The 72,089-nt window shown below is 32.6% G+C and overlaps 1 protein-coding gene across 1 annotated transcript; it reads left to right on the top strand.

The window, feature by feature from the left end:
- The first annotated feature begins 12,138 nt into the window (after window positions 1-12,138).
- Window positions 12,139-52,587, top strand: LOC110109942 (GPALPP motifs-containing protein 1). Its single transcript, XM_020841170.2, has 3 exons — window positions 12,139-12,720; window positions 51,560-51,821; window positions 51,958-52,587. Exons 1-3 carry the CDS (start codon window positions 12,397-12,399, stop codon window positions 52,341-52,343), a joined length of 972 nt encoding a protein of 323 aa, XP_020696829.1. The 5' UTR covers window positions 12,139-12,396; the 3' UTR covers window positions 52,344-52,587.
- Window positions 52,588-72,089: the final 19,502 nt, after the last annotated feature.

The following is a 72,089-nucleotide window of genomic DNA, read 5'->3' as shown; positions in this document are numbered from 1 at the left end:
TCTAAATATTAAATATTCTTTTAGATTAAGTTGATTCACAATATATGCGGTTTACTTTTCAAGTTCATCACACCGGTTGGGGGTCTATTTCTTGACCACATTTTTTATTAAGGTTAATTTATTTATATTAAACACCACTCTCTAGGAATAAATCATTAAACTACACTCCAAACTCAAAATTAAACTCTATACTATATAATGCCACAGTACCTTGATCATTAACACTAAAACTAACACTTGATAGTCACCCTTAATTTTCATTTAATCACCTGATCAATCACTTGACAATCATCAAATGATTATTAGTGAAATGATCATTACAAAATCAAATCTCCCATAAATCCTTGAAATTCAATGATCATATTCAAATGAAACCAAAATCAATCATCAAAATCCGTTAGTAGATAATCACTATTGATTGTCACCTGATGTCTTGCTCAATCACTATTAATCATCATTGATTATCACTGATCTAAGATTTTCAAAATCAAACTCTCCTTCAAATTATTTTCTCAATCAAATCTAAAACCAATTCAATGACTAAATTCATTGATCAATTCAAAGCTCCAAAATACAGTATCAGAGCCAAAATAAAAAAAAACCCTTAGTTCATAACCTATTTTTGGATAAATCTTCCTTACCTTGAAACCTAACCAGATGAACTTAGATTCAAGATCTATCACTAGCATATTAATTAGGCATGTCCATAGGGTAAATCACATCTGTTCGAAAAGGCATTTTAAGATCCCTAATCCCCAAAACTTAAAAATGTTCATAGGCTCCAAAATTGTTAAATATTAATAACATATGCCATTGAACATGAAATCTTATGATTTTGACCTATGACACTTCTCCAAACTCATTGATCATGATCATCATCACTAGCATAATGAATTAAACCACCATTGAACCTTGGTTGTCCATGGTTGACCATGGTTAAGTATAAAACTTAAAACACTAACCATTAAAATTTGAATTTTTCTTAAACCTCAACATGGCTAAGTCAAACCAAACCTTGTAACCTTCTACAAATAAATCTAGAATGTGATTTGGAATGCATTAAAATAAATCAAATGCCTTGGTCAACCTAGTTTGACAAAATTACCCTTTTACCCCTTCAAACTATATTACATGCATAGAGATGCAACCATACCTTTGGACCACCTCCAACAAACCCAAAATATTATTTAGAATGTATTGAACCAAGTTCTAACCCATGGTCAACCCTTGTTGACCAAGTTAATCTATGTTCACAAAGGACCCTTTTAGCCCTTAAATAAGCATTTTGAACTAAATAACCCTATCATGCATTGAGACCACTTTCAATATGTCCAAAATATTATTTAGAATGAGTTAGACCCTATTGCAACTTAGATTTCAAAATAAAGTTTATATCATGTGATATTTTTATGATACCAAAATATTATTATTATAATTACTATTTATCCTAACATATATTGGATATTTTCTTTGTGTTATTTGTGTGTATTAATATTTTAGGGAAATTATACTCCAGACTACCAAAGACTTCAAGACATATTAGATTAGGATTTCTTGTAATGAAGTCTGTAATTTTTCTATTTTTCTTGAGTCCAAGAGAGTGTGATTGTAATTGGGTAACCGTGCATACGCATATTAGGGGTGTGAGTCAAAACTTTTATTGATTTAAGATTTTTTATTATCATTATTCCAATTTTCTATGATAATACAAGTTTCATATGCATTTCAAATAATCCTATTCAATATTCTACAACCAAGCATATATATAAAAAGCATCACTTCATTAGATTTCATGTAGCTAAAAGAGAAATTAAATTACACCATGTTACTATTGAGAATCTACTTGTAGATATTTTCATAAAACTACTGGCTTTTGAAACATTTAGCACCTTAAGAATTAGATTAGGTGTGATTGATATTAATGGTTAAAGTTATAATTTTGCAAATTATATTTGTAATGTATTTCATGTATGTTGATGTGTTTGATTTGTTTCTTTTTTTGTTTGTTAGTGGTTGTTTGTTTCTCTAGTTTGTGTTTGTTATTTTTTGTTAATGTTATTTTTGTCTTTGTTTTTATTGTTACATGTCATGGATCTTGGGTGATTAGATTTTGAAAAGAGTTTTTGTTTATTATGTCTTGAGTTAATTTTTCTTTTGTACTGTATGAATCACTTTCATTTTGTACAAATTCTACAGACTGTAGATGATATTTTTTCCCGAGTTAAGAAGATGAAAAAGATATTTTTTTAAAGCCTATCGTACTGTACAATGCATGTTCATACTGTTTGATCATTTATTTTTTTGTTTGTATGTCTGGGGTCATTTCCAATATTAGTTATTTTTTGCAGATCGTATGTACAAAATTCCATTTCATATGTATGAATTTTTTGTCAATTTTTTATATGGACAAACCTAACCGTTAGAAAAGACCATTATTATTTTGATCATCCTGGATGAACAGGTGTTCATCTGTATAATCATATGGTTAAAAAGCTGAATGAAAAGACTCCTCGAGAATGGCAGTTTACAAAATGTCATTTCTTTTTTGACAGTTTTAATTTGTATGTATGAAATTATTTTTGTCCCGTATGATTTTAAAATCGTACATATGACCGAATTTTTATTCTGTATGATATGTCATTTTTCTCTAAATTGAAAGGTATTCGAAGATTTTTTCTTCACAATTTTCTTCAATCTCAAACCATCTTGTGTCTTTACTCTAGAAATGGCTAGCAGCAGTAAGCGCCCACAAACTTCCAATACCTCTTCCTCTTATTCTAGTAGACTCAACGAGAACTTTCTCTTGAAAGATAATAAGGAAGTCAATGGTCATTTCTTTGAAGCTAAGATTACCCCATCTCGTCTCCTAATCCAAATAGACATTAACTTTCCAGTTATGCCTCTTTTTTACTTCACCTCAAGTCTCTTTTATCCTCACTCTAATTTATGTCTATCATCATGAAACATTCTATTTTTTCCTTGAGAACATTAGAGTGAACGAAGATCACACTAGGATGACTTCATATGTCTTTAAGCGATGAGTATAAATAACTAAGGAAGATTTAAGCACCTTCATACATCTTAGGATTGAAGGGGTTATGGCGCACAAAATGACCTCTAGATCTAATTTCAATGTCTAAAATTAACCAAACTCTTAGATGTGTTGATCAAGTCAATCACCTATCTCATGTGTACACCCTGAATGAATATGCTAGGATCATCCATCATGTATTGAGAACTTCTATTAAACTTAAAGCTGGTGATCGTATTAACATAACTCCATTATTATTTGTAGTCACATACCTTATCATGACCAACACTCATATAAATAAGGTCCAACTAATTATGGACTATATCTATAAGCTTTCTAATATTGGACTTCCTCATAATAGGAGAAAGAAAAAAATGGCTTTAGGACATTTGGTAGCCTACATTCTAGAAAAGAAGTACAACTTAATTCATCCTGATCCACCTACTCAGCTTCCTATCTATTTTACAGATGCTTCTTTCTATGTACTTTTTAACCAAAACTAAGGAACTGAGGGAGAAGAATCTGGTAAAGTAGAATCACCTGCTCCAACACCTGCACCTACTCTTAGACCCGATTAACATTTTTATCAAGAAATGGTCTAGCATTTTTATAGACTGGAATCTCATTTTGATCAAATTGAGACTCACCTAAATAGCAGGATGTGAGGTATAATGAAAACATGGGGTAGATTAGAGGATAATTTGACTCTATCAACACTCAAATAGCTACGATCAATAACTACTTTATGATGTTCACCCCTCAGCCACCTCCACACCAGGGTCCCTCAGGATTTTAATTGTGATTTTTTTGTTATACTTGTTGTTGTAATGTTTCTTTTGATCTCATGTGGTGGATTTGTTATGTTATGTTTTTCCTTTTTGGTATGATATATTGGTTGTATGTGTTACATGTGCTTAATGGAATGATATTTTGTCTTATGTTAAAATTATTCTTCTTTAATTGTTTTAAGTTTTTATAGACTAATCAAATGTAGTTGATCTCTAGAATGAAATTTTAAAATACTTTGCTCTATAAATTAATTTCTTTGCAAAATTTAATTTCTCAAAATTTTTAATTAAATTATGGTTAGGTGTATATTAGAAGATCATCTTTATATTCTTATAGACAAATATTATTTAGCTATAATTATATCAAAATAGATATTTTATTTTATTTTTATTTATTTTTTAATGTGTATATTTTTATTAATTATTAGAATTTGTTTTAAGATTTATTGATATTGAAAAGTCCAAAAATGTAAAAAGATGCACAATGCATGTCAAACTTGAAAAGATGCACAAAATGTATCACAAGTTTAAAAAGATGTGCAATGTTTGCCAAAGTGAAAAGAGCCTCAATTGAAAAGATGCACAAAGTGTGCCAAAAATTTAAAAGATGCTCAATGTCTCCAATTGAAAGTTTCATTTAGTTATTTCCTTTATCTTTTTATCTCTTATTCAAATCCATTTAGTCAACAATAATCTGCATTATTAAATTAGAAACTAGTTAATTTTTATTTCATCAATTTCATAATAATTATTTTTATTTGATATGAATAGAATGAAATGTAAACGTGGTTAATTTTGCTTATCTTAATTATTCTTTAATTTAAAATTTGAGATTTTTTTTTTGCATTAGGACGTTAATGTTGTCTTTATAAATAGTTTAAAATCTTTTTTTCATCATTTATTTCATTTATCAATAGAAACTTATCTATTCAAGATATACTTTCCTTTTATTATTGTCAAAAGAGAGAGTTATTAGTTATTGTTTAATGTGTGTATAATTATTTTTGTGTGATTTACGTGATGTGTGTGTTTTATTGTGTATTTATGATTTTTTAATTTGTCGTTGTTTTGATTTTCATTGGAATCCCTTATTTTTAAATTGATCATTCATTGAGGGGGAGTTTAGGAGAAAAATTGTCTTTAGAGTTAACTTAAATAATAATTATTTTGTTATCATTAAAAAATGGGGAGATTGTTGCAACTTAGATTTCAGGATAAAGTTTTATATCAGGTGAGTTTTTTATGTTACCAAAATATTATTATTATGATTACTATTTCTCATAACATATATTAGAAATATTTTCTTTGTGTTGTTTGTGTGTACTAACATTTCAGGAAAATCATACTCCAGACTGCAAAATACTTCAATACAGATTATATTAGGAATTCTTGTAATGAAGTTTGTAATTTTTTTTATTGAGTTTAAGAGAGTATGATTGTAATTGTGTAACCGTGCACACACACACTAGGGGAGTGAGTTAAAATTTTATATTTTAAAACTAATCATACTATATATTTTTCAAATCATACTGGACAGTTTATAATAGTAGTTCCTCAAAATGAAGTTAATCAAATTATGTTTGGAAATTTTTTTTGTATTGTTCGTGTTGTACGATAATGTTTTGTATAGATGACTCTTAGAGTATGAAAAGGGTGTGTACCAGTTCATCCCAAATGATCTCATCAATTTTTGAACTGATCATGTTGTACGATGTTGGGTTCGTATAGACAACTCATATAGTATGAAATGGGTATGTACCAGTTCATACCAAATGAAGCATGATTTGTTTAAATAGTTCTTACTGCATGAAGTATGGTTCATGTATATGACTCAAAGAGTATGAAATGAGTTCGTACATAATCGTACCATATTAATTAATTTAGTTTTGAACTATTCATGCAGTACGATGTCAGTTAATATAGACGAGTGATAGATTATGAAATTAGGTTCATACAAAATTGTACATAGATTTTTGAACTATTCATACAAATGAAGTGCAATCATACTATATGATCTGAGTATGTTCAAGTTAAAATTTTCAGTTTTCTAGACAATTTTCTTATCTTTCATATATAAGTGTCCTAAAAACTGACACTAAAAAAAAATCTTATGGCAAATTTCTTTTGAGAGTGGATAAGGTGAGTGTTAGGGAGAGAGTTTTTAGGAGTGAAGAGTGAGAGATCTTTTAAGAGGACATTTTGAGGGGAATCACAAGGTTTCTCAAAGGTAAGGATCTTTTATTTATTCTTCAAGATTCTTCCTACTTCTTTGAAGGCTCTTGAGAGAAGAATTTCAAAGAAGATCGTGGTACTCTCCCATCATTAAGAGGGTGAGAAAGGATGTTGGTACTCTGCAGTCACTAGGAGGGTGAGAAAGGATAACAGTACTCTTCCATCACTAGGAGGGTGAAAAAGGACGTTGGTACTCTGCCATCACCAAGAGGGTGAGAAAGAACATTGATACTCTACCATCACCAGGAGGGTGAGAAAGGACATTGGTACTCTACCATCACTAAGATAGTGAGAAAGGATGCTGGTACTCTACCATCACCAAGAGGGTGAGAAAGGATGTTGGTACTCTACCATCACAAGGAGGATGAGAAAGCATGTTGGTACTATGCTATCATAGGAGGGTGAGAAAGGATATTGGTACTCTACCGCATCGGGTTGATGGAAGAGATGTTTGTAAGGGTTTTTCCACCTTATTGTGGGAGCAAAAGAAGAGTCACTTTTGATTTAGTGCAATACCTAAAAAAAGAGTCTTCAGGGAGTACATGTAGGTCTAGTTGGACCGAACCAATATAAAATTTAATGTTCTTCTGCTCTTTTACTTTTATTGCATTTTTCTTTTTTGCACTTTAAATTATTATGGTCAAAAAATATTTTGTGAAAATTTATCATTGTGCCAAATATCTTAAATAGTTTTTCTAAAATCCAAGAGAATTTTTAAATTACCAATTCACTCCCCCTTTTGGATAGCCTAGCGACAGTTGTATTAGGTGTAATAAAATAATCAAACTTTTAGACCCAACCTTATCCCCTGGTCAAACCTAGTTAACCAAGTCAACCATGGTTGACCAAAACATTGTATACACACTTTAAAATTTTAAAACTTTTACTTTTTTGTCACATCATTGAACCACACTCATGAGGACTATTTATGAGATCAACATAAGTTTCCTAAAAAACTTTTAGCTCTTGGGCCCACAGGGTTTGGCCAATGGGGTTGAACCAAGTGCTAAAAAATGGGATTTTCTTGATCTAAATTAGTACTCTTATTAAAATAAATTCTAAAAATTTCTATAGAAGGTGTGTATTAATCACATGCACTCACCCCAAGAGTTGTACCACATCATGAGTTGTAAAATGTTTAAATATATCTGCTTATACATATAAATATAAGGCTCCAAAAGATTATATCATTTAATTTGGAGGATACTCTCTTTTGGAATTCTAAAAAAGACTTGGATCTTGAAGACCATAAGCAAGTATATTTAAATATATATGTTAGGATTAGAAATCTTGTTTTATTGTGATAGAGTCTAGCCACCTTCTTTTATACATAGTTTGTGTATGTTATAAATCATTAAATTAATGAATAAATAAATTGCATTTATATTCAATCTTTCATTTATTATATTACTTCATGCATTGCATTCATATGGTGGTAGTTTGCATTAGTGGGTAGAAGTTTTTTTAGGTTCCTTTTGGTGCATATATTTTGGACTTTGTAAGAAGATGTATAATAGTTTTAGGATGATACGGTATTGGGTACTGTATACACCAACCCCTTTACATATACACATATACATGAACTCATTTTATTTCTACAATGTACGTTAAGCCAAAACACTTATGCCAAATGTGGGCAAGATAGTGGGGTCCTCATTATGCTAAAAGGATGTTTTGCTTTTCTTTTTTGTATATATAGGGCCATTATGTTGCTAAATTTTCTAATAAATTCAAGTGGTTAGAAAATTTAGTTAGATAAATTAAAAAATATGGAATTTAGAGTTCTTAGGGTGTCTTCTCACTAGTGTTATTTGAACTAGAAGTTAAATCTACTCATATTAGTCATAAATTTTAGAGTCTGGTTCATCCTTTAATCTCTTAAGATATTTGAACTTGAAGTTAAAATTACTCATCATGAATTTTATAGTCATAAATTTTACAATTTTTTGAGTATTTTCTATACAAAAATAATTAAGCAATACATTTTCACTGAAATTCAAATCTAATAAAAATATATATTTATACTTAATAAAGAGACCTCTCAAAAAAATTGGCCAAAGACTCTCTTAAACAAATTAAAAGAAGTATTTATACAAAGATTTAAAAAATCCTAAATTTTTTATTTAAGTTACTAAATTTGTACATTATAATCTGGGGATCATAAAGTATGATTATTTCAAAATCCCTGTTTGTCTAATACGATGAACAAACCCTAGTATGATCAGTTCAAGAATCATAAATTGATCATGCTGTACAAATTATTGATTGTATAATATGAATAGTTCAAACAAATCAAGGCTCGTTTAAGATGATACTTGGGATGAAAAAAAATCATATCTATTGATAATCATCCATTATGATTAAGACCATATTGTACAATTAGATTCATTATTTTAATCTTGATTTGATTGTCTAATTATAGGGATTAATTTAGGCATGGTTTTAAATATCATACAATGCGAATAGCTTTGTATAATTTGATTGTTCAAAATTATAAATTCAAAATACTTACCGAAATTTGATTGGCGACTGGAGGCTCAATATTAAATTGATCATCCTATATGACCGAGTTCATACATTATAATTAGTTCAACTCCCTTATTCTCTCAATTACCCATTAAAATCTATTTTCTAATCAACAGATCGTAGTGTATGATCGAGATCGTAAAGTATGATTTAAAAATAAAAATTGAAATCTAAGTTTCACTTCCCTATATGTTTGTGTAAGATCACTAAGCTAGTATATATCTTTTACAAGATAATAATTAATTCAAGAAAAATAAAAGTAAATAAGTAAAAGTACATAATCTTTCCAAATATCAAACCATTCTACCCAGTCTTGAGTCTTAATCCTTTATTGATACATGGCATATTATGTACTTGAAATGTTAATACACAAGAGAAAAATGTAATAATAATACTATGACAAAAAATAAAGAAAAATCCAATGATATTTGTTATTATTAAAATCATAAACTCGGGATCCCATATTGCAACAATTCTTAACGATGCTTTAAATGATTTTTTTACTCCTCTTTTGGTCTTCCTCAAAGTTGTCTTCTTTCTCCTTATTTGTTTTACATTATTATGGATACCTTATCTAATTTGTTAGAAGATAAGTCTAAAGATGTAAATTTTGAGAGCGTCAATGTTGGTGAGAATTTCATTTTTCATTTTCTATATACAGGTGATGTTTTGATTTTTGGGAAAGCCTCTATTTTTAATGCTCAAAGGCTAAAGGATATTCTAGATTATTTCTCTTGTTGCACAGGTCTTTATATTAACCATAGTAAAAGCTTGGCTATTTTTCTATTCATTGTTCTAATGCTGAGAATATTTGTCAGATCTTGAATGTGACTATTTCTAATAATTTTCTGAAATATCTTGGGTTGCCTATCTTGCAAAAGGCTTTCTTCTTCTAATTATCAACCTCTTATTAGTAAAGTTACTGATTTTCTTGCTAGTTGGAAAGCTAAAGTTCTTTCTTTTGATGGGAGAAGCCAATTTCTTAAATTCACCAATAGTAATATTGTTTCGTACTGGATTAGGGAGCCTTTAATAATGCTACAATGAGTGCTTGGTTAAATGCTGATGGTCGGAAGATTCCTGAGAACTAAAATGCTAAATCTTTTTGGACATATCTTCTATTCTTATATCCAATATTGCTATTTCTTGTGTTTCTTGGAATGGGGTATCTCATCTTTCTTTTAAAATGTTTCATGCTGCCTTTTATGATGGTTTAACTAAAGTCGAATGATATTCTTTTATTTGGCATGAAAGGTATGCTTTGAGATTTCCATTTTTTTTCTTCGATGGCTATCTTGAAAGGTTTGAAAATTGTAGATATTCTTTAGAAAAGGGATTTGAATGTGCCTCTTAATTATATTTTATGTGCTAAACATGAGGAAAATCAAACACATCTTTTGTTTTAGTGTGATTTTTTCTTTAAAATTATTTCTCATTTAGTACGAGGGGTTGAGTTTTTAGTGCTTAGGGTAAACCTTAATTATGTTTTTTATTTTAAATTCGGTTAATAAAAAAGGAAAGAACTTAAAGGCTGCTTTTTTCATTCAACTTGTTGCTCGATTTGTTTTTTATGTAGAGAAAGGAATAATAAAAGACTTGCTGGGAAGTTTAATTGTTCTGTTATGATGGAAAGGCTTATTAAGAATGCTATTTTGGCTTAGAATGCCTTGTGGATATCTTTTCATTATATTAAGCATTTGGCTTTGGCTGAGGTGATAGACTTGTTCTAGTTTGGCTATCTTTTCCGGGGGGGGTGAGGGGGCTTTCTTTGACAGCTATGGCTCTATTTTGTTTTGGAGGCTGGTTATTGAGACGATGATGAATTGGTTTTTCCAATGGTTTCTCATGGATTGATGGCTAAACAACTTATTTGATTACTAGGTTGGTCATTTCTAACAACTAGGGTTTTGCCATTTTGAGTCCTTGGTTGCTTGAGCTCTCTTTTGGTGGCTTGGAGCTTTATTAGTGGAGCTCTTTCTTGTGGCTCAAAGTCTTTTTTGTGGATTGGTGTCTTAAGGAAGTTCCTGGTGCTAGTTGTTGGCCTTTTTTTTATGCAAGAATAGATTAGTGATTGGTAGAAATTGGGGGAGTGGAATTCTCAGCGCGGATCTTGTGATACTTCTGTAAGGGTCTGGTTCTTTGTTTTGAAGATTTAGCTGGTCTTTTTGGATTGCATATTCAACTTGTAGCTTTTGTTTAGCTATTTAATCATTGTTGTTTAGGTGATTAGATGGTTTTTATTCTTTTTTGAAGATGGTCCTTTGGCTATCTTGGTTACTAGTTTTTGTTAGTTTTATAGAGGTTTATGTGTTTTTTTTTTTGCTTTTCTTACATTTCTGTAGTTTTATATTTTGTAATGTTTTCATTACATTAATTAAAATTGGACATGATTGCCTCTAATTTCTCCGCTCCACCCCTAAAAAAAAAAAGAAGATTCATAGATAAAACAAGAGTATTGCTTATTCCACTAGGGTTAACCAATCAAAAGTTTAGTGACGGCTGATACCTAATCTAACTAGTTGTAATTGATACTTGATTATGCTAGACCTTTTTTAAAAATGTTAGTGTCATCACTAAATTAACTAAGCGTATTTGATACCTACGTGAGCACAAAATAGATAAATGTGATGTGGTGCAGGTTAGATCAAGAATGATGCTAGTGTTGTAATATCATTTTTTTTGATGTCTCTAGAACTTTGTTTAGATGGGCTCTAGCCCATCATAACAATATTCATAGCCATTTTGCATATACCACCACCAAATACAAGACTTTGGTTGCCTAATTGTGAGTGACATAATAAGATCTGTTAATAATTTATATTATTAAAATAAATATGTAAAAGAGAAAATTTAAATGAGGTATAGTGGCTGCTGAAGCTAGAGGTGTCAAAACTGGATCTAACTCGAAAAATTATGGGTTTGGGTCAACTTGTCTGTCATATGGGTAAGGTTTGAGTTCAAGTTTATGATCAATTTTTAAGATCAGGTCTGGTTGACCTGGCAACCCGAAATCAATCAGGATTGTCCCGCCAGCGAGTTCGAACCCGTTCCCTACGCGTATGGAGTATGTAGCATACTAGAGTGCTAGGTTGGCACAAGGACATTACACTACGTCTGTATGTCAGCATTCTACACAATAGCATAGGCACACAGGGCATCGTGCTTGGTCTGTAGGTGGTAGGTTAGCAATCGACATGACGACACAAGTACACAACGCGCCAGTGTGCTAGGTTCATGGGTTGGGTTTGATTCCTGCTCGGCCACCAATCTCATCGCTCGGCACAGCTGCACAGGCGCACTGCTGTGAACCCACACTGCACTACTGCAATGAGTTAGTGACCCAACAAAATCTGATTTCATCGATCGGGTCGGGTCAACCCGGCGGGTCAGATCTAGGTTGACATTCTTGATCCATTTTTAAATCAGGTTGGGTTAGGGTGGACGTTTTATACCCTTACCAATTTGAGTTAGATCTGAATTTGACCGTTGACCTATTTTGACACCGTAGGCCGCTGCTAAGCTACTCGCTTTAATAATTATTTTTTAAAAATATTAAGTTCTAATCCCCGGCGTTATCCGAAACGGCAACTCCCTAAATTCTAACCTCCAGGTTTGCCTCAAGCCCTAGCTTCCCTTCTACAACGCCGGTGAACTTCTATCTTGTCGGCTACGGCTATCGCGCTCCTCTCCATCCCAACTGCTACATCGGTGGCGACGAGTAATAGCTGCGAGGAATCGAAGCGGCATCGCTTTCTTTAGTAAAAAGCGACATCTTACCCAGGATCTGAAGACCGTGGCTCATCGAAGACGGGGCTAGAGATGGTGGGTGGTGGGATCAGGAGGGACGATGCGGCCCCCGGGATAAGCAGCAAGAATGTGTTCGCGGCGCTCGAGACTCTGAAGAAGAAGAAGAAGTCTTCGGTTAAGGATCGCAAGGTACCCTCGAAGAGCAAGGGATTGCTTAACACCCAGGAGAAGGAGCCGGAACCGTCGCAGGTCTTCTGGATACCTACGCCGCTAAACAAGTCATGGGCCGATGTTGACGACGATGATGACGACTATTATAAGACCGCGCCGGTTCTGCCTGGATGGGGAGTGGCAGGGCAGCAGCAGGAGAAGGACGTTGGAGTTCCGGCTGAAGAGGTTATTTTCGTGGTGTTGTTTCTTTTTTTTTCATAATCTTGATTTTGCTTCGCATATATCCTATTATTGGTATGTGCGATCGACGATTTCTTAAGGGCGAATGCGAGTTTAGGCTTTATTAATCGTCTCTTGAAGTGGGCTATTCTGTGCATTTGGTGCTTTTGCCTGCACATACGTGTTCTTCACCCATGTTGTTTGTGATTATGAACATGTGCAACATATAGTTTGAATTTTACATTTCCTTTCTCATAGGATTGTATTGCCCAACATAAGGGACTAATTACTATTTTATTACCATAGTATACTAAAAAAGAGTTGATGATACATCATACGCTGGCACATTCCTAGTTCCTTCCTTGTTAAAAATAGTATTTATTAAATCCGAGTTTGATAGAACCCATTCAATTAGGATTTAATAAATCCTGATAGTTTATATAAATCTTAAATCCGGTCAAATCTCTGTGTTTTTTAGTTTTAGTTTGTAGGATTTAGGTATTAATGTGATTTTGATGGTTTTGTGGCTCATAGTCATTCAAAATATTAAATCTCCAATAATCATGCTATTTTTCTAGATTAACAACAACAAAAACAACATCAAGCCTTTATCCCATTATGTGGGATCAGCTGCATGAATTTTTTTTCTCAATTTTGTCATGTTAAGAGTCAAATTCTCATTTAATCTAATAATGAAAGATCATTTCTAATATTTCTAACCAAGTCTTTTTAGGTCCATCTCTCTTTCTAAACATAAGCCAAATCTAATACATCTATTCTCCTAATTGGTTCATCAGAAGACCATTGTTTTATGTGACCAAATCATCTAAGGTGACTCTCTTTAATCTTATCTTCCATTGGATCTACTCCAACATTTTCACATATGTGCTCATTTCGTATCTTGTTTCTAAGAGTAAAGCTACTCATCCACCTAAGAATTCTAATCTCTGCAACACTTAACTTAATATTATGCTTCTTTTTTAATGGCCAACATTTTACTCCATAAAACATTGTAGGTCTCACCACCATCTTATATAGTTTTTCCTTAAGTTTGAGAGGGGCTTTTCTATCACACAACAAGCCCGATGCATTCCTCTGCTTTAACCATCCAACTTGAATTCTACTAATAATATCCCCATCTATTTCACCATCAGTCTAAACAATAGACCCAAGATATCTAAAACATGTACTCTTATTAATAACTACCATTTGATTTATTACTACTAACACTCCATATATTCAATTTTAGATCCACTCAAACAAAAATCTTTAGACTCTTAAGTTTGTCCTCCATAATTCAAGTTTACCTTAAACACCCTCTCTAGTCTTATCAATAAGAAGAATATCATCAGCAAAAATCATATACTAAGGTATAACCTCTTGCAAATATGTAGTAAGAACATCAACGACTAAAAGCCAAAATATATGCGCTTAAGGCTGTTCCTTGTTATAATTCAACAGAAATAGGAAAATACTTGTTCAAACCACCTTGTGTTTTAACCCCTTTCCTTTCTAGAACTCTCCATAGCACTTCTCTTGGAACTTTATCATATGCTTTTTCTAAATCAATAAATATTATATATAGATCCTCCTTATTCTCTCTATACTTCTCCATCAAACCTCTTAATAAATGTATAGCTTCCATAGTAGACCTACTCGACATGAATCCAAATTGATTTTGAGAAACATTAGTATCACGTCGTAACCTATGCTCCATATATTGCTCCCATAGTTTTAAAGTTGGACATTAACTTAGTTTCTTTATAATTCACACAATCTTGTACACCACCTTTATTTTTAAAGATCGGAATCAACGCACTCATTCTCTACTCATCTGACATCTTTTTAGTGATCAAAATAAAATTAAAAAATTTAGTAAGCCAAAAATTTCCTTCATCTCTTAAGAATTTTCACACCTCTATTAGAATATCTTCAGGTCAAATAGTTTTTTTACACTTCTTTTTTTAAGCCTATTTAACTTCGATTTTACAAATACATCTATAAAAATAAAAATTTCTATTTTCATTTAGGGTGCTAAGGTCACTAAAGTAAATTATATTCACATAATTTTCATTGAAAAGATTAGCAAAATATCTCATGCACCTTTGTTGAATATTTCATTCTAATAAAAACACTTTTTGATCTTCATCCTTAATGCACTTCACTTGAACAAAATCCCCACTACTATATCTTTGTTTGTCTAACTTATACATATATATTTTGCCCTCATTAGTATATAATCTATTATATAAATCATTAAAAGCTAAAATTTTTGCTTTACATATTATTTTATTAGGTTCCTTACGAGTCTTTTTATATCCTTCCTAATTTTCAAAAATTTTTATCTAAATTAATTTTATAATAAATATTCTTATTTTTGATATTTTCTTGCATATTTTGAATAGACCACCAACTTTTTTTACTATTAGCAACATTTTCTTTTGATTCTCAAACCATATGTTTTGCAATATTCTTAATATCACAAACTATTTTTTTGCACATAACATAAGCTTTCTCATTCACTGAAAAGATCATTAGATCTAAAATCTTACACTTAAATATTTTTGTTAGTATTCTTTAAATATCCTGATCCAATACTAGAAAAATATTTTGCTTTATTTTTTATATTCTGCCTCTTCATCTTAAAATACAAAACTAATAAATGATATTGAGTACATCAAGTTTTACTTGGAATAACTTTACAATATTTGCAATTTAAACAATCTATTTTTCTTATAAGAAAGTATTTAATCTGAGTTTTATTATATCCATTCCTATAAGTGACAAAATTCTTATTTTTTTCTTAAATATAGTATTAGCAATTTTAAAATCATAAGCTATGACAAAATCTAATATAGTCTTACCATGTCACCTTCATTAGTTGTTCCAAACTCATAACCATCATGAATGCTTTTAAAATCTATCTCTTTACTAACATGTTTATTTAAATCTCCTCCAATAAAAATTCTTTTATTAAGAGGTATCGTTTGTATTAATTCTTTTAAATCATTTCAAATTTTATTAACATATATCCAAACCTACTGAAGAAGGATAAACATTTATAATATTAATAATCTTAATATCAACAACAACCTTTACAGTTATAATTATATCTACAATTTTATTAATTTTTATAATATTGTTCATCAAACTCTTATTTATAATCACACATATACCATTTTTAGTATGACTTCGACTAGAATATCATATTTTAAATCCTAAACTATCAATCACCTTAGCTTTCTCTCTAACCATTTAGTTTTTTAAACGCATATAATATTTATCTTTCTATGAATCATAATATCTATTAATTCCATTAATTTACCTATAAGGGAATTTATATTCTAAGTTCTTATCCTAATTTTATTTTCGCGTACTAGCTTCTTTGCATATATTTGTCTATGATGGGGGAACCTTTGTCTATTTAACATTGCACCAGGGCACTGGTGCAGTGACCATTGGCGCCGGTGCAGTGACCATTGCACACTTGTCACTGTATTCAGGTCATACAACGCGTCACTTTAAGAAAACATCATAGTATTAACACAATGTATTAAAGGATTCATGTCTTGATTATTCAACAAACTTATGCTGACTGTCGACTATCTAATTCAACCCTCCATTTTTTTCATTCAGGACTCGGAACCTGACAACAACAGTGTTATTCTTATTTCCTAGATCAATGAACTAGAACTTAATTCAAAGCTTCAACACATTGTCTTTTCATGGATTTTTTTGTTAGAATATCCCCTTAAATTTGAAGTTGTATTGTTCGTTCTGAATGTCATAATCAATAAAACCTTATAACTATGTGCTTGCCAATGATTTAAAACATAAAAAGGAAAAATAAGTAATGATTTTGTGTTTTCTAATATTTAAATTAGTAATATCAATACATTAAGCTTAGCACAAAAGTTGTCATCATAGTAGCATCAAAAGTTTTTTCATCTAAACAAGTATAGACAACCACATAACCACAGCTAACACCAAATTGGCAAGAATCTCTGAAAGCCATTTCCATTTTAGTGACATTCTCTTCTGGTATGATAAACTCCTAGCTTCCACTCCACAAAAATAATGTCTTATGTTGTACTTTCAAGAAGATGCGTGCTTAAAATATTATAAATGTTAGAGTGAATGCAAGGATGTAATGATAAAACAATAATAAATACTAGTAAAATTGCACGTGCACAAAGTGCATATGAATAAAATTTTAAAAATAAAAGATATTATAAAATGTAAAATTATATTTATTAATTGTATGAATTAATAAGTTTATCAATAAAAATAATTATAATAATAAATTACATCAATATAATAATGATTATTTATGCAAATATTGGTTCATAATCATTTATATTAATTGAGTTTTAAAATTAAATTAATATGTTGTGTGCATGCTGATAGATTTTTTAAAAATAATTAAAAATATTTAGAAGATAAAAAAAGTTTAATTTTAATAATAAATATCACACTTTGTTGATAAATACACACTATGGCCATATACTCAATTAATAAAGGCAACCACAAACATATTTAACAGTATATTTATTCTCAAGAATTAGACCATTTCATGATAAAGTGTAAATCATATCAAAACCTTTTGTACACATTAACTTAAGTGAGTCTTGGAGTTACATGAGATATTAAGCAATGTTAACCCATAAAGCAAAATAAATATATTTGGAAGGGAAATTTGGACTCACTACTTAAAGTATAGTTACATGGTTAATAAGCCTGTTGCTATATATGAAGTTCTCCATTGATTTGCAGAGTTAGCTTTAAATTTGGATTTTTTTTTTTAATTCTGAATGTCATCTATAAGTCTGAAATGATAACTATAAATAATTGTTAGAGATCTTAATTATCCAAAAACACATATAAAGGGAAGAGAGTTATTTCCATCATGAGAAAAATGAATGATTTCAGCTCAGCTCCTTGAGGGTTTTCATCTTTTCACTCCAAAGTAACAACATATGAGCAAGCAACTAACAAAAAAAAAAAAAAAAAAAAAAAAAAAAAAAAAAAAAAAAAAAAAAAAAATATATATATATATATATATATATATATAATATATATATATATATATATATTATAATATATTATATATTGAGCAATATTGAGCTCGCCTTGAGGCCCGCCTTTGCGCAATTCCAGTAAAAAACGCCTCGATGCTTACGCCTCGAGATTTTTTTATGAGGCTTGCACCTCAACTTGGTTGAGGCCTTGAGGCCCGTCTCGCCTCACTGGCATGAGGCTTACGCATCATACTAATATATATTAAAACTTACATAAATCTTGAAGTAAATGCCCTACATTGGACTCTATAGGAGAGGAGGAAGGGGAGAGAGCAGTTCATCATAATGATGATTCAAATGAATAACCCTTAGTGATGACAGTGCTTGATGACTTATGAGTCTTCTTATGTGATATGTCATTGCTATTTATTTTGGAAAATTAGAATTATTGTTAATGAAAAGAATTACTGGGATTTGGAAAAGATAGAATTTGAGTTGAACTATATCTCATGTTGTCTTATTATTGGGAATTTTTGATTTCACTTCATATCTTATATTTTTTTTTTGTTATATTATTCGCTCATTAGTATATAAAAAACTTATTCATTTTAGTGTTACGCAATCTTTTGATTTTGAGGCTTCGCCTCAAAACGCCTTGAGCTTTCCTCGGCTCACCGAATGAAAAACGCCTCAATACCCGAATACGCAATTTTAAACATTGATATATATATATATATATATATATATATATATATATATATATATATATATATAATTGAGTCATCTAAATGATATCTATGACAAGAATTTGTTACTTGTAATGAAAAGTAGATTGAAAATAAGCAAGAGATTTATCTATGTTATTGTACATATACAAAATTCAGCATACTCGTCATTGGAGTCGCTTGAATCACTGAAAATAGATGGGAGGGAAACAAATTACTACAAAGTGTAAGGCTCAAGTGGTACAAAGTTGTAAGCTAAAATCTAATTACAAGATAAAAAAAATATGAGGAATGATATTCGAAAGTTTTCATATACAAACAAGATATTGATAGCTTTCAATGTTAAAATTAGTACGAAGCACTATATTTTTTTGTGTAAAAAAATGAAAATTAATCTACACCAAAAAATTTCTCAGGAAATCTATTCGAATTTCTATTAATGATCTAATGATCTAATTATTTAGATTAAATCCCATAATTCAATTCTAAAAGGCTAATCTAACATAACTAAATACATGATATTTACATTAAATATCTCTAAGCAAAAATTGCATTAATGGAAACTCTATAATGAAAATATTTGGATATATCTATGGTTATTGATATTATCTAAATTACATATCAACATATTTAAGGCATAAGTTAAATGAAGACCATACATGCATAAGCTGTCTCTAATGAAAGCTGTATTAAATCACTCATAAAAAAAGACTATCAATAAATTTTTCATTGAAAACAAATCTCAAATCTCTAGAGAACGAAATATGAATTTTGCACTATTAAAAATCATTAGATAGAAATCAAATGATTTTCATACTATATAAATTACTAATGGTAAAATATGATCTATTCAATGATTTGCATGTGATATCTAAAACATGATCAATATTAATAATTTTGAAAATGAAAAATTTTCAGCTTAAAATAGTACCAAATTTTAATCATATAGTACTGAATATATTATTGTAATTAATTGCACGTATTCTTAGCTTTCTTTCATATCATGATCAAGATGGATGCACAACCTAATATTTAATATTGAATAAAGAAGAATATTGATTTGATTTGTAAAATGAATTTAGTGCTTTAAATATATGACATGAATATGCTTAAATTAAAATTGAGAAGTTAATAAAATTACACTCCGTATATTTAGATTCAGATCTACTCAAGCAAAAACCTTTATATTCTAAGGTTGACCTCCATAATTCAAATTTACCTTCAACTCCCAATCTAGTCTTATTAACAAGAAGAATATCATCAGCAAAAAGAATACCACCAAGGTACATCCTCTTGCAAATATCTAGTGAGAACATCCATGACTAAAGCAAAAAGATATGGGCTTAAGGCTGATCTTTGATGAAATTTAACTGAAATAAGAAAATACTTGTTCAAACCACCTTGTGTTTGAACACAAGTAATATGTCCTACATACGTATCTTTAATGATTTGAATATAAGTATTATTAACTCCATTCTTTTTAAGAACTCTCCATAGCACTTCTCTTGAAACTTTTTCATATGTGTTCTCTAAATTAATAAATATCATATGTAGATCCTCATTCTCTCTATATTTCTACATCAAACCTCTCAATAAATGTATGGCTTCCATAGTAGACCTACCCGGCATGAATCCAAATTGATTTTGAGATCCTTAGTATCACGCCACAACCTACGCTCCATAACTCGCTCCCATAATTTTAAAGTATGTCACATTAATTTAATTGTTGTATAATTCGTAGAATCTTGTGCATCATCTTTATTCTTAATAAAAAAAATCAACACACTCATTCTCCACACATCTGACATCTTTTTAGTCTTTAAAATAGTATTAAAAAGCTTAGTAAGCCAAGAAATTCTTTCATATGTTAAGCATTTCTACACCTCTTTTGGAATATCATCAGGTCCAACAGCTTTTCCACACTTTATTTTCTTTAAAGCATCTCTAACTTCGGTTTTACTAATACACTGATAAAAATAAAAATATTTATTTTTATTTATGGTGCTAAGGTCACTAAAGTCAGTCGTATTATCACCATATTTATTAAGAAGTTTCACAAAATATCTCAACCACCTTTGTTGAATATCATCTTTGCTATTTAAAGGCATGATATTATTTTTTTTATAATTCTAGAAATTTTTTACATTTAAATTATTTTCATATCTTTTATAGATTTTTATTTTATGATTGAAGATGTTTACAATGGATTTTTTTTGTACATTCTTTTCAAACTAAATTGATATTTTATCTGTAAAATTTTGTTATAGATAAATTAATAATTTGTTAATTTGAAATCTTTAACAAAATGCATATCTTACGATTTTTATTATTTTGTGTTGTTATCTAATTTCTATTTAGTGTCATAAAAAACTGAGAATAAGGTATTATACATATAAAACTATTAATAATAGTTAATGTCAAAGTGCTACAAACTAATCTGCAATCCATTAGATTATTGAAAAAGGGTAAGACAAACTATAAATGAAAAAATAATGATTCAAACATCAATCTAAATTATTGATGAACCAACAAGAAAAAATATGAAAAATTATTATTTTACTATTTTATAGGTCTTCAAAAATTTTGAAAAATTGTTTGTTTTTTTTTGTAAGAAATGTGAGAAGAACTATTAAGGGGAGCATCTAAAGATAACAACAGCCCACATTTTATACATGGTATGCTTAAAGATTTCTTTGAAGGCATAATAATCTTAAGCTTTTTGTTCATAAGAAAAGTAAAATAGTTTTGCGATAAATGTAAGAAAAAAATCTACTGAATAACCTTCAATTGACCAAAACATTTAGATAATTATATAGAGGCCTGCCCAAGGTTTAAAATTGTGTAAATAAGCCTCGAGGTGGTGTAAGACGTAAGCCTTACAGACGAAGAATTGTGTAAATGAGAATTTAAGGGTTTTAATCAAGTAAATAATAGTAAGATTCTATCATATAATAAAAACATTTAAATGACAAAGTGAAATTAATGTAAAGTAAGAAAATAGATGCAATAAAATCATGTTCCAAAGTATAAAACCACAAAATATTAGTCTATCAAAACTTCCAAAGTACAAATAAGAAAGAACATATATAATCCAATTATATCCCAATACTAAATGGGTTTTTAAGAGAATCTTCTTCTCCAATTGTATCTATGAATGTCATATCTTCATCATCTTCAATGTGACTCACTTTTCTCTTTCCTGTTCAATAAGAATGATAATTATCTTATTACTTGCCCACTTGATATAAATATAATGTAATAACATATAAGAAGTTGTGGAATACCTTTATTTGGTTTTTGTGTTGCAGAGCTACTTGATGTGTGTGGTGTGGTGCTAGTGGATGTGCCAACTTGATCTACTTCGCTCCTCAAGACATCTACACTTAAATCCTCTAATTACAAGTTTGATAATGACAAATCTGTCTTATCATCTATGAACCACTCATTATCAGATGTCACATCATCACACACTAAAGGGTCCTCATCATCCTTCAACCCCTTGTTCCTCAACCTCCTTTGTCTCAACCTCTTGTTGTGCATAATATATATAAGAGACTTCATTATGAGTGTTGAAAGTTGATTTCTTCTCTTTGTTTGCACTTGACTATATGTGCTCTAATTTCGCTCACACCCAGAAGAAGAACAAGTGAGGCCCAAAACTCTAACAGCAAAACTCTGTAACTCAGGGGTGGAATCACCAAATTGGATCCACCATTCAACTATTTTCAAGAAGAAAAATGATAATTAGAACATATTTAAGTGTTATGCATTTACAAAAATAAGTATATCTGGAGATCGTTTGACAATAGTTGATATTGCTGCTTGCAGACCAAAAAATTTCTCCTTATTTCGAAATAGAAGAAGTTGTAAATCTGTAAGCTCCCTAACGGTCTGGTCTGGTATTAGTCGTTCCATGCAATGATACAAGCCAAGCTTCACCTCCGGGTTTGAGGATTTCCTTTCTGAATATTGAAATTGAAGATTGAGATAATACGCCGCTGCATATAGATGACGGTGTAATTGTATCTCCCACCGAGCATCAATGGTATCCCAAATCTCTCTATAACTTGCCTCCTCTCCTCCCAAATTATGTTCAATCAACTCCTTCGCCTCATCCATAGCATTATAAATAAAACTCATGATTGGTTTCTTCTCGGCATCCATTAAACGTAGAACTTGTACCAAGGGTCTCATGCTCAATATGGCATAGGTCACAGTAGCCCAAAATTTATCATTTATAATTAGCCTTCGTATTTTCTTTCCCTCAGTTTTCTTCCCCCATGCAAAATTAAGCCATTGTGTTGATGCAAACATTGCTTCAAGAGGTTGTCTCACATCCAACAGGCTCTATAGTGTCAAATAAGATGTGACAAACCTGTAAAATAAATTTGCATTAGGAATTGAAAATGATTTGCAGTGAACAAATGTAATAACGAACCTAGTGGCTGCAGGGCGAATGATTTCCTTGTTTAAAAACTTTCTCATTAAGGCTAAGACCCATGAATGGTTGTATATGAACTTTGTGATCTTCTTCGCCCTTGAAAGAGCGCTCTTGTGTTGAATTAAATCACCAAGTTCCTCCAATATGAGATCGATATAATGTGTTGCGCAGGGGGTCCAATGTAGGTGTTTCCTCTTCTCCATCAACATCTGACCAACTGCTTTGTATGCACTGGCATTGTCAGTCACCACCTGAACAACCAATTGCTTTCCAATTTCCTCAACAACCTCATCTAGTAAATTGAAAATGACTTCATTATTTTTAATCTCATATGAAGCTTCAACTGTCGTAAAAACATAGTGCCGTGGCGATTGTTGACAAGGATATTAATCAAGCTCCCGCTCTTTATGTCAGACCACCCATCTGACATAATGGTAACACCAATCTCAATTCATGTCTATTTAATCTCATCAATGCTATGCTCTGTGTTATGTAGCTCCTCCTTCAAAATTCATATTTGCAACTCGTACATGGAAGGTGCCTTCAACCCTTTCCCATACAATCCCACAGACCGCAGAATATTGAAGTAGGTTGGCGATGTCGCAACATTAAATGGTATGGCATTCTAAAAAAAAAATATGCCAATATCCATGCAAACTTGCCGTCGACCACTCTAGTACCAACTGCAGGTATCATATGTGCTTGTCTTCTATCCTCTCATGGAGTAGTTATGTATCGGTCCATAGGACCCCGTGCACCTCTATTATGTATAGTGGAGGAAGAGCCATTTCCACTCCATTTCCACTCACGCTCCCAAAGTAAGCACCATTTTCGACCCTTTTATCAAATTGCTCATGTTATAAATTTTTGTCTGTCATACTCTTTTTCATATAAGATGTAATTTTCTCCTTCATGTTATCCGGAACATTCGCACAAGGTGCTACATTCTTATGTGAGCCGGATAATTGTTCCTTCATGCGAGTTACTCCTTTCACCACCTTATCACAAAAATTGCATTTTAAATACACATACGTCTTCTTGCCGCCTCCTACATCAACTTGTACACTGTATTTCCAAGAAGGGTCACACCGCAATGACGTATTTGTCTTTTCCTTGCCCCTAACCATGTTTCCTAAAACCAATAATGTAGTTCTTATAGAGGGCGGCCGGACCCTTCTTGCTCACCGGCGTGAGGTGGTGCCGGCGGGAGAGGCGGCAGAAAGCCAACCTGAGCGGAGCTGAGCGGAACGTTCGTGAACGGAAGAGGCTTGCGGGAGAATTTCGTTCTGGTTGGCTTAGAACCGAATGGAAGAATAGAAGAAAGACCTAATTTTAAGTAGGTGGGACCCGGTTTTAAGAGGCGTGTGCCTCACCTCTAATTGCGCAATAGCGCCTTAGAGGCGCGCCTCTTAGCCCGTGAGGCGTAAGCCTCACATGAACCCAAAATTGCTTAGGCAATAAGGTGTTTGGGGGCTAAATTGCGCAAAGGCGCGCCTTGAGGCGCTCCTCTAGTTGTGCAATTTTAAACTATGGGCTTGCCAGAGAATGTTGTCTACTAAGTTAAAGGTTATGCATGGAGAAATCATACTCTCTTATTACAGTTCTTATTTTTCAGCTGAAATTTATCATCTTTTGGCTAAAACATGTAAAAATAAATGCAAATCGTATAATTTCCTTCATAAAATCTATTTCCTGTAAATTATTGTTAAACCAAATAATCAAATGTAACAAGTTCAACTATAATATTTAAATTACATAAATTCATAACGTAAGTTACATCTTGAAATTTAAACTCATAACCACCTGCTTTACTTTAAGAAATACAAAACATATCTCATTATCACAATTAAATAGGCCTAAAAACCGAAAGAAAGAAATGAGCAAATGAAATGAATTCAACTCCTACCCGGAAAGAATTACCATTTAATTGTGATGTAAAAAAATACTTCATATCTAGTTTCTCAAAAAAAAAAAAAAAAAACAACCTATTTAAAAGAAAAAAGAAAGAAATATGTAAATCAAACAATTGATCACAAAATATAATTGAAAATAATTAAACTCAATAAATAAAAAAAAATAAATTAACTAATTAAAGAGATTGAAATTAAAAAAAATCGGTAAATCAAACATATAAATGAAATATAATTGAATATAACTAAACTCAATAAATAAAAAAAATGAAAATAACTATGTAAATAGATTTCATTTCATATATGAAGTAAACTATAATTGCAATTAAATATATTTTTTAACAAAAACAACCAAAGACATCTTTGGCCTCCAAAACCTTCCCTAATAAATTAAATAAATGAAAATAAACTAAGTAAAGAGATTTCATTTCATAGATAAAGTAAAATATAATTGCAATTAGAGAGATTTTTCTATGCAAACAACCAAGGCATCTTTTGCATTTAAAGCTTAATTTCCCACTATCATAAAGTAGCTGCAAGAAGTTGCTGTTGGTTGGCTCGTCGTTGCAACTTTGCCAACACAGAGCAATTGCAAGGAGCATTGCAGCCATATCATCTTCTCAATACTACATAAATAAGAGAGATCATGAAGGATTGTGTAGAGTTTCAAATAGGGTGAGAGTTTGATGAGTTGAAGGGAAGGAGTTGTAATATATAGTATGATAGGGAATATAAAGAGTTATGAAGAAGGGAATATGAAGAGGAATAAAAAGTGTAGAGAATACGAAGAGAGAAATATGAAGAGGAATAAGAAGTGTAGGGGTTACAGAGAGCGGAATATGAAGGGATATTTAATGAATAATAATTAAGACTAGGAGAAAAAAGTATAAGAGAGTATGAGATATGAAGAGGAGAATACAAAAGGGTATTCAGTTAATGTGAATGAAGACTAAGAAGCATTAGTGAATTCAAATTATATGTATTTATTTATTTGCTAAAATAAAAAGTAATTATATTTAATTATTTTTAAAATGATTAATTAATCAGAATAAGATAATAAAATCAAAGGCCAAGATTCTATTTGAATAATTAAAATGAAAGGCCAAGATTTTATTTGGGAAGAAATTCAAGTGGCTTTTATAATATTAGTATTTATAATATTAGATATAGATTTGTACAAGTTGAATTTTGGAATATAAAGAATAAGTTAATTTTTCATAATAAATTTAATAGGAAAATGTACAGATGTAACATATGAATTAACATAATAATTTTAAACAATTTAATATTGCCATTAGTTTTTTATTAAATGTAAATTGTGCAGCTAAATGATAGCATACAAAATTAGGAAACAATAATATTAATTAAGATAGATTTAAAAGTGAGAGAATTGAAAAGATAGAATTCATTTTGAATTTGGATATAATAATCATACATTTAAATGTTAGGATTCAATACAAAGTTCATCATAATTTTCAAGGCTAAAATTCAATATGAGAAAAAATACAGATCGATTTTATAATTGTATATAAATATATGAATATTAATAAATGAATTATATTATTGATTTCTAGGGTAGGTATTAATTAAAAAATAATGAAAATTAATTAATTAATTAATTCCAATTGAATATAAAAATAAATGCAATTAAATATAAAATTTTGGCCCTTAAATGCAATTAATGGAAATAAAATGAAAAAACACCATGCATTTAAATTTATAAATAAATTAAATAAATAATAAATTAAATGTATAAATAAAATGAAAGGTTGAGATTCATCTTTGATAAATTAATTGGAAGGCTAAGATTGTTTTTGGGAAGAAACTCAAGTGCCTTTTATAGTTGGATAGATAGATATGCATCAGGTAGAAAATGTTATGTAATGGTGGAATAACACTAATTAATAAATTAACACTAGAACACTCCAACAAACAATAATCATGTAACATCAGCAATGTTAAAGCTATATGCCAAATTAATACCCATTATATGAGATCAGCTTGTACTATGCACTAATCACCTTGAACAATGAGGGATTTATTGTCCCTTAAATTGGTTTTAATAATTATTTTAAAGAAGGTGACAAATATGCTATTAGTTTTAACTAAATATGTAAATAATTTTCTTACAAATGTTGTCCAAATAATTGTTGCATTTCTATGACGCTATATGTTTCTTTTGAGTCAAGGTCGTCATTATCTACTCTACTTCCATGTTTTGGTCGTGCCTCATCTTTGATCATGCATATTGGAATATATATCATCGCCATGATATTTTGCTATGAAGTAATGTAAGGTCACATAAGTAATTAAAATGTGCCCCTGCACTTGCAATTGGAATTGTTGCAACAGTGTTAAGACCTAAGATCTTGCGGATTTCAAATATTTTCTTGAAAAAAAAAAATTGTATATGACGATTATACTTCCATTGTACATTATTGTATCTAACCCCCCTACAATAGTTACTAAGTTGATAATGGTAGCATCTAAGGGCTGAAGATTTGTGCCTGTTTCCATATCCCAAGTTTATTGAATAGTATCGGCTGGGTTGAACATAAAAACCTCCCTATTCTAAGGTCCATTTCATTACACCCATATTTGAAGTTGTGCCTTTGAACAATGATGCCACATTTTTTTTACTTCTGAATTATTTTTTAGTGCACTTAAAAATAGCTTATCAAATATGATTGCAGTTATGGCATTTTGAGACATACCCCCTTTTTTATTATGGTAACAATTTTGATGTTCCCGTGGAGGAACAACAAGGACATGGTTATCATCAATAGCTCCAGCAACATCCTTGATGTTTTTGTAGAAACTTTTATTTCTTTGGATGATGACATGGAATATTTGCTTGGGGCATTTACATGTGCTAATCAACTATTGAAACAACACCTTTGTTAACACGCTTAAAGTGATAGGCTGATGGCTGATAATTTTCAAAGAATGCTAAAAAATCACAAATTTAGGGGTTACCACCTTCAAGAAAATTGCCAATAGTTAAACAATTGACATATTTCTTGTGCCTCATAGAAAGCCCAGTGTACAATGATTTCTCCAAGTTGAATAACAGTTGTGAATGGTAGATGAAAACAATTATATAATCTTGTGATAGGAAATACTTGAGTTCGCAAGTAATCCTATCGGATGTACTTGAGTTCGCAATCAACCCTAACAATAAATTGGTAAAAACAGCAAGAAGACACAAGAACGACATTGAAACAACCCAAAATAACAGTAGATTTTATTAAATACTCAAAGCAAAGAAAACATAAGAAAATATATAATTGATCCTCTATTCGAGAGAATGATCGTTCTCTCCCAATCTCTAGACACCAAGTCTAGAGCCCAAGAGACTCCAATAGAAAACAATATTCAAGCATGCCTCCGCCTTCCCCTCTCTTTCCTATTTATAAGCCTTCCTAGCCTTAGCCGCCCCTCTCTCCTTGCCAAAAATACCTTTAATTTAATTTTTAAATCCCCTAGTGGCCCCACCTTGGGCGGCAGACCCAAAATAGGGCCGTGGGCCCCCCTTGCCTCTGCGGCAAAGCTATTGGGAGGCGGTTTGAACCGCCTCCTGTAAACAAGGGTCGGCCCCTATGGGGCCGACTTGGTCGGTTCTTGAACCGACCTAACATCTTGTTGGATCGGCCTTCAAATACATTGTTTCTTGTCATTTAGGAGTTCTAGAAGCCACTCTTTTAGAACTACCATTTATACTTGCTCAAGTTTTAATTCCAACTTAATCTAACTTATTAAAAAATATGAATGAATAATTGAATATAATTTAGATTATCCAAAATCAACATAATTGTACAAATAAAATTTACGATTAAATATTTATGAATCACAATACGTTGAATCACCAATCAATTTTATTTTTGCGTCACTAAAAATAGTAAAAAATAAAGAGGACAAGACTGTGCCTAAGCGATAAAATATAAATTTTGAGTTTTGAAGTCTCACACTATTATAACATGGAAATAGATGGCCATCTCTTCTTCATTAGTGGATTTAAAGATGTTCAATATATATATTTTTTCATTTTTTATTCAACCTAAACAACTCGGAGGATTGGAACTGGTCCCATTTGTTTTTTCTTTCCAAAAGTCAACTGACGATTCAAATCATCAGATACATTCATATTCACTAGAATGATACCAAAAAAAATCCAATAGAGCTTATCATTGTACTAATGAAAGGCTACGATTTTTTTTAGTGTAGTTTCGTTGAGAAGAATTCCTTAGAGTTTAATAAACAATCAAAAGCAATCTTGTTGTTGGATTAATCCAAACAACCATTAATTATGCAAAACATCTTTTGTATGTACAATCACAATTACCAATGTGATTTACCAATTTATTTGAACTCATCAACTAGATGTCATGAAAATATTAACTAGCTAAATGGAGCTGACAATTTTTTTGAAGAAATATCAACAAATCTTGTTGATAATACTGTGATTCCCTAGAAGAAAATAAAAAAAATGAGCAATATTCATCACAGAAAAAACTATGATTTCACAATATTCAATCAAAGCACTTGAAGTAACTTATTGAATTATTTAGAAAAGTTTAAATTACAATTTGAAGGGAAATAATTAGGGAAATAAATTTAATTTGGATTCAAATATGAGATGAAATTATTTAGAAAAAATGGGCTGATTTGGGAGGGAATTAGGGGAGCTTATTTATGGTTAATTATGAGGTGATCTCATATTAGGTTTAGTTTGCTGGAATTAGCTTTGCTTAGGTTGAGTTGAGGCTTTAGTCGACGGTTAGGGATTTGGGAGAGCCAGATCTTACTCTCCAATTGAAGATCCAACTGTATCTTGTGTTTTTCTTCTTAGTTTTTTCAATAGAAAAGAGTTCTTGTGTGTTTTTCTTCCTAAATTTCTTGTGTCATTCTCTATTTTTTGCTGAAATTGTATCTATCTTCTATCAAATTGGTATCAGAGCATAGATCCGGCTACCTATGGCATAAAGAAATGTATAATTGTTGGAAGAGGAGATTAGACAATTGAAATCTAAAATTTCAGATTTCCAAATTCAAATTTCAGCTGTCCATGAGAAGATCGATGGGAAGTTTGTGATCATGGAGGAGATGATTAGGAAGATGCTCGAGTTCCAAACCAAAATGGCGTTGCCGGTGGCAAGGGGAGTTGCCTGACGCTAAGGGAGTAGAGGAGACCCTACTCTAATAAGGAGAGGAGAAGATCATGAGGTGGAAATGTTGGGGGAAGAAGAGGATATGCCAGCTTTTGAGCCACTTCTAAAGAGGGGAAAGGGTGAAGGATTGGATTTTTGATGGAGCTATAAAGTTTGGATGGAAAAAAGATGGGGAGATGATAAAAGCACTAGACATGGTTTAGCTACCGCTACAGCAGAATCAAAGGGTGTTCCAGCTAGTTCAGTGTTTGCCTCCTCTGTGGGAATGTGAGCATGCTATCATCTTAAAGAAAGGAGGCTCACCTATTAGTGTTCATATATACAGTCATCCCCCATTCCAAATAGAAAAGATTGAGAGATTGATCAGTAAGATGCTCGAGGCAGAGATAGTTCGACCTAGTGTTAATCCATTTTCTAGTCCATTGCTATTAGTCTAGTGCTTCAACAGTAGTTTCCTTTGTTCCACCTAGAGGACAAGGTGACTCTTTGGAAGGGGAGTATTGATAGAAAATAGATATGACTTGAATTTAAATTTGAAAGGGAATTATTTAAGGAAAAGGGACTTATTTGGGAGAGAATTAGGGGAGCCTATTTAAGGCTAATTATGGGGTGAATTCAGATTATACTTGATTTTGCTGGAATTAGTTTTGCTTAGGTTTGTTGTTGTTGTAGTTTTGCTTAGGTTGAGTGGGCTCTAGCCGACGGCTAGGGATTAGCCGGATCTTCCTCTCCAATTGAAGATCCAATTTTATCTTGTTTTTTTTTTCTTCTTAGTTATTTCAATAAAAAAGAATTCTTGTGTGTTCTTCCTAAATTTCTTGTGTTCTCTAGTTTTGCTGAAATTGCATCTACTTTCTATTAAGGCACTTGTATGTTATGTTGTATGTAGTGGCCATTTCAAAGGGAATGAGGCTTGACGATGGAAGGATAGATGGATGCAAAAAGTTTTTAAATAACTAGGGCCTTATCCAAGCTCTTTTTCTGTAATAGTTTAGGTTTAGATCAGCGGCAAAGCCAGAATATATTTTTGGTGTGGTCACAAAGTATTTCTTTTATTAGTTCTATAATAAAATTTAATAAAACTAAAATTTAGTCAATTAGTTATTTAAATTGTAAAAATCTTAGAACTTAAATTTATTTAATTCAAATAATTGGCTCCTTAAAATATATTGCATGTAGTATCTATAATAACATAAATAAATCAATAAATATAGAAATATGATGAGAGAGAACAATAAATTAATTTAACATTTTATAAACATGCAATTGATTATTATGAGCACATTATAAAGCCTGTCTTAATGAGAACGATAATATCTATTCAATTATTTTAAAAACTACTTGTAAATCATAAAATCAATTGAAAATGTTAATTGAGGGGATAGAGAGAGAGAGAAGAGGGGAGAAATTTTAAATGTTATGGGAAGAGAGAGAAAGATAGATGATAGATGATAGGGAAGGAATAGGAGTTGACAGGTGAGGGATGTCAAAAGAATATAAGAAACATTAGTTTGAGGAGAGAATGTGAGGTTTATTCTTAGTTCGAGGCATGAAACAATGGAGATTGTGTTATAGGTGCTACTGGGTGTGTTAATAAAAGAGGATGGTCAAAGAATAATTAGAGGAGAGATTCTAGGAAAATGGAGAGAGAATAAAGGTGATGATGATTTGGGTAGAGGCATGCAGCTAGGGGAAAATAAGGGGAAACTAGTTAAATAAGAATTGATTGTAGGAGATTTTCTAGGAGATTTGCATGTGAGAGAGAGAGAAGGTTTAGGAATTACTTACAAAATTAAAAAGAAAAAAAACATTACGGAGGGCAATTTATATTACTTTCTTATTTGGGAAGAGTGCCTCCACAAGTGCCCATCTGAACTATTTTGAAGGATTAGATTGCATACTTGAAGTATGTGCTCGTATCAATTTGATAGGAGTTGGGCGCTTGCTTTTATTTTAACAACTGTTTTGGGCAAGTAAATCGTGGACTTCAGGATTTGATTCACTTCAGGTTGCTTTTAATGCTCATGCTTTCATGCTCTTTTAAAATAAGCTTGTATTGGAAGAATGGGTCCTTTTCTGATGATGGATGTAGAAGTGGAGGATGGTTAAGATTAGGAGACTGATGATATCCTTATTTATGATTAGTGCTAGACCCAGAGTTGGCAATATGTGTTTATTTAAGGTAATTTCTTAACCATTGGGTGTATGGTATTGTTGTTTTGCCCTTGTTTCCAATGGGGAGGTTTGGTGTTGAATTCTCACGCTCCCCAACGAGCATGCGCACCACAAAAAAATTGCATTTTTAATTTTATTGGTTTCTTGAAAATTCGTAGAAGCATAATTCTTATTTTTGTGATGATACCAGAGTTCCTTTGAATTTTGTTTTTATATCAGGCGAGTCATATAGGATGATGGGGCTATACGAACTTCAGAATTGAGAAATAAGTTATTTTAACAGTGCTAATGATGGCCTTGGTCTGGAAATCAGGACCATACCAATGAGTCTGTCTCTCATTGTGATGTAATGGCAGGGTTATGCCAGTGTTTTGCATTTAGCTTAGTGTATGTTAAAGTTGCCACTTTCATGAACTTGAAATACTGAATACTTTAAATTAATTTATTCAGACATAGATTAATGATGTTTTCCTTATTTACTAAAACATGACTTCGTTGTTTGCTATGGGGTTAGTGAACATGTGGTTAATGCAATGTTGCATTTGCGCAAATTTTTAATATTCTTGAATGCTGCATTTAAATTGATATTGATCATGTTTTTTACCTACTTATGTTAGGAACTCTGTTGATTTGGATCAACATCTCTTTGGAAATAGACGCTTGAATTAAACATCAAAGGAGTTCTTGTTTTCATTTAGAAAACCAGCAAAAAAAAAAAGTTTACTGTTTTTTGAAAATTCTTGGTCTATGATTGCATCAGATAGAAAATATTACTTGGACTTTAGGAAGAAAAAAATTATGGAAAAACATTATTGAAGTGAGTGATGGTGAGGTCATTAAAGCAATGGTTTTTTGGGGTCGCACACTATTGCTCCCTTATGTTGAATCTTTTATCTTTTGCTCCCTATTACGAATCTCTATCATGTTCAATGTGATTGTCTGCAATTGATTGTCATGTCACCGCTATAGTATTGTGAGATGAGATTAATGTTATGAAATATTTAATATTTTCATGGTTAAAAGTTGAAATGGTGGCAATTACTTACAAAACCTTAAGGATACAATCATGGAAGTGAAAACAAGAGAAGTTGATTTCAAGGACTACCAAGGTATGTGATCTACCAGATTCAAGTGTCTCATTTGTGGATAATTCATTTAGATATAGTAAATGACCACAAAGTTTGCGTGACATCTTTAGTAGATTTTTGGAAGGACCCCTGCTTAAGTCTCTAGTCTTTAAAATTTATAGCCTTTAATCCTCTTTGTTTCTTTAATGATTGCCTTGAAGTAAGGCCTCAATTTGTTTGAAATACTTTGATTTTTAACTAATTCTTTCCTCAGTTAAGATAACAGCACTAAACTTTTCCAATCATATCAATGCCAAGTTTTAATCAAATTGATTCATAATTTCACTAGTTTGGTTTATGTTGGAATTAAACCCTACAACTTAAAGAGACTGGAGGTCGGCATTATTCTAACCCATCAAAAGAAAAGGTGGTCGTCATTCATTCCTTCAAATGCGAGAGCTTTTTCTGACAAAACCATGCTGGTCATAGAAGTTCAACAACCAGTCAATTTCTTTTGAAAATGGAGGGAAGGACTAAAAGATTTATATGAAGCAGAGGATTTAGAAGAAGATGATGGAAAAATATAAAAATTACAATTTTAATGGATGGTAAGTGAGGGAGGGTGTTACTCAACAACATGTTCAATTGGACACAAAGGCAGTACAAGAACATTGCAACAATTTGGTTAAATACTTGGAAGAACAATCAAAAGATAACAAAAAGATTTTAAAGGTTTATCAATGAAGAGAAAGAAAACAGAAGGACACAAACATATTCCCGCAAAGATAGACAGCAAGCTGCCAAGCAATATATGTATTCTTAAATAAAGTTTTAATTCTTTTTTTTTATTATTTACAGTTTAGCCCAGCCGGTCCAATAAATGATCCAATGGGTTTGGTTCACTGAATTGTCTATAAATATTACTCAAAGGGCCATAAACATTTCTATGGAATAATAATTTCTGCTTTTCTCTTCTTTACCTCTTGTGTCTTGGAATTTGCACCTACTCGAAAGGTGTCCTCACTTCTTGCTCCATCAAGAAGCATATAAACTTGGTGCTCTTGTTGATTTAACCTTTTGACATAGCTAGAGCTTTCTTCTTCAAGCATCTCTTCTTCTTTCCACAGTCTAGCCAGCCCTCTTGTTTTTTTTCTTACTTCTCAGATTTCTGTTTTTTCCTCATACCGACCTCCCTGTTCAGCCATCGTCCATACAACGCATCTCTTCCATAAGAAGCAGTCCCGCTTGCTGCAAGAATCTTTCAGTCCATCCGCCTCCCCTTCTTCCAATCAGCTGCAGTCCAAAATTGTCAGTCTTTTAGTCCTCTGTTCGCATTCTTCCAGCCTAGCAGAACAACCCCTTCTTCTAGTCAACCGTTGCCCCAGTCAGCTCACCTCCCTGTCTGCAAGCACCTTTTATCGGACAAATGTTGTCCTCCTGCCGTCTAATCTGCTTCCCCGTTTTTCCCAACTTCTGCAGTCACCAAACTTCTTACAGCTCATAGTTTACCAATTTCTGGACTCCCTGCCACTTCATCTCATCTTGGTACCATTTCTCGTTCCCTTGGCTCTCCGATTTCAAATATGCACTCATCATGAAGAATTTCGATCTTGTCGATGCAATACGTTCCATGCAAATGCATCAAGAATCCTAATTTCAGAAATCCAGAAATTATTTCAGCAGGCTGACCTACAATTCGCATCCATTGGAACCAATCTACAACAATTTCAAGTCTTTATGGACTTTGTGGACAAGCGCCTTGACAGCCTCTGCATGGACCACCATACAATCCCTCCATAAGAACCACTGTTGTTTGCCAAAATCTTGGGTTCAACCGCCCGTTCTCCTTCCAACATCAACATCTGGTTTTATCATGTTTTTCGCTCCTTAAAAACATGAAAACCGAACTTAATCGCTTTAATGGCTTTGATGTGGAAATATGGATCTTTAATGCTCATGAGTATTTTGATTTTCATCTAGATTTCCATCATGTTCTCATTGCTTCGTTTTATCTTGAAGGCCCTACAATTACATGGTATCAATGGATTTGTATGAAAGGCCAAAATCCTTCTTGTCACGAATCCATGATGTCTTTACAACAACGTTTGGTACTTCTTCTTACGAAGTTTTGCATTGCAATTTATCAAAATTAACATAAATTTCTTCATTTCTTTAATATCAAAGTTCTTTTGAAAATCTTGCTTTTAAAATTCCTAATTTATCAGAATCTAACCTAATTAGCTATTTTATTTCTGGTCTTAAGAATTACATAGGAATTTTAACTTGCCAAACCTTACAATGTCTTAGATGCCATGGACTTGATGTGTCAAAACCCTAAAGGCTAAACTTTAATGCATACATTCTTTTGACTTGTGGATTGTATTTGGTTGATTATTAGAGTGACACCCTATGACATACACAGACACGACGACACGGATACAACACGACATGGACACAAGACACGTCAATTATTGAAAATATAGGACACGAACACGGGTTGGACACGGTATTATAATTTTTATATTTTAAAAATAGTATATAAAAATTAAATAAGTATAATTTTAAAAATAATTTAGAAATAATAAGTCATTTAACTAGAATTTGTGCTTAAAATGATTAGTATTAGGATATTGAGAGTTAGACGTCGATGCCAATTATCAGTCACCGAGAGAGGAGATGAAAATACCTTCACTGCCAAAAAGAAATAAAAATAAAAATATTCGATGAATGGGTATTAAGTGCGGACGTTGATATGGTGTTGTGGATAGGAAATAAGAAATTTAGTTTAAATCCCGCCAAATACAATAATATTTAAAAAAAAAATCATAAAGTATTTAAAATACGTCTGTCCAATTTGTAGTTAATTTTTTTTTAATCAGACACATTTTCGGCGTGTCAGACACGTGTCGGAGGAGTGTCGGATGAGTGTCGTGTCGAACACTGCATGCCTCTTTGAGGAGAAGTGTCGGTGCATCATAGGTGACACCCTACTGCAGAAATAGTAAATTGACATAAATTTGAGTTTTTAAGACAAGTTAATAGTCAAATCATAATTAGAATTCAACTAGGGAACTACTATGTTATATTTTGAATTGTGTCCATCTGTCTTTGTTGCTTCCAAATAGGTAAAATGAGTGTGATGGCAATAGGTTTTATGCTTAAATCATTATTATTATCAGTCTTATCCTTAGTTTTTAGTATTGGATTTAGGATTCCTCGATTTTCTTTTAATAGATAGAATAAATAGAGTGTGCCATCAACTGGCATGACGTTTGCCTTAACAGGGGAAGGTACATGTAATTTATGAATATGTTCTGCATTTTTTTTTTGAAACTTGTAGATTGCATTAATTGAAAGCAAAATATTCAAAAAGTACAACTAAGTGTGTATGAATGTATCCCTATCTTCTTTTAGGAGGGCACGAGCGGCCTCAAGCTCAACTGTCATGTTGTCCCAGTGCAGAAGTTGTTTACTTATGGCAAGAAGGAGATCACCATTCTTACTCCTTATAACAACAATAAGATTGGCATTTCGAGTGGGGAGGAGGGCACCATTGATGTTGATTTTGAGCCATCTAGGAGGCGGAGGACACCAAAAAAGGGTGAATTGAGGTTTCTGGAGTGCACCTAGGGCAAATGAAGGGGTGTATATGCGGCCATGGGTCTTAAAATTGTGTGCTCGCCAAATTTGGTAGATAACCGCATAGTAGAGACGTGCAGTGGTCCATTTAGGAGGTTAGGTATGCTCAAAGCCTGGGTAAGGTGCTGAAGGTTTGCAAGGAGGGGGAGGCAAAAGCACCAATTTGCAAGGATTGCGTGGGTGATTGACAAAATGCTATAGTGGATGGCGACATGCTAGACGTATTCATCATAGTTGCCTTATGGGCATTTAGTTGAATTGGACAAGCCACGATAGTGTAGCCAAGTGAGTTGGGAGAGCAACTCGGTATCTACGTTACCAGAAGATTCTGTCTCTTGTAGTGAGTTGCAGTTGGCAAAGGCCACCTAAGTCAATTAGAACCTTGTGAAAATTGGAAGGCGAATGCAGTAGTGTTGACTGTTCTGCTAAGGGTGTTGTATATAATAATGTAACTGAGGTTAATATACTGTCATGGACTTAGAGAAGATGTTAGATGGGGTACCAGCTAGAGAAATTTTGTCGCCAATTTGATAGGCTCTCTACTATAAGGCAAGTGAGAGAAGCTCAGAGTAAATAATAAAGAGATATGACCAGAGGGGCCATCCCTGCCTGAAGCCTCACTCGATCCAATCGGTTATACAGTCATTTACCAGAATTGCAATCTAGGTTGTGACATGCAAGACAAAATCTACTCAATGAATGTCCGAGGGAAGGCCATAGAGGTCCTGACATAGTGGAGAATATCCTAGGAGATGTTATCATAGGCTTGCTCCATATCAATTTTGAGAGAGGTCTTGAGGTCAGCTAGAGCCCTCATTTTATTTTTGCTCCAATGGAAAAAGTGCCTTGAGGGTGCGGTTGCATTTACACCAGGGGATGTTTGAATTGGATATGAAGTTTTCCTTGCTCCAATTGGCATAGACATTGCGAGTTGTAGCTGGATAGGAGATCCATGTTTTTTGAAAATGCAGTAGCTGATGACAGGTAATGGAGTAATCATTGGTCAGGTGGAGCATGATGGGGCTATGATTTGATGTAATTCGGACGAGGTGTTGTACAATTGTGAAGGGAAGGAGATGGAGACCCGTGGAAGCAGTCATGGAGAACCCAAAATTTTCTATTGATGGCTTTGTGGCTTGTCCAAGTGAAGCTCTATTCAACGAAGCCAATGTCATGTTGATCACATGTCGCCATGAACTCTTCGAACTCTTAGACTCCAATAGAGTAACAGAGCAGTCAACCACCATTCTTATCCATTTTGGCCAAAATACATTTGAAATCCCCGCTAATAATTATCGATATAGAGGGCATCAGACGGGATTGCAAGACCCCTCAAAAGGGATTTGTGGGTAAGATAGTCTTTGCTAGCATAAATTTTAGCAATTTGCTAACAGGTGTATTGGGCAAGGTGAGGTGGATAAGGTTCAGTGGAAGCAATGAGTTGGCATGAAGTAATATCCAACCTCCATAACAAAATGCCTATTGATTTTCCAACTTTTTTCTTATGGATAAAGTCCCATTGGTGTCCTGTTAGACAATCAATGTTTCGAGGAGTTCAACAAAGCAAGCCTCCTTATCAAGGATAATTTTCTTCAAGAGATGGCCCATGGGCTGCTTGCAAGACCCCCCTATAGTAGCTCATTGTCATAGTGTTCTTTAGAGACTTACACAATTCCAACACGACCCTTAACGGTTTAATTTTCCTCTTGGGAGGGCGATCAATGAGAGGTGAGGGGCCTACAACAAAATTGAGCTGCAGTTCTTTAATCGAATCATCTTGATGATGGGGTTGCTACTCTATAAATTTAGCAATGTAGGGAGTTAGTTGGAGAACAACAATAGCTTATTAGTTTATCTCATCCAATGTTCTCGATTTAGGGGTTGCATTTGGTGGGTTTGTAGGGGGGATGGATAAATGGTCCCCAAACTTCTCCCCAAGCATAATGCATGGCCTCACATCATAGGTGTGTATTGGCCTCGCGTAGATGCCGTTCATCTACTAGGATGTGTTTGCCAAATTGCCTCTATGGTGGGCCAACCACTATGGGTCGATGGACATACTAGAGATGGGGTCCACTATGAATTTGCAAGCATTCCTGATTGTTATGTGAGGCATTAAAGTGTTTTGCATTTGGATTACTGATTGGGGCGGTGTAGTAACTTAAATAATTATAAAAATGATTTAGGGATTTATTAATCTCTAAACAATGCTTAGATTTTCTTTGATATACAAATTATAAAAAAAACCCACTTAATGTACATAAGTATACGTGCTTAATCAAGTAATATAATGGTAGAATATAATATCGATCCCATGAGGATGAATGTTTACTTGCAAATTCTAGCTCTGTCTACTTCAACTACAATAATTATCCTACTCAATAAAAGTATTTTTTTTAGGAGATTAATTCACTTAATTTAAAATAAAAAAATAATTAAATGATACATTATTTGGATATATTATTTTGAATTGATGGAATGCAAATACAATATATTTTTAATGATTCTCTTTTATATTGATGTTATTCAAAGCATATATATTACCAACCGATCAGTTAAGTGAAGTGACAAAGAACATATTAAACCTTTCGACCTTAATATCATTCTAAAGTTCTATAGTCTGTCACCCTATGAGAATCTTAGAAGAGTAAGTAAAACATATACTATTAAAAATCCCTTATGACAATTTATCTCTATAAATTTTATACATTACAAGCATTATGCTTATGTTTGCAGCATACCAGTCCAACATACCTGGTTGTGCTTGCTTTCCTATTCCTAGGCTTCACATTACACCCAATATTAACTATATCTATGACCACTATGTGTATTAAATGAAGACCCGGTATATTGAAAACATTATGAAGTTATTGATGAAGAGAATTCATTAGTACTCCACATTCAATTTACACCATAAATCGAAAAAAATGAGTTCATGCTCTCCTTAATTTTTGGTGTCATCAAAATGTAGGTGGAAGTTGTAACTTTGGACAATAACTTGTGGACTAGCGAGGATGATGTCATTGATATACTCCTTTGAAGCATCATCAGCATGCAACCACCAAGTTGATTTGTTCGGCGCCCTGAGTTGGATTACGTAGGTATATTAGATGAGGCGAATTTAGCAACAAAATCTACCAGCACTTTGGCCTTAATTGCGATGCAAGACAATGGCTCATTGTTATAGTCATTAAGTATGACCTTCATTAAATAGGCTTTTTTTAAATTTTTTTTAAAACCTTAATCAAATAGGCATGAATATGCAATCAGATTGACTTAGTAGATCGATTGTTGCCCCTTGTCTTCTTCTTAGACTACCTTAGAATTCACACCTCAAGATTTTCACGATCACCTTCATATTTTCCACACTGATACTAAACCCCATGATATCTCAACTGCCTACAACTGGACATAGGTCAATCGCACAATTAGGAACAACTTTATGAACCCATCACCGTCCACTTATTAGCACATTAGTGTTGAATGCACGTGTTATCCATTACGTCCTTTGACACTCAATTATCCCCAAAACTGTTGATCGGATAAACATCACCCCACTTCCCTCAATTGTGACCTATTTTGATATGATTGGCGCCAAGTTTAATATTATTGATGTGCTAATCCGATACATAAAAAATCTAACATCCATTAGAAATCCTAGGGCCCACCGTACGTAGAACTTGGCATTAGGACACATCATGGCCTTTCTACTAGATGCCAAGTATGGCCTTCTTTTTTCTACATTGGCCCATCACTTCCCAACTTCACCAATAGTTCATTCTATCTTCTCTATAATGACTCATGCCGAGGACCACAGGATGAGAGGGAGCATGATTTTGAGGAAAAGGGGGGAGGACTAGCCCCTGTCGTCCAGCCACCTCTTTCGAACTCATGGACTAAGCAGTTTCCTCAATTTGAGCTAAAGATTGGATACACATTCAAGAGTCTACGACATGCTTGGTGTAGTTGCAAAGATGAGACATGAACACCAGGAGGATAGGGTTTTGTTTCATGAGCAATTTTTAGCCTTTCATCACTTCTTTTAGTAACCACTGCTACCTGATCAGGGACTGTCAGAGTATTGACTAGTTTTTTTTGTATCTTGTATTTTTTTTTTTAAAGTTTGTATTTTCTACAATATTGCATTCATTTTTTACTTCCTTTATAGTTGTTCTTCCCTTTTCGTGATATCAAAAGGGAGAGTCATTATAGTGTTGGTTGTTATAGACATTTATTTTTGTGGTTCTTATTTAAAATCAGCATCCCTGGTATGGTTTTATATGTTGTCATGTTTATTTGTTTGTTGTTGTTTACAAAAAAAAGCAATATATATATATATATATATATATATAAAATTCCTATTTTCTGATATAGATTTAAGAAGAGCATATAGCGGCGGGGGGGGGGCAACTTAGTTTGGAATTGAACACTATTTTGAAAATCAAAATTCAAACAATAATATTTGCCATCATATAAAAATGTGGAGATTGTTGAAATCCATAAGTTTGACCCTATATTTTGATGATTTCAAATATTATTGGTTAGATTGTTTTTTGCTCTCTAATTTATATATATTACTTGTTTCTTTTATGTGTTATTAATATTTCAAGTACAACATATACAATGCTGAATCAAAGAAGCAAACTTTAGAAATTGCAGCATTAAGTTTAGCTAAACTTGTAACAAGAGTCTTTATTTTAACTAATCAGACAATATTAGACACTTCGTTCTGAATGATAAAAAAAAATAGATTTGTAAATTAGGATTTAATTTAAATAGACTAACTTAAGTCTTTTCCTAGAATGGAGGGGATGCAAGTGAGTGGCAAGAGATGTTTCTTTCTGTGAGGGAGAACTTTGGAGAGAGAGCTATCTCCTTGCTTGTGAGTGTTCAATCCACTTAGGAGTGAGAGAATGTGAGGTTGAGAGGTCCTTGATGGAGTCAAGGTGATGCATGCAAACTTCATTTCAATTTTATTTTTAATTTGGACTTTATTGTAATTTGAAATTTATTTTTTTTCTTATGTTTCTTTCTACTTATAATGGAAGGCAATCGATGATCATAAGTAGGTTGTGCTCTTGGACATGGCAAGTCTTTGGTGTGCTAGCTTCTTTGTGGTGGTTGGACTTGGGTTGATTTGGGTTTGGTCTATTTGGGTGCTGGCGAGTTCTTGGTTGCTTGGGTTGGTTGTTCGTTTCCCTGCCTGCTAGGCTATTTAGTTCCCTGCCTGTTGGGCTGTTCGGTTCCTGCCCGCTGGGCTGTTCGGTTCCTGCCCGCTTGGCTGTTCGGTTCCTGCATGCTTGACTGTTCGGTTCCCTGCCTACTGAGCTATTCGGTTCCTCTGCCTGGGTCCCTCGGTTCTTGTTTTTGTCTTGGTTCTTGGTTGTGGTGGTTCAGTTTTTGGGGGGAGCCTTAAATGTCATTTTTTTCCTTTTGCTGGTAGCTATTTGGGGGGGGGGGGTGGGTTGAGGCTGTCTTTTGGTTCTTCTTTTTGTGGCTATAAAGGCAGATGATTTTTGGTGGTTGCTGGGGAAGATAGTTTTGGTGATGATTTTTTAAAAGAAAATATGAGGGTTTTGTGAGTTAGTCTCCTTCCTCTTCTCCTCTAAAACTTCATCTCAGTCTTCTTATATAATTCTTCTCTCCACAAGTTTACACCTCATTGTATCTTTCTTCTCAAAGCATTGAAAAGTCGTTTGGTGATATCCTTTTATTTAAGTTGTAAGGAATGCTTGTGTTTGTTTAAATTATTGTGGGATATAATAATATCATTTTGTTCTATTTGTGAATGTTTATATCATTTCAAAAGGGAGATGTCATTTTTGTTACAACCTTAGCTTTCTCAAAATTTTGGTTGCATCAAATTGGTATCAGAGCCTATGTTGATAAATCCTAGGTTTGTGTGTGAGTCTTCTTTTTCTAAAATAAAAATAGCTAATCAAAACAATCAAGGAGATTGATAACAAATGTTACAGCAATTAGCTGACCTACAACAACAATTGAACAATATGTCAACAACGCTAATGCTCAAAACTCTGAGAGTGAAGATGAAATCCTTAGGAATTAAAATAAACGTCATAGGAATTGGGATCATGGGATAAAAATTGATGTTCCTGAGTTTGAAGGTAAGCTACAACCTGAACAATTCATTGAATGGATAGAAAAAATGGATCACTTTTTCAAATGGAAAGAATTCTCTGATAATAAAAAAGTTAAGTTTGCTAGCTTAAAACTCACAGGTCACGCTTTAACTTGGTGGAAGAATCTTCAAAATAATAGGTTAATAAGAGGGAAATAGAAAATTCAAACTTGGGATAGGATGAAAGAAAAAATGCGGGGAAAATTTTGCCTTCTGATCACTCACGCACTTTATTCGAAGAATTTAATAATTTTCGTCAAGGAAACCAATCAGTTGATGAGTACACTAAAATCTTTTATAAACTTCAATCTCGAAACGATATAGATGAATCTGAAGATCACTATATACATTAATGGGTTGAAATGGGATATTCAAGATCAATTAAGTTTACATCATATAATCTAACTCGACGAAGTTTATCAAATGACCTTAAAAATTGAAAAGTAACAACAAATAAGTAATAACAAGGCACCTGAATTGTTTAAGTGTCGACAAACCGGTGGGATAAAAATCCAATCTTCACAACTCTACTGGAACATCTAATGTGCGAACAAAACATCTAATGTGTGAACAAAAATATATGAAACTCAAACCTTAGATAAAGGAAAGGGATTGATGGGACTCAAACTGATTGAACCACCCAAACTTATTGGACCATGTTACAAATATGGGTTATATGGACATCTTTCAGCTACTTGTAGAAAAAACAACCCTCCTAGGACTAATTACATTGAGAAGGATGAGGAATTAGAAGATGAGGAAGAGGAAATAGAAAGTGAACCAGAAAATGAGAGCGAGATGGAAAGAATTGATGTAGAAGGCGACCAATTTTTAGTAATTCGAAGAATTTTAACTACTTTGAAGACAAAAAAGATGCTAGATGAGTGGAGAATGAGTGCGTTAATTCCTATTTTTAAGAATAAAGGTGATGCACAAGATTGTGCGAATTATAGAGGAATTAAGTTAATGTGTCATACTTTAAAACTATGGGAGCAAGTTATGGAGCATAGGTTGCGGCGTGATACTAATGTTTCTCAAAATCAATTTGGATTCATACCGGGTAGGTCGACTATGGAAGCCATACATTTATTAAGAGGTTTGATGGAGAAATATAGAGAAAATAAGGAGGATCTACATATGATTTTTATTGATTTAGAAAAAGCATATGATAAAGTTCCAAGAGAAGTGCTATAGAGAGTTATTGAAAAGAAAAGAGTTAATAATGCTTATATTCAAATCATTAAAGATATGTATGCAGGAGCTATTACTTGTGTTCAAACACAAGGTGGTTTAACTAAGTATTTTCCTATTATGGTTGTGTTACATCAAGGATTAGCCTTAAACCCATATCTTTTTCTTTAGTCATGAATGTTCTCACTAGACATTTGCAAGAGGATGTACCTTGGTGTATGCTTTTTGCTGATGATATTCTTCTTGTTGATAAGACTAGAGAGGGAGTTGAAAGTAAACTTGAATTATGGAGGTCAACATTAGAGACTAAAGGTTTTCGTTTGAGTAGATAGTAGCTCCAGTAGAAGATACGATTAGAGAGAGTCGCCTTAGATGGTTTGGTCACATAAATGACCCGGTTAGGAGAGTAGAGGTATTAGATTTGACTTATGTTAAAAATGGTAGAGGCAGACCTAAAAAGACTTGGTTAGAAAATATTAGGAATGGCCTTTCTTTATTAGATTTAAACGAGAATTTGACTTTTAATGGGATATAATGGAGAAAAAGGATTCATGTAGACGACCCTACGTAGTGGGATAAAAGCTTGATGTTGTTGTTGAAGAGTTTTAACTACTAAAGTAGATACTAGAGATAAATGGCTTAGGAGAAACATCTTCCGAACCACTTGCACTGTTGAAGGAAAACTCTGTACTTTGATGATTGATAGTGAAAGTTCAGGAAATTTTATCTCACAATTGATGGTGGACAAACTTAAATTGAAATCAAACCACTTACTAAATCATACAAAATCTCTTGGTTTAAGGAAGGAGGTGAAGTTCCTGTCACGAAATAATGCACTGTTAACCTGTCAATTGGAAGTTCTTATAAAGATCAGGTTGTTTGTGACATCATGTCTCTCGATGTATGTCATATTTTATTGGGTCGTCCCTCACAATTTGATCATAAAATAATTCACAATGGGGAAAAGAACACCTACACTCTCATTCAAAACAATAAAAAATTCACTTTGTACCCTCAAAACACATCTTTGACCCACCTACCAAGAATACACAACCGAGAACAACGAAAGCAAACACTCTTGAATTACTCCTTAACGCGAATGAACTAAAACAGTCTGAGATAGCCTATCTGGTGTTAGGAAAGAGTCTGAGCAATCTTCTGAAATTCCCAAAGCAATACAACCATTAATTGACGAATATTCTGACATAACCCTTGATGGACTGCCAAAAGTTTTACCCCCAATGACAGATATCCAACATCACATTGACTTGATCCCTGGAGCACATTACCCAATCTTCCTCATTATCGAATGAGTCCTGCTGAATATGAGTAATTATATAAGCAAGTGATTTAACTTTTAGATAAGGGTCTAATCAAGGAAGCATGAGTCCATGTGCCGTGCCAGCATTACTTACACCCAAAAAGCACAAAACCTGGAGAATGTGTGAATGACAGAGCCATAAACAAGATAACCATCAAATATAAGTTTCCAATTCCTTGGCTAGATTACATAATGGATATGCCTAGTGGTGCGAAATTTTTTTCTTAAATTGATTTGTGAAGTGTATATCATCAAATTAGGATTAGACTAGGGCTGGAGAGCACAATCGATTCCTGGTTAAATGGAGCAGTCGTTCGTTGACGGATTGTTCTTCGATGGATGCAGTGGAGCTACAAAATTGACATCCTGATCTCTATCAAAGAATTGTTGAAGGATTCTCATCAGGAGATGAGATTCTCCCGCCAGGGGAAATTGATGCATGCAAACTTTATTTTAATTTTATTTTTGATTTGAACTTTATTGTAATTTGAATTTTATATTTTTTTCTACCATATGATGGAAGGCAATCAATGATCATGATTAGGTTGTGCTCTTGGACATGGCAAGTCTGGTGTGCTAGCTTCTCTGTGGTGGATGGACTTGGGCTGATTTGGGTTTGGTCTATTTGGGAGCTGGCGGGTTCTTGGTTGCATAGGTTGGTTGTTCGGTTCCCTGCCTGTTGGGCTGTTCGGTTCCTGCCTGCTGGGTTGTTCGGTTCCCTGCCTGTTGGGCTATTCGGTTCCCTGCCTGCTGGGCTGTTCGCTTCCTCTGCTTGGGTCCCTCGGTTCCTGTTTCTGTCCCGGTTTCTGGTTGCTGTGGTTCGGTTTCTAGGAGCCTTAAATGCCTTTTTTTCCTTTTGCTGGTCGGTTGTGTGGGGCGGTTGAGGCTGTATTTTGGTCTCTCTTTTGTGTCTATAAAAGAGAAGTTTTGGTGGCTATTGGAGAAGAGTTTTGGTGATGATTTTTGGAAAGAAAACCTGTGGGTTTTTTTATTAGCTTGCGAGCTAGTCTCCTTCCTCTTCTCCTCTAAAACTTCATCTCAATCTTCTTATCTAATTCTTCTCTCCACAAGTTTACACCCAATTGTATCTTTCTTCTCAAAGCATTGAAAAGTCGTATGGTGATGTCCTTTTATTTTAAGTTGTAAGGAATGTTTGTATTTGTTTAAACTATTGTGGGATATAATAATATCATTTTATTCTATTTGTGTATGTTTATTTCATTTCGAAAGGGAGACGTCATCTTTGTTTTAACCTTAGCTTCCTAAAAATTTTGGTTGCATCACAAGGGGTGTGTGAGGGAGTCATACGGTTGTCCTCATCGTTTTGCACCTTGAGTCTTCCCATTTGTGATTTTAAAGCTCTTGGAGAGGAGCTCTAGGGAAGAAGTTTTTGGGCGAAAGACTTGTGATTAGCCGAGGGGCAAGGGTAGCGACATCTCTGCCGCTGCGAGGATCAGGAGGGTTTAGGCTTTTCAGGAGAACGAATATTGTGAAGGTCATTGTTTACTTGGGAAAAGAGAAGGGCTTCTCGCCTTGCTGAGTGCTGATGGAGAGTTTCCTTGTGGAATTCCTAAACATGACATTCGGGGAGTGGACGTAGGTTGAATTTGACTAAACTACTATAAAATCGTGGTTTGCTTTCTTTTACTTTTCTGCATTTTATTTCCTACAATCCTTTCTTTTGAGATTTGTGGTTTGATCATATTGTGATTGCAATCTTTTGAATGTTTTTCTTCTATTAGTAAGAACATTTGCTTTCAATCAATCTTTAGTAATTTTGTTACTAAAAAAAATTATAATATAAAACAAAATAAAATCTCTTAGTACCTTTTGCTCTATTGTTGTCTTAAGTTGTAACTGTTATTCAAAGTTTCTTTTCGCTGCATATTGATTTTAAAATAACTAATTCACCTTTCTTCTTGGTATGACATAACACTAGGGCTGCAAACGAACCGAGCCGAGCCGAGTATGTGAGTGTTCATGTTTGTGTTCATTTAATATCAGCTTGTTCATGTTTGGTTCATGTTTGTTCGAGCTTTAGCATTTGTGTTCATGTTTGGTTCATTTAAATTAAGGAGTGTTCATGTTTGGTTCATGTTCAGTGCATGTTCGTTCGTTTAGTGTTTATCGAGCTTGTTCGCGAACATATTTAATAATTTTTTTTTAACTATCAAACAAACACGTTCATGAACATATCTATGAGCAAACACATTCATAATAAAAGCAATTGTCTATGTAACAAAGGTAATGATTATTTATATTTATTAATTCTATAGTCAAATATTAATTATTTTTATCGAGCTTATTCACGAGTTCAAAATCGAACACGAATCGAGCTTCTTATCGAGCTTAATGTCGAGCTTGTTCATGAACTTCAAATGATGTTGTTCGCGAACATAAATGAGCCGAACGCATTAGTGTTCAAGTTTGTTTATCTAAGAATCGAGTATTTAAAATATTGTTCAAGTTTGTTTTGTTTAGTTAATTAAACGATCGCAAACGAGCTTTAATCAAACTGAACAACTAGTAGCTCGTCGAACGTTTGGTTCGCTTGCAGCCCTACATAACACTTTCATGATTTTGTGCATCTCATTATAGATCTACATTAACAAAATTCAAACCCAAGTATCCTCGATCGAATTTATTTTTAGAGCTTAAGGTTGCATTATAATATTATAAAATTTGAATGTAGGATATAATAAATGGGTTAATCAACAAAGCATTAAAGTGATTTAATTAATACAAAATCTATTAAACTAGATGAATTCAAAATAATTTTCTTGAGGTTTTAAATTCTAATGATGGAGTAACTTTTGGGTGAAAAAGCAATCATAAAATTGACTTCGGTTATCAGGATTATATCAAAAGGGAGGTTAGGGAAGGTTTAAGTGAGAGGGAGGGAGGGGGGTGGGCTCAGGGGTGGTCTAGATAGATTAAATAAGCTATGCCTTATGTACTTTATATTCCCTTGGTCACTACATACTCTATTTTTAACATCTCAAAATTAAGTAGCCATTTGGTTAGTTTAAACGTAATACAAACTTAAGTATTTTCATGTAGATAATTCTTTTTGTATTTGTTTTGATGTTAATGAAGGTTTCAAAATGCACAATTGGTATTGGTGAATTCTTTTTGCTTGTAAGTCAAGAAGTACGTCTTAAGGTGTTTTAAATCCAAAAATTATGTAAAGTGAAAGTAAAGGTTAAAAGTGATTTATATATATTATCCAAATAATATGTTAAAGAATAACTCATTAACTTTCTATTAAATTATGAAGTAACAAATTGATATACATATGAAACAAAAAATAACATAAAATGTAAAGTGGCAAGTGATAAATTGTTTGAAATATAATTGAAATCTAAATATTATGATGCAAAATAATATAAAATATATGAATTATATAAAAATATCATGTAACGTTATGTTCAACTCTAAATATCTTCTTTTTCAATTTCCTATTCATTCTCATTTAATTCGTAAAGAAAGCAAAAATAGTTAGCAATAACTCAAAAATCATCTACACTGTCATCATTGAAGGGGCGATCTTTATTTGAGTCATCATAAAAAATTGGTCTCTACCTCATCTTGTGGAGTCAAATGCCTCACAATTACTTCTTTCTTTATTTCAATCATCTTCCTCTTTCATAAATTTTTGTCATCAATACAAAAATAAGAATAATACGTCTAAATTTTTAGAGGAGGTGGTGGTGGTGTGTGGCTTCTAAGTGATGCCCGACGACATCTACGACTATGGTGGTTGCGACGGTGGCGGCGGGTTGTAGGTTGAGGTAGTTGAAAGGAAGCTACTACGACTCGAGGATGCATGAAGACGTGATTTGTTCTGGCCTTTAGTTTAGGATTTAGTTAAGCTTTAAGAATATATATATATATATATATATAGGCATATTCTTCGCGATAATGAGGCAAGGCACACCCCAGCAAAACTGAAGTGCACGTCTTATAAAAAAATCACAAGGCTTAAGCCTTGAGGCATTTTTCACCTAAGTTGGGCAAAATTCAAATTCATAAAAAATGGGCTTTAAGTATTCTTAATCCCTTGTTCAAATGCTTTGCATTTGGTTTATTTTAAAGGGGTTTGCTTAAAAGGAATGCATATTAAAAGAAATACAATATAAAGTAAATGTAGTATATTGAAATTATTTTTAAATACACATATTATAAAAATGTAGAGTAATTAAAATGCATTGAGTTGTTTGGTTGGACGTCTCAAATGCTTTGAGTTGTTTTGTTTGTTATGATACATTTTAAATATATTAAAATGTAGCAAGGGCATACTCAAGTGATAAAGGTGGGCGATAAGGATGAGGGTGATGATGGGTTATAAATGAGGGACGACAATAGTGGCGGGGGATGAGATCGTAGGTTACGAATTTTACTTGCAAATAGATCACCTAAGTTGGGCAAAATCCAAATTCATAAAAATGGGTATTAAGTATTCTTAATCCCTTGTTCAAATGCTTTGCTTTTGGTTTATTTTAAGGGGTTTGTTTAAAAGGAATGCATATTAAAAGGAATACAATATAAAGTAAATGTAGTATATTGAAATTGTTTTAAAATTGCTTGGGTGAGTACACTACAAATGCAAGAGATTTTTTTGGTGTTTGATTTGTGGTAAAATTAATTTAGCATCAAACCTTAAGGCAAAAGTAGCGGGGCAGATGTTCGCTGGCGATGGGCAGTCATTAGCAGTGGCGGTTGGTTGCCACTTGTGGTTGACAACAATAGTGATCCAGCTAGCGGTGGTGAGCAACTTGTGATGGGATGGTAGTGGGCAAGGCTGCTGCAGCGATGAGCATCGGGCGTTGGTCGACAAAGCTTCATAAAATTGGTGTATGTAGAATTCTCCCAAATCGGTCGATTCAAATGCATTGAACATGAATTGGATTAGGAATTCCAAATACTTTGATATTTTGCTTTGCATTAACTTTCTTCCAATCGTAGGACCTTTCTTCCAATCATTGGACCATGAATTATATATATATATATATACACACACCGAAGAAAATCGCAGCTATTGGATTACCTTTATTTTGCACTCCTAATATTTGTACCAAACAACCATCGAGTTTATTTTATCATTAGATTAGTTATTAGCAGACCTTAACAACTTTTTTCTTGTTCAAAAGTTGTGATTACCAAGCTTGCTTCATAAGTCTTGAGCAGTTTGGAAAGCCACTACACATTTCTACGGGTTCCTTGGGACTGTTTTCCTGCCTAGGTGCTCCTATGTTTGCATGTGCTTCTGCATTCACGTACGTACATAAACAGAATATAGATGATTGTGTAGTAGTGTAAAAAAGGCTGACCCCATCTATTTTAATTTGTTAAACTTGATAGATTAAGGGAGGGATGATGCTTAGTCTTTCTAATGAGGATTATTTTGAGAGTAATGATCATGTTAGGGGATCAAATACATTGAAGGGTAATTATTTCTTGGTAGAAGTATTTATATGGTTGACCAGAGCTGGGCGGGTTGCATTTGATGAGGATAACACTGAGATTTGGGTGAAGTAGTTTGACCTCGGTTTTAAAAGTGCCTAATCTTATGCTAATGCAGTTAAATTGCCATCAGGAACATTTAGAACAGTACAACAATTTGGATGGCTAGCTTTGTAAACTTTATCTGTTGGTACTGTTGCGTATTTGCTTTTTTGTTGGTAAATTTACAAGGGGTTTAAATGTAAGTCTGAGACGGAACTTTATTTGATCTATTGTCATTTAACCTTATGGATCCTAACATTTGTGCAATTTCATTCCGACTACTAAAAAATAAAGATAAGTCATCTGGAGATCTACATGCCTATTCTGTGTGGATACATGCGAGTTATTTATTCTCCTTGGCTCCTAGCTCATTTCATTGTAGAATGAAACGTGGTTTTAAACCTGCGCCTTTCATTGCATGGAATGAACCAATTTTTTAAAATTATCACTGTTGACATGCATTAGTTCTTGTATGAGAATATATAACTTCTTATGGGCCAAAACTTCCGATGAATATTAATTGGTTAACCATTCTCTGCGTTTTAGGAAAGTGAAAGTGAGGATGATGGCCTTGATGATGGTGACGATGACATTGAGGATGAAGGTGAACAGGTGCCTGAGGCTCCTCCCTCAGCTGAGCTAATTGTGAATACACATTCCCTTGCTCCAGTTGCACCTAAAGATTCTGAAAAGCAACTTTCCAAAAAGGAACAGAAGAAAAAAGAGCTCGAAGAACTTGATGCTCTTTTAGCTGAATTTGCAGTTTCCAGCAAGGATGACAGAGGTGCTTGTCAAACTGAAAGTAATGGTATGTCCATTTTCTTATTTTGATGCCTTCAGGTTTATTAGTAATATTTCTGCTCTACTAAATCTTGTTTTAATATAAATATCCTGAAGTCATTAATTTGCCTGCATTTTTCCTATTGATATTTGTTCTTCTGCAGTTGCCACCCGAGAGAAAAATCCAGATGAGCAAAGAAAGGACGGTGATAACGAAAATATTATAGCCACAGAAGAAAGCAAGACTTCAAAGAAGAAGAAGGGAAAGAAAGAAAAATCTTCTAGAGAAGTTAAGGATACACCTGAATTAGCAGATGATGCTGATGGCTCTGATGGAGTGATAATTGCTGAAGCCGTTGAAGAGACCGCTGCTGGAGTAGATATGAAAGAGAGGTTGAAGAAGGTGGCTTCCATGAAGAGGAAAAAGTCAGGCAAGGAAATGGATATTGCATCCAAAATTGCCTCAACTGAGGCTGCTGCAAGGAGTGCGAAACTTGCTGCTGCAAAGAAGAAAGAGAAGAACCATTACAACCAGCAGCCAGTCCGATGAGCCGCAGCCTTGGTCAACAGTCTTGTAACAGTCAGTTTTTTGTTGGAACCAAAATAAACTCCAGGTTATTCTGCATTGTTCCTTGTTCTACTTCTTTGGTTTAATTTGGATAGTTCTTGAGGCTCTTCAGTCATCAGTAGAACCTAAATGTCTTTAAGTGATGTTTCTTGAAGTTAGGGTCTCCTCACTTTGTGGATATTTATTTGGTTACAAATCCGTTGAAATGAAATTAGTTTTTCAGATTCGTTTGCCTTTTCAATACTTGCATGTTTATTTCTGCTACCTCATTCTTGCAACTTAACAAGTACTTGCAGTACTAAGCAAGAAGGCTGTGAACTGTGAAGTTGGTTCTTAGGGCTGCTCTCTAGTTTCGAATGACTCCATCCAATTAAAGGTTGGATCCACGAAAATCATGGCTGATAAACGACGTGATATGGTAGTGATTTGAGCTTGATTTAGATATTCAAGTAATCGAAGTTCCAAGCACAAAATAAATTTTTTAATCTCTTCATGGAGTACTTGTGTAGAAACGTGTATATATATATATTTCATTCTTCAAAAGTGATCTCCTGTGCTCAGACCTAAATATGATTTATCCTTTATTCTTAACTGGATGAAGATCTATGGCTATTTTTTGGAGACATTTAGGTCATTTAAGGCAAACTCACACACACAACGCATACACAAAGACTCGAATCCTAGACCTCTTGGTTGGAAGTCTAAGCTCTCAACCAACAGTCCAAGATGAGCTGTGTGAAGATCTATGGCTTGCCACTCCCTTTGTTGGAACCTCGAAGGAATACAAAAAATAATAAGTGCTATCCGTTGTCCTCTTATTGTTGACCAGTTAATAGGAGGGAAAACTAACCTAATTTTTTACAAGGCATGTGTTCAAGTGTACAAAAGGTCCTTCCTGCCAGATGAGATGAGATTACGGTTTTTGTCTTCGGGGAGAATATTGCTTTTAGAGTCCATTAAGATTTGAAACTCATTTCTCGTGATAGTTGTGTCTCTCTTCATCTTTTAAACTATCGACTTAGCAAACCCTCTACCAACCCGCCAATTAACTGAAAGTTATTTGGAGCGTATTTAGGACGTAGAGATGTATTCGGGTGCCAATAAAATTATTACACGTGGTTTGCCTACGTGAAAAATGATGGCGTGAATTTCTTAGTGGAGCGGCTTCTTTTCAATTTTCAACTTTCGGCGTTCCATCTCCAAAGCGAAACACTTGTTGCGTGCATTCTCTCTTCTTGCAGTCTGGTGTTCTTCTCCGAAGTTTCTCATGCTCTATGTATTTTATGTTTATACTACACGTATTTTATGTCAATGCTATTCTTTTTTATGCTCATGCTAAGCATATTTCATATTTGATAATTGCATAAATGTTTGATGCTAGTTACAGGGTGTAACGTATTTTCACTGTTTTTAGGGTTTATGCTGAAACATAAACCCTAACATATTTTAACAAATTTTAACAAATGAACTCTTTGGATCTTACAAAAAATATAAAAGAAAATGGATAAATGTTTTATGCATTGGTTATGTGTAGGTTATGCGTACGTTATGCGTACGTTATGGTATGTTGTGTGCATTCTCCTTAATTGTTCGTTCTCCATGTGTATATAGTGCGTACTCTCTGCATATAATGTGCGTACGTTTTGCGTATAATGTGCGTATTTTTTACGTATATTGTATGTATGTTGTGCGTATTTTTATTAACTTTTTAACATTGATTTTTCAGATATATGTTCATCATATTACATATCGATACTATGTTTTAACATATCGATCAATCTGTCATAATGTTGCTCAGCATCTTTCTCATGAAGTTGTTGACGGTTTGAAGAGATTAAATATCATACAATTTTTACAATTTTTCTGGATTTGAGCAAAATGTTTTACTTATTTATGAGCTTATCTCAAGGTGAAATATTCCAAAGCAATGTTTTATTCTAAAGAGGCATGCTATTCCTTTCACTTTTGATGAAGTGGCCATTCTCTCTGGTCTTCCAAATAAATGTGAAGTTATATCTTGGCTTTCTTTAGCACCTACAACAGTTACATCATTAGAAATAAAGTCGGACATGATGGAGTTGAACAAGAAAACGCTCCCAGAGACCATGTTGAGAACGTTTATTATGTATTTATGTTCAAATTTATTTTTTCAACTTGTGAACTTTAAAACACATTGGTTGCTTAGCCAAATAGACAATAATGTAGATGATTTCTTGTCAATAAACTGGGTGGGGTTGATTAGAGAATTTTTAGTTGAAGACTTTAATAAGGCCTCCAATAAGATTTCAAATAAGAAGCTAGCAGGTTACATAAACAGTTTTGTGTATCTACTAATTATGTGTTATATTCATTCTAATTTTTATTTAATTTATAAATCATTTGCTAAAATTATTTTTTATATTATGTAGATTGGGTTCCTGGAGCACACTTCTGTTCATGCTTCTGCTTACACTGATAAAAGGCCCCGTTTCCTATGATGGGCCGATGATAATGTATATAATACTGAGACCGTCACTAATTTATTTGTTATTTTAAGGAGTAGTCGGGTATATCTTGCAGCAAATTTCAATTAATACCTCTATAAAGAATAAAAATTTGCTAATATATATATATATATTTGCAGATTTTAATGTCTTCCAAGGTGTTACCCAGGCTGAAATTGATCAGATTAACATCAATAAATATCCATCACACAGCTCTCCATCCCATCATGAAATATCTACCCATCAAACTCCCCACCAATCTCCTCAGCATACACCACCTCCTCAGCAAGACCCCCACTAATCTTTCCATTATTCTCCATATCAACATTATCCCCACCAATCTCCTAAGCAATGACACTTATTTTTTTTTTTGCTGAAGCACTATATTTTCTCCATGAAAAAATAGTCAACTCTTGCCAAGAAATATGTACAAAATTATTTAATGAATTTGAAGGTAGGTTGAGTTGAAAGTTAGAACAACTTGCTAAAAGAATAGAAGTTATTGATGTCAAGCTCAATAATTACATTGCTCACAACAAATTATTTCTTGAGAAATGATTTGTTAGCTGCTTCTCATCTTCCAATAAGAAACAGAAACATTCCCATATCCAAAGAAATCAGATCACCTGATAGGATTAATGACCAAGAAAAATAAGAATTTCAAACTACAGAAGTGCCAGTACTAGTAAAGGATATTGTAAAATTCAAGAGAAATATTAAAGTGAAGAAACATAAAACAATCCAACCCGAAAGTGAACCAATCCCATACCAAAATGAGCCAATCCAATTTGAAAAAATTAATGAGCCAATCCAATCCCAAAAAATTGATAAGCCAATCCAATCCCAAAAAATTGATGAGTCAATCCAATCACACAAAATTGATGAGTCAATCCATTCCCACAAAATTGATGATACAATCTTAGCCCAAATGCAAATAATTTCATTCCAAAGTGAACCAATCCCAATCAATGATGTTGTAATAACTACTGAACCTGCAAATCAAATAGTGTCGTATTACAGAGGCATTGATTGTCTTAGTTCTAAGAAGATAGATTTTATGTATCGATGCTAGAAGAAGTTCAATAAAAGGTAAAAATATAACTGTTATAAACTAATGTTATGCTTATGATATGGTTATATTGTGCATATGTTATGTGTATGTTATGAGTATGGTATGTGTATATTGTGCTTATGTTTTGCGTATGATATGCATATATTTTTTTGGTATTTTCTAATGTTGTGCAGATGTTATGCGTATGATATGCATATATTGTGCGTAAATTATACGTATGATATGCATATATTGTGCGTATGTTTTACGTATTCTCCTGCTTATGATGGGCTTATGTGTATTTTTTTTACAGGGATGCTACAGTATTTCAAATTAGGAATATTGTTATTTTTAGATCTGACATTGATGAATTATTAAGTGACAATTATTTAGCCAATGATCATATTGATGTATTCGCCCTTTTATTAGATGAGAAGTGTAAACATATGCCTGAAAAGTACCATAAATTTCTATACATCTCATCAATTTATTGGGTTAGTATTCAGTTTTAACACCAATTATAATATTTGTTTTTCATTTCTTATATTTACTTATTGTAGAATTAAAAATCAATGGAAAGATTGTCCAAATTATATATCGACCATATAATCGAAATTGTTGTTTCTTCATGCAATATTTTGCTACAACCAATCATTGAGTCCTTGCTCTAGACTCTTTTGGTTGGGTTGCTAAAAGAATATAAGTGGAATTTTTATGATGCATTGCCCAACCACACTCATAGGACTGTTGTTCTAAAAATCATAAGTTTCAGATCAACTCGTGTTTAATTTTTCAAAATTTATAGAACTAAATCTTGCTCTAAATATTTTTCAGATTAAAGACATATATATTGAGATGAAAGGAGCTTTTGATTATGATATCAAAAGATGAAAGATATCTTTAATTAAGGGTGTGCCAATTCAGAATAATAGTATAGATTGAAGAATGTTTGTTTGTAAATACATAGAAAAGATATCTCTTGAAAATGACACAAAATAGACTGAAAGTAGAAGTTGGCAAGAAGAATTGCTAAAGTATAGAGCTGAATTCACGAATGTTTTTTTTTGTAAATCATTTAAACTATAAGATAGTTTAAATTTTTTTAGTTCTGTAAAATTTGTTTATAGTTTAAATTTTGTATATTGTTGAAAATATAATTTTTTATAATAAATCCATTCCTGACATGTACACAAGATTAACTCAAATAGTCACTTCTTTATATGCATTAGGTAGGGAACTAATGAATGCTAAAATAGTTAATAAAATACTTCATTGTTTGCCTACTACCTATGATGCTAAAATAACTGCTATTATAGAGTCTAAGGATTTAAATGTTTATTCTATTAATAATCTTCTTGGTTCACTAATTGCTTATGAGCAAGGAGTGACTCAAAGGAAGATTGATGCAGGAGAACAGTGAAAGGAGAAGAACATAGCATTGAAAGTGGATGACTCAGAGAGTGATAAATCATAACCTAAGGATGAGGATGACATTACTTTGATGATAAGGTAATTCAGGAGTTTTCTTAAAATGAAACAAATGAGATGCCAGAAGTTGAATAAAGGTAAGTTCCACAAAAATGTTATGGTTTCTAATGAAGTTATTTGTTATGAATGCAAAAAAGTTGGACATATAAAAATGGATTGTCCTAATCTTAAAGCCACTCATAGCAAGGAGGAGGTAGAGGAGAAAGCAAATTTTAGAGAGCTTCCTTGGTGGACTCAACTTCGGATTCATCAGAAATAGAAAATGAAGAAGAAGTCGCCAACATATGCTTAATGGCCAATAATCTTGATCTGTCAGATTAAGAAGAGGTATGTGACTTAACCTATGATGAATTGCTTGAAGTTTCTAAAAGAATTCATACTGCATATAAAAAACTCAAGAAAATACATGCTAGATTGAACTTAGAATTACAAGAGTTACAAAAAGAGCATGAAATCCATAAGAAAGATCATGCATAGATTGACAACAACCACATGACCATACTAGATGAATTTGATGATTTGAATAAGCAAAATGATCTTCTAAAATCATCCTACACTTAATTAGGAAAAGAATTTAAATCTTTTAAGGATGAATATGGAAATAAATAGCACTTTTTAAAATATAATATTAATGTGTTAGAAGATGTAAATACATTTCTTAAATTGAAAGTAAAAGATCTCGAGAAAGAGGAAGAGGAGTTCTGAATAGAAGGTTGTTGGGGCAAAATTGTTTCCCAATTCAGCCGGATGATTGTTTGTGCAGATTGGTGTGGGAGAGGGGCTTCTAAGAGGGAAGCATCGGATTTTTCCAGTTGATTGGCTAGTTGTTTTATTAAACTTGGATCTACTACATCACTCCTGGTTAATTGCAGGTTTATTTCTGTTGGGTGTTTTCGGTTTCGTTGCTGCTGTGTTCTTCGTCAAGGTGCTAAAGTCTATTCGAATATAGAATTAGAGGGCTTTGGTGTGGATATGATGCTTGTTGGAGATGACTCTTTGGGAGATTTCTTGTTTGTAATTGTTTTTTTTTGGGTTCTTCTTGTAGTTGTTTTCTCTTATATTGTTGTTTCTTTTATAGTTGTTTTACGCCTTTGGGAATTTAAAATAATGTTATATGGGGTTCTTACTAGTTCTTATTTTCTTCCTTTTGTGAACTCTGGGACACTAATCAACCTTTTAGGTTGTTTTAAAACTTGGTGTCCCCATCACCCCAAAGGGTTTAAAATGGGAATTAGTGGACAACATATCCATTATAATAGATTCAAAGGGCTAGTTTTTGCTTATGTTTTCTAGCTTGTAATAGTTTTTCTTTTTCAATGCTATATGCATTTCTTCAAAAAAAAAAAAGAACTAGAAGAAAAAAAAAAAAAAAAAAAAAAGTTCTCGAGAAAAATAGGAAACTCTCCAAACTTGAAGATTTTACTAATCCTATTTTGAAGTCAGAAATCTTAAAACCTAGGAAGGGATAATTTATTATCAGAGATTAAAAAATCCTTTTATTGGAGTTAAGTGTTTTACTTGTAGGATGATTGAACATATTTCACACACTTGTACTTTTCATAGTAAAACTCATTTAGTGTGGATACCTAAGAAGCATAAAATAAGTCATATCATGCATGCATCTAGTTTAATTTTGCCAAGAGGAGAACCCAAACTTGTATGAGTTTCCAAGTCTAACGTTTGATTATTTTGGAGGTACTCTCTCAAATAAGATCTCGTGAGAGCCTTTGGTACCTAGACTATAGTTGCTCGAAGAATATGACTGGAGACACTACACAATTCATATCATTAGAAGCCAGGAATGGAGGCAAGGTTACACTAGGAGATAATACCATTATAAAAGTGGTAGGCATAGGTATGATCGATAACTTGAATAATTTTTTCATTAAAAATGTGTTGCTCGTAGAAGGCTTAAAGCATAATTTGTTAAGTATTAGCTAATTATGTGAAAAGGGTTATGACATTAAGTTTTTTGCCTATACCTGCATATTAAGCCAAAATGGAATTGATGTACTGCATGGAAATAAGATAAACAACATGTATATACTAGACTTAAATAGTATTGCATTTCATAATGCCTTTTGTTTTAAAATAATTTCTTATGAATCATGGTTATGACATAGGAGACTTTGTCATGCTAGCATGAAAAATCTTAGAAAAATTACACAAAAGAACTTGTTAGAGGTATACAAAAACTAGACTTTACTAAGGATCATCTTTGTGATGCATGTCAACTAGGAAAGTAGATGAAATCATCATTTCATTCAACTAAGGATCTTAGAACTACCAAATCATTAGAAAAAATTCATATGGATCTTTTTGGACCAGTTAGCACTGTAAGTCTAGGAGAGAAGGTATACAGATTTGTGATTATTATTTATTTCTCAAGATTCATGTGGGTTAAATTTTTATTTCATAAGAATGAATTATTTAAGGAATTTAAAATTTTTTTGACTTGAATTCAGAGAAAATTAGAATGTGAAATTTAAACAATTCAAAGTGATCATGGAGGCGAATTTGAAAAAAAAAATTTAAGGATTCTCGTAAAGAACATGGAATTGATCATAATTTTTCTGCACATAGGACCCCTCAACAGAATAGGGTAGTCGAAATAAAGAATATAAAATTAATTGAAGCCGCTAGAGCCATATTGGCAGAATATTCACTTCATAAATATTTTTGGGCTGAAGTAGTTAGTACTACATGTTATGTTCTGAATAGGGTGAACATTATATCAAAATTGAATAAAACACCCTATGAGCTTCTTAAAGGGAGAACATCTAATTTGTCACATTTGCATGTATTTGGATGTAAGGTGTTTATTCATGATAATGGAATATCTCATTTAGGAAAATTTGATCACAAATTTAGATGAGTGAATTTTTCTTGGATACTTTATGTTGGAAAAACATATAGAGTATTTAACAAAAGAATTTTGGTAGTTGAGAAGACTACACATGTTATATTTGATGAATCTGACATTTTGGAAGAGGCAAGTTTAGAAGATGTTAATATAAAAAATAACTCCCAAAGGATTGAGAAGATTAATTTGGATAAAAATTTGGAACGAGAAAGCCCTTTGCCTATAAAATTAAAATTTTCTAAAAATCACCCTAAGGAATGAATTCTAGGTGAACCTAGTGATGTTATTGGGACTAGGCATGAACTTAGCAAATAACTCAACCATAAATATTAATCAAGCACTTTCGGATGAATTTTGGATTTTGGTCATGCAAGAAGAGTTAAATAAGTTTCCTATGAGTTCTTCAGTTCAGTTGGAAAAGAACCCAAAGGGAAAAACTATTGATCAAAATAAATTTAGAGGAATTATTGGATCTTTACTTTATTTCACAGCTAGCAGACAAGAGATTATATTTAGTTTTTATTTTTGTGCAAGATTTTATCTGATACAAAGAATCACAATTAATAGTAGCAAAAAGTTTTTAAGATATTTTTTGGGAACTCAAAACTTAGAAATTTGATATCCTAAGTACAGTGTGTCATTTAAGATTCTTGGATATTCTGATTCAGACTTTATAGGTTATGGGGTTGATCGAAAGAGTAATTATGGAACTTATCAATTCTTAAGAAATTTATTAGTTTCTTAGTCTAGTAGAAAATAAAATTTTATAGCCCTATCTACAACTGAAATTAAATACATTACCTTAAAAAGTTGTGTGGTACAAGTTCTTTGGTTAAAATAATAGCTGATTGATTTAGGATTTACAATAGGAATAATTCCAATATATTTTGATAACACTAGGGCAATTTGCATTTCAAAGAATCCTATTTAACATTCTAGAACCAAATATATAAGCATAAGACATCATTTCATTAGGGATCTTATAGTCAAATGAGAAATTGAATTGAATCATGTTTCAACTAAAAATTAACTTGTAGATATTTTTATAAACCATTAGCCTTTGATACATTTTGCACCTTAAGAACAAGATTATGTGTGATTGATCTTAATGCTTAGATAATTTTTTTTTTTGCAAACTTTATATGTTTGTTTTGTGTATTTTGATTTAATTTTACTAGTTTTTTTATTTGTTATTATTTTTGTTTGCGTGTATTTTTTATATTTATTTTTTATTTTTATGTTTTGTTTGATTTGGACACGTATCACTCATAAAAAGTTTTTTTTTGGTTTTCATGCTATATTTTTTAAGTGTTTTATTCATATTGTACAAAATTATTTTCGTACCGTACGAATTCAATAGCATGTCTATTGTTATTTTGGAGTTGAATGCGCAAAATTTTGATTTTTTCACATAGATCATATTGTATGATAATGTCATCATCCTATATGAATAGTATAAATTTGTATGTATGCATGTGGATGGTTATCCGATTAGAGTTAGTTATTATAACTGATCAGAAATCATATTTTATCTATACAATCCACATGTCATTTTCTGTGAGGGATGAACCTAACCATCAGTAAAATGATCTTAAATAACTGATCATCCTGGATGAAAAACTCCTCATCTGTACGATCGTATGGTCAAAAAGTCTGTATGAAAGGATGCCTCATAAATTGTATGTTTACGAAAAGTCGTTTCGTCCATACGAAATTTTTTTGGTCCCGTATGATCTCAAGATCGTACGTACGAAGTAACTTTCCTACTGTACGATGGGTCATTTTTCTTTAAATAGGAGGGATATTGAAATTATTTCCATCCACTTCCAAACCCTTCTTGAATCTTTCTAGTGGCTCAACCTAGGAATGACAAGCTCTAGCAAGCACTCTTGAGTTATTGTGGGATCATCATCCATAAATAATGAGGATGCATTATATAGATATATAGCCATCAAAATCACTCCTTCTAGACTCCTCATTGAAGATCAAATCAATTTTTCTTTCATTCCTCTCTTTGCTTCAACTTAGTTCTTTTTCATTTTAACTTTGATATATGCCAACCATAGAGAGATATTTCACTATTTTCTAACAAACAAGAGGATCAGTGAGGATGAAACTAGGATAACCTCTTTTGTCAAAAAATTATGAGTGGAAATCACTAAAAAAGATTTAGAAACCTTCCTTCACTTAAGGACTTATGGCATTAGAGCCCACCCTTAACCTCTAATTCTGATTATTGCTGGTTTGAGATCAATAAAAGTCTTAGAGGTGTGACTTAAGTATGACACTTAGCAATAGTCTATACTTTGAACCAAAATGCCAGGGTCATCCAGCATGTCCTAAAAACTTGAATTATTACTAATGCTGGTGATCGTATAAATATTACTCATCTTCTATGAACTGTTTCCTATTTGATCATGACTGGACAACCTATTAATGAGGCCCAACTCATCTTGGATTACATTCATAACCGTTATGAAGTTGGTCTTCCTCATCATAAGAGGAAGAAAAATAGTACTCTAGGACATATAGTGACATACATTTTAGAAAAGAAGTACAACATTATTCATCTTGATTCACGTATAGAATTGCCAATCTGTTTTACTGATGTCTCTTTTTGATCTTTTATTGGGAGAAATGAGAGTTCTAGTGAGGATACTGAGGGCAAAGGGGGAGCACCTGCACCTACTTTGGGACCTGATCAGAATTACTTTTAGGAAATGGTCCTGTGATTTGATCAGTTAGAGACTCATTTTGATCAACATTTTATCAAATTCAATCTCATTTAAACTAGCAGGATGCAAGTTATCAAGAAGATATGGGTTGGATCCAAGGTCAGTTTGACTCGGTGAACATAAATGTAGCTATGATGAACAGCTATTTCTTAGTCTTCAACCAGCCTCCTCTTCTAGATCAGGGTCATTCAAAGTTTTAGATATAATTCTTAGTCATTACCTATGCTAGTCCTTTACTTGTGTTGAGTTCGTGTTTGTGATGTGATGATGTATTATATATATATATATATGTTGTAGTACTTGCTTTAGTGTTGTAATATTTTATGTTTTGATGTTTAAATGTTATGTTATTGATATCATTGCTCTGATTGTATCCTTCATTTTAATTGATATCAATAAAAGCTATCATATTTTGTGAATTTGTCATTGTTCTTATTTTGAAATGTGAGTTTGCCTATATGAAAAGCCTTTTGTAATTTATCTAAAAATGTGTTATAAATTAACTTGCATTACAAAATTAATTTCATTATGAAATCTAATTTTTCAAAAATTTTAATTAACTTATAACTCAATTAAGTTAAGCATATCAATCTCATGTTCTTTTTAGGCAAAAAACATAATTTGAATATTATTATTGCATTTTTGATGTCTTATTATTTTTTATTTCTTTTTCAATATAATTATTATTGTTATTAGATAAATTTGATTTTTTGATTTTTGAATTTGGAAAGACTAAATATAAAAAGGAAGTATATCAAAAAGAAATGTGTAAAAAAATTGAACGAATGCACAATGGTTCGTAAAATAAAAAGTGGCACAAAATTAGCTCAAATAGATAAAGCTGCACAAAGTGTGCCACAAATATTTGAAAAGATGAGCAATATCTAATTGAATTTTTTTATGTTCTTTCCTCTATCGTTTATTCTTTAATTCAAATCAATCTAATTTTAATTTTATTTAATATTGAAAATTAAAATTAATAAATCTTCATTTCATCACTTTTACAATAATCTTCATTATCTAATTGTCTAGAATGTATCAAGACTTTGATAATTTTTTCTTATCTAAGTTGTTCTTTAATTTAAATTTTTTTGAATTTTTTCTTTTCATCTTATGTAATTAACTTTGTTATTTCAACTATATTTCAATCACTTTTAAGATCAATTATTTTGGTTTCTCATTTGACATCTTTCATTTCAATTTTTTTTTTCTTTTTGTTGCTATCGAAAGGGGAAGTATTCATATTATTTGTGATTTGTGTTGATGTTTTTATTTTTTTTTTGTTTGAATTTTGATGTGTTTATGTGTTTATGTTTTAACATTTAAATTTTTTTTGTGTGCTCTTGATGAAATTTTCCTATGTTCACATGTTCATTCTTTTAGGGGCCCCGCTAAGGAGAAATTTACGATATACATATTAACTCAAACAATAATTATTTTACCATCATAAAAAAGGGGAAGATTGTTGTAACTTAGTTTTTTGATTGTTGATATTCTTGCAATATGTATGTTTTTGATGATTCTAAATATTATTATTTTTTAATTATAATTTTTCCTAACATATATTGGATGTATTATTTTTGTTATTTGTGTGTACTAACATTTTAGAGATATCATACTCAAGATTAATGAAGACTTCAAATCAGATTAGATTAGGGTTTATTGTAAATGAAGTATGTATTTTTCATTTTATTGAGTAACTATGTACACACACACGCACTGGGGAAGTGATTAAAATTTGAAAATTTTAAACTAATCATATTACATTAACAAATTTTATAAGGGATAATTTGTTCAGTTATACTCTTCTACAAACTGTTAAATGAACGCGAGGAGAAAATTTTTCTATACAAATCGTATTGTTTGAAGGAGTCTTCATATGTATGATGTCTAGAGTATGAATTATACCAGTCTCTTTTCAACCTGATGAATTTAAATCTTTTCCTGAACTGATCATACTGTACAATATGTTATTTATATAGATGATGTCCACAGTGCAAATTGGACGAATCCCTTTTCGTCCTGATGAATCCTAGAGTTTTTTAACGTGATTGTAATTTACGATATTTAGTTCGTACAGATGAAATCTAGAGTGTGAATTGGATGGGTCCCTTTTCATCCCGATAAATGCCAAATTTTTCTGAACATTTTGTACAGTACAATCCCCTGTTCGTATAGATGATGTCCAAAGTACGAAAATGTGGGGTACCTTTTCGTCCCGATGAATGCCAAATTTTTTTGAATGTTTTGTGCTATATGATGCCTTATTCATACAGATGATGTCCATAGTACAAAAATGTGGGGTACCTTTTCATCCCGACGAAGTTAAAAATTTTTCTTAACCGTTCGTACAATACGAAAATGGTTCATACTGGACGATCATTATGTTCGAAAATATTTCATACAGATTCACAAAAGGTTCATGCACAATAATTTTTGAACTGCTCGTATGTATGAAAATATAATCATACTATATGATCGTACACACTCAAAATAAAAAATTTCAATTTTCTGGATGGTTTTTCATGTCTTTCATATACAAGGTCCATAGAAACTGACGTGAAAATAGTTGCACTTCATGATTTTTCAAGAGCAAGTGAAAGAGCGTATTTAGGAGAGTGTTTGAGAGAGATTTCTTATAAGTGGAGTGGGAAGGGTTCACAAAGTTACTCAAAGCCTTTTTTATTTCTTTAAAGAAGATATAGTTTCTTTGCTGACACTTGGAGAGTGTTAATGGATGACGGTTCTCTGACGACACTTCAATGGGTGTAAAAGGACAATGGTTCTCGGCAAACACTTGGAGGGTGTGAAAGGATGATAGTTCTTTGTTAAAACTTAGAGGGTGTAAAAGGATGATGGTTCTTTGCTGACACTTGGAGGGTGTGAAAGGATGATAGTTCTCTGCCGACACTTGGAGGGTATAAAATGATGACAGTTCTCTGCGTACACTTGGAGAGTGTGAAAGGATGACAGTTCTCTACCGCACCGAGTATTGGTGGAAGAGAGGAATTATAAAAGCTTCTCCATATTGCTGCAGGGGAAAAAGGAGAGTCACTTTGGTAATAGTACAATACCTGAAGAGGGAGTCTTCAAGAAGTAGATGTAAGTCGTGTTTGATCGAACCACTATAAATCTTTGTGTGTTTTTATTTTTCGCATTTATTTTCTATATTTTTTTTATCGTGGTTGAAAAGCTTGATTAAATCTAAAATTAAATTGCTATAAAATTAAAATTGATTTTCTATAAAAATTTTGAGAGGTTTTTTAAATTACCAATTTACCCCCCTCTTGATTAGCCTTGAGACAATTACGTAGGTTTAATAACCTATATAAAATCAACATCACGGGCCAGCATACGTAAGGTGAAGTAGACTGGCTAAATGGAGTAAAACCATCTGTGCATAAACCTAATCTTATATTTCTTTATTCTGAGGTGATGGTGGGATTTGTATGATCAAAGTGTTTTCAGACATATACTTTTGACAGATGTATAATAAAACCTTCTTATGAGTTATGTTATTTATGTCATCTCATGTGCAGTATATCTCATCGATGTATATAATCATTATAGTCTAGATATTATGGGTAAGTAAAACAATCTACTAGCTAGTCTTTCTTCAGCTTTTTTTTTCATGATAAATTTTGGTTTAAATCTTAGTGCATTGCAGCAACGACATGCAATCTCTGATTGATTATCTTTATAGAATAACATACATCCATTAACACAATAATCTATTATTGTATATGTCAAACCAAGATTGGAAACCAACTTCTTAGTCTAATATAAATATATAGGAATTATGTTATCTATCAGATTAGTTTTCTTCAAGCAGTCAAATGAATTAATTAAAACATTCATATGGGACATTACATTCTACTTTGATGCTTAACATCTTAACATTAATAAATAACTCTTAGTGAGTTGTGCACCCCTTCCATATTGGTTGTTGGAAAGCATGAAATAAATTATAAAAAAATTATGCCTCCTTATTAGGTGACTCTTTTATATATTGTTCAAATTGTGCTTTAGTTGCATCATGAATTAAGTCCTCAAGATTAGGCCAAATATTTTCTTCCTCAACTATATTAGCACTTATCAATGGGATGCATCGAGAATAAAATATGGTTCATACTCATCATGAGAATTCCAATACCAATATTCTGGCATAAAGCCTCATTAGTATATATCAACAGTAACGTCATCTAGGCTTAGGTGCATCTTATTTTTATCTTTAGAATATGGACAATGAAACTTTCTATCTGAGATGAAGTTGTGTCGTTGAAAAGCTATCTAAATGAAAAAATTCACCCCTTTAATTAACTCATCCATTAATGTTATTCATCCTTACGCCAACCTACTATACATCTAACTTCTTTGAGTTCTAATATCTATAATATAACCTACAAATAATATGGATATATTCGATAATGTGACCAAATCATCCCTCATTTATGAAAAATATAATGAGTCTTAGAGTGATCGGAAGACCATTATTTTATGTAACAAAACCATCCAAAGCAACTCTCTCTAATCTTATCTTCCACTAGAGCCATTCCAACCTTCTCACATATATGCTACTTGGTAAACCTAAACATACAAATACAATCAAGTAGCCAAATAATCATTAACTCATAAAGGCATGTTGTGAAAGTCTAGGTGTTCATCATTTAAAAACTATAATAATGACATATTAACACATCGATAAATTCACACGAGTGAAGGGCACATCTACGAAGTCAAAATGATGCAGAAAATTGAGGTTAAACTATGCAGTCGAATGCTATCATCATGGTTACATATTTAATGCTCAAAGCTAGTAGAAGTCACAAGTAAAAAGCTCAGTACTCATAAGTGGGATGCACAAGTACATTCCTGACAAACATGCAATATAAGATGCTAAGCATGGACATACCCAATTCAAGTTCAAGCAAACAAGAGCATGGGAATGATCATGATAAATATAATGCAACACTAAGATGACTATCAAGCTCAGTACTTTCATTGCTTAAATAGTAAACAAAAAATTTTCACTCAAAATAATAATAAATTAATGTAAAAGTTAAAAAAAGCTAAATAACATGCCTATTATAGTTCATTTGCTATTTTTTATACATGCACAAAATATCTCATTAAAATCTCGACTGGTTAAGAAATCGATGATCACCTAAAGGAAGAAAAAGTTGATGAGGGTGGTTACATTTGAGGCTGCTGTCGGTCGTGAGCCAAACTAAGCAAAAAATAAGGCATGTTTGGTGGAGTTGGGTCCAGTTGCATTCAGGGTTCGGCGGGGTCGGCAAGGGTCTGGTTGTATTTTGAGTTTGATGGATTTGGAAAGGTCCGATCACTTTCAAGTTTTGATGGAGTCGGCAAAAGTCCATTGGCATTTGGGTTCGACCAAGTCGTTGAGGTCCAGTCACCTTCAGGGATCGGTGGAGTAGGCAAGAGTCCAGTGGCATTCTGGTTCGATGAAGTCAGCGTGCGTCAAGGTCGAGTTCAGGGAAGCTACTAATCGATGTGAGGATATAAGAAGAATGAGAAGAAAGAGGGAGGAGGGGTCAAAATAGGGACCGTTCCATCAAAATTTTTGGTGGATTACTTGTCGTTAAGATCATCGGCAAAAAATGCGCTGGTATAAATTCGTCAAGTTTAAGTAAGCTGGTGCAATTTTTGTTAGAAATTTGGCATGTGAAAACTGGTAGAATTTTTGCTGAAACATATAATTTTTTTGGAGTCGAGCTAGCAAAATTTATGCCATTATTCATAAGGTTGAAATTCCACCGGACAGTACGCCAAAAATATACTAGCGTATATTCTGTGAGTTTTGCCATTGCATTTTCCATCAACTTTTTTTCTCTAGAAAATATGACGGTAATAGTGTGTTTTCCTATAGTGATTATATAAGATGGCGTATCTTCCATACCCTTATATGATAAATAGATATAGGGAAAATCAGGAATCGTCAATATATAATATTTCTATGACAGACAATTTTGATATAGAATTAAAGTTTGCAAATCATATAGCAAGTGATTGGTGAAGCAAAATGTTCAGTTTCTGTTATTAGATCTAATGATGTAGGTCAACATTTATTGATTTTTATAAGGTTGAAACCTCCAAGATTTGACATTTTTTTGGAGCCCAATGTAGCAAAGGATTGGTTGAGAAGACTAAAGAAGATATTTGATAGTACGTACTGTTCTTCTTAGAGGAAGGAACCATTAACTATTTCTTTATTAGATGGTAAGGATGAGCATTAATGGATGAGCTAGCAGGAGGAGAGATTTCACAAGAGGTTAAACTCTATAATTAGTTGGGTGGAGTTTTTTGAGATGCTTTAAACATTTTTATACCCCCTTCTATGTGCAATAACAAAAGAAAAATTTTTCATACTACTTTAGGGGAGCTAACTTGTTATACAATATGAGGTAGATTTAACTCTTTTACCTAGGTATTCTTTGTAGTTGGTTAGCACTCCTAAGAAGAAGTGTTATATTTTTTTTGAAAGGGCTTCAAGATAGTTGGAGGTAGCCACTAGTATCATTCATTATGTTTGTTTTATATGAGCTTATGAAGAGAGCTCAATTTATTGAGAATGATTTAATAGCTGTGCAACAAGAGTGGAATGTTAGTAGGAAAATATTTTTTGGTGTGATGTTTGGTAGTGGATTTTTTGGAATAAAGAGTAAGTGGGCCAATGAAGTCCTGGAGATGGGAGAGTCTATAGTAGTATTTAGTAGTGGTAGCATGGCTAATTCTCGATCTATAAGTGGATATGTGGGTCATAATTATGGTAGATGATATCATGGTCTGTGGTATAGGATGACTGGATAATATTTTTGGTGTTAATAGATTTATCACTATGTGGTTCAGTGTCCTTATTAAGATTTAACAAGCAATCTAGGTCGAGGCTTGAGAGTTTTATTAGCCAACAAGAAGACCATGGAAAGTTCCACTTAATATTTTTATTGAGAGACCTTTTGGTAGAGATAGTGATTCTAGTTTTAATATAGGGTCAATGATGGGGAGTCCATTCTGTTGTGGTTAAAGAGAGTGTGGTAATTTTTTTATGCAAGCTCAAGTTTAGGCACATGTGTATAATATGACTTAGTAGGAAGCTCAAGAAGCTCCAAAGTTTTTGACACATATAACTTGCATTTTTATAGCAATGTCATATTTTATTTAATTATGGAGAAAATTATTCATTTATTTTTTAATATTACTTCAATTTACTAAACTTGTCTTCAATTTTAATTCCCTTTTTCTTATCTCTTACTTTAATTATTTGAAATGGTACGATAATTAGTGGGGTTTATTTTTATGGTATATATAGATATCTGATAGGAAGTTAATATCTTGTATAATTTTATAACCCCTTTCAAATTTTGTTGTTATTTTGGGTATGGACAAATTGAAAAGGTATAAAGCTCAAATTGATTATTTGAAGATGCAAGTCACCTTGCTTATGGGCAGTGAGTTATTATTTTAAGGATTTAAATGTGATTTGTCATATTTTATCTCTGTTATGGAAGTGAATAGACTATAACAAAAGTTTGTAAGCTACTTCTAACATTAGTAAGGGATGGTAGAATAATATTTGGTTCTATTTTTGATGTTTTAGTAATTTTAAAGTTTCTAGATGTATTCCTTGTAGAGTTAGTCAATTTTCCTTAGGATAGAGATATTTAATTATATATTGATGTATTTATAAGTACAGCCCCAACATTTAAAGCTCCATATAGAATAGTGCTTAAGGAGTTTTAGGAGTTTGAGGTGTAGCTTTAGGAGATGGTTAATAAGGGATTTATTCATCCAAGTGTTTCTCTATGGGGAGCATCTTCTATTTTTTGAAGGAAATGTGTAGTATGAAGTAAATATGCAATGATTATAAGGAGCTAATCAAAGTCACTATTATGAATAAGTTTCCTCTACCTCATATTGAAGATTTATTTCATCAATATTATGGATTTCATGTATTTTTCTATATTGAACTAAAATATCATTATTATCAAGATAAGGTGAGAGAAACTAACATTGAGATGATTGCTTTCAAATATAGAAACAAGAATTATGAATTCTTAGTCATGCTTTTTGAAGTGACTCATACACCAACAATTTTTAAGAATTTAATGAAAAGAGTTTTCTAAGAGTATTCAGATTAGTTTGTGATTGTATTTATAAGTGATATATTTATTTATTCTACTTTTGAGGAAGATCATGTTGTGCATTTGAGGATTATTTTAGAGACTTTAATGTCACATTAGTTTTATAAAAGTTTTTAAAAAGTATGAGCTTTGGTTGAAGAGTATTTCTTTTCTAGGACATGTTTTGAGCAGTGCAGGTAATTCTTTTTAACCCCCAATATTTTAGCCGTTACTAGTTTGCTAAGGCAGGCATACTACTAGATTGGAGGCATATAGATCATAGAATTGGCTGATTGTTACAAGATGTTTATGTGATAATTTTTTCAAATTTCTACACCTCTAATGAGACTAATATAGAAGTCAATACTTTCCCCTAGGCATCTAAGTGTAAGGTTGGCTATTAGAAGTAAAAGTACTATTTAACTTCTAATCCAGTTATGACACTTCCATCTAATATGGAAGGATTTCATATATTCAATAATGTATTATAGAAAAGACTAGGATGAGTCCTTATGTAGAACGGGAAGGTTATATCATAAGCCTCATGATTGTTAGGTGGCATGAAAAAAACTACTAACACATATATTGGAGGTTATTATTTAATTTTTCATTTAAAGATCTGGAGATGCTATCTTTATGGCATTAAGTGTGACATTGTTTCTAATAATTAGGTTTGAAGTATATATATTCACTCAAAAGTGTCTAAATTTTGGGAAATTTTTCGGTGTAGACGCCAGACGTAGCTCTACATACAGATGCCAATGGGAAGATGCCACGTTGCTAGTCCCATGACTCGACAACCCAATATGACAAAAAGCCAAAATTTAGCAGGTGCTTTCCCATTTATCACACGGCCCGATGATCCGACACATAGACTCGACTAAAATTCAAAAAACCCACCCCTTCTTCTCTATTTGATGACATTGGCATATTTTTTTTATAATAGGTTTAGCATATATTTGTAGAA

The sequence above is a fragment of the Dendrobium catenatum genome, unplaced genomic scaffold (assembly GCF_001605985.2).
Source record: "Dendrobium catenatum unplaced genomic scaffold, ASM160598v2 fragScaff_scaffold_304, whole genome shotgun sequence".
NCBI lineage: Eukaryota > Viridiplantae > Streptophyta > Magnoliopsida > Asparagales > Orchidaceae > Dendrobium > Dendrobium catenatum.
Note: the sequence above shows the minus strand (reverse complement) of the source record. Positions and strands in the feature narration are given on the sequence as shown.

Bases quoted from the DNA above. Each gene is read 5' to 3' on its own strand.
- LOC110109942 (XM_020841170.2), top strand. From the start codon at position 12,397: ATGGTGGGTGGTGGGATCAGGAGGGACGATGCGGCCCCCGGGATAAGC. The intron at 12,721-51,559 runs GTTATTTTCGTG...TCTGCGTTTTAG, and splicing joins TTGGAGTTCCGGCTGAAGAG to GAAAGTGAAAGTGAGGATGA. The intron at 51,822-51,957 runs GTATGTCCATTT...GTTCTTCTGCAG, and splicing joins TTGTCAAACTGAAAGTAATG to TTGCCACCCGAGAGAAAAAT.